This window comes from Lepisma saccharinum, chromosome 3 (genome assembly GCF_977018435.1).
Source record: "Lepisma saccharinum chromosome 3, izLepSacc3.1, whole genome shotgun sequence".
In the NCBI taxonomy this organism is placed as follows: Eukaryota; Metazoa; Arthropoda; class Insecta; order Zygentoma; family Lepismatidae; genus Lepisma; species Lepisma saccharinum.
In genome coordinates this window covers 88405563-88477651 of record NC_139231.1, presented here as the reverse complement: position 1 = coordinate 88477651, position 72089 = coordinate 88405563, and the positions used below count along the sequence as shown (strand labels likewise).

The following is a 72089-nucleotide window of genomic DNA, read 5'->3' as shown; positions in this document are numbered from 1 at the left end:
ATGATCTACTAAATCTTGATGTTGACGAATTGAAACAAGAAACAGCACACAAGGCAGAGAAGTTCGTATGCAAGTTGTATGGTATACCGGAGGCAAGCAGCTGTGATGAAGCCAGAGTAAAGCTGTTGAGCAAAGGAAAAACACCACAAGCACTGCCCCTCCCCCCCCCCCCACTATCGATGCTCTACGGTTACATGTACAACGGGCCCACTATCAAGCCATCGTGTGGAGGCAGTCAGTCGGTCATACCAAAACCTGTGTTACCACCACCTACTATCTTGAGATGGAAAATGGTTGATGGAAAGCTCGTTCCAAAACTTCAATCGCTGCCACCAATTCCACAATCCTGCTACGACATTGTCATCTGTGGATGTTTGGGTGGTTGAATATCCGCTACATGAGCCTCCCTTGTAATCAAGGGGTCCCGGGTTCGATACCCGGTGGAGGCGCAAGTGGTTCGGATTCCACTTTAAACTGTAGGCCCAGTCCCGATTAGCCTTACTGTGCATAAAGTGGACTTAAAACACCAAATAACCAACCAACCAATATCCGCTACATGTTCCTGCATGTTCCTGCAGGAAAGGCCAGCTTGTATGTTCTGCAGCTTGCAAATGTGCAGATACTGGCACTAAGGAGTGCATGAATATCCGTGATTAGAAAAATGTTATACTATTCTTGTAGGCAAAATAAGGTTGAATAAGGATAACGTGCGGATTTATCATACACTGATACTGTTAATATTTCAATGTGGTCTTATGCTTTGAATAATATTATTATTTTGCATCTTTACTTTAGCAATGTTCTATACTTTTTTCTGTATTAAAAACTTACTGTTACACTTTTTATTACTAGTTCAAAAGTATAGATACGAAACATAGCATAGATGCACGTAGCCGCCATTTTTTTTTTAGCGATTTGGAACAAACAGCTTAAAATTTCAGATTAGAAAACATAATATTTGGATTCAGCATACCCAAAAACATAATGTTTGACACCAAGATCACTATTTTGTTTCTGCTCCTTCAAAAGTTAATAGGAACTCATTTCGTATGGCCGCCATTTTGTTTTCTAGCGATTTGGAGCACATAGCTTAAAATTTCAGATTAGGAAACATAATATTTGGATTCAGCATACCCAAAAACATAATGTTTGACACCAAGATCACTATTTTGTTTCTGCTCCTTCAAAAGTTAATAGGAACTCATTTCGTATGGCCGCCATTTTCTTTTTTAGCGATTTGAAGCGTATAACATCAAAATAGAGAGTGGCAAACAAAATATTCGTAATCAGCACATCAAATACATTCAGAAAATGTTGTTTGCCCACTTTTCCTCAAAAATGCTTTCTACAGTCAGAATTTTCGAAAATTGTCCCAGTCTACTACAGTATGTAACATTCTTATTCGTACACACGGATTTTCAAAGAAAATGCTTTAATATCTGAAAGGAAATACACTATTTTGAAATTGTTTCTTTACAATTCAATAACTAATATCATTAGGAACATAAAATCTTACCCAAATTCTGTATAACCAATGACAATAATAAATTAAATTAAACTGAAAGAGAAACATGCCATTTCTTGTACAACTTTTCTATTCGTACACTTAATAATATAAAATAAAAAAGTATATTCCGAGCAAATTGACTGACAGTTCTAATACTTTGACACGTATCCTTTGGCTTTTACAGAAGGTCGTTTCATGTCCATGGTAACAAAGTTAGAACCCACCTCACCTTAAGAAAAACCAAGACGGCACGAGCGGGGGTGCTCCACGTGATACCCCTGTCTTGCAGCAATGGCCCTGCAGCGGAGTTTGCATTGGAGGAGACTGCGTTGAAGAACACATTGGTCCAAACGATCATATTCCTTTTGACAAGCTTTCCAAAGACCCTCAATTGTGCAGGGCCGTCTGCTTACCAAGGCTCGTTTCAACAACGGAAACCCACAAAAGTCCATGGAAGAGGCATCGGGGAATTTCACAGGGATGTCTGTAAAGGGGATTGCATGAATGCCCGTTTCACGTGCCATCCAATCCATGTATGCCTGCGTGGACTTTGCCGTATGACTAGGAGCCTTGTCCTGGTGGATGACAACACGAGATGTGTCGCTGCCATAGAGAGAAGGAATATCATGTCTGTAAAGTGGCTCCAAAATATTCGTCTGGTAATAGGCTGCATTTATTTTAGCCTTTTTTTCCACTCTGCGCAGTGGAAGTTTGCCGTTATGGCAGTAACCACCAACAACCATGAACCCGCGTGGAAAACTTTCAGCACATTCACGTACCCACTCAGATCGACCTCTTGCATCATGTGGACGATAGTAGATGGCCCTTTTTTTTTTTTACCACATCCCGACAGATACACCCATGCTTCATCCAGGGACGCCACATACTTCCAGCGGTCCCCTGCCAGATGGCGTTCGTAGAGCTTCCGACTGTTGGTCTTCCTCTCTTGGACATGTGAGGCACGCAACTTATGAACTTGAGCCTTGTGCTTCCGCACAAATTGTAAATCTTGGGCTATGGTGCTATGTACAGTTGCAGGGAAACATTGCACTGCCTGTGCAATCACTCTTTGCTTTGCAGGGTTTTCACATCGCACCAAGGATCTCACTTTCAGCACATCGGAGGAACGCTTGGGCTTCCGATATGTCCGAGGCCCACTTTGACTGGTTCCAGCAACAGGTACAGTGCAAGATCTATGGCGATTCAACCCACTGCATTGATGCCCTTCTTTGACACATGGAATGCTTTCATGTGGCACTGTTTAATTATCTGGCTATAACTATAACCAACGTCGGAAAGGGCACAGATGTACCCCTCCCAAAAGGCTGGAATTATTGGTGCCATATAAACACTCACTCACACACCAACCATCGTTTTTGCAAGTCAACACACAGTACTTTCGTCCTACTGGCTCTGGCTGCTCTGTGCTATGCCTACGTGCTGCTCCGTGGTGATCGAAATCGTTACCATCAACGTGAAACAACCTTCTGTATTACTGCTTGACACCTGTTCTTCATAGAATTAACCAGTTTCCGACATGTTTCAGAGCTTATTTGATTCCACTCGGCTTGCACAACAGTTTTCAACTCTTGTTTGGACTTGACGTCTGCTTTATGGACTCGCCTCTTCAAAATTGCCCATAAATGCTCAATGGGATTTAAGTCTGGACTTTGAGCTGGTGTTTGTAGTAGTTTGGGCACATTCCATATTAGCCAATTCATGTTAACTCGCACCTTATGCTTACTGTCATTGTCTTGTTGGAATCTGTAGATAGGCGGCATGTCCATTTTTGGGCACTCTGCTTTACATAGTTCTTCAATATGTTCAAATAGACATATGCATCCATGATACCATCAATGAACTGGATGGTACCAACACCTTTGGACGACATACAGCCCCAAATCATTAATGACCCACCACCGTGATCTCTGTTGGAACTGTGTTAATGTCCTGGTCCTTGTGGATGTGCTCTTTCGCGAATGAAACTATTCCTGCGATTCACCTTATTTACATACAGCCTCTCTCGTGGTATTCTGCCATGATAACCATGCTTCCACAAGGCACGTCGGACAGTTTGATCGGACATCATTTTGCCAGCAACATTTTCTACTAACGGTCGTAACTGAGGAACACTTAGTCGGGGGTTACCTCGCACTCTTTTTAAAATAAAGCGTTCATCACGTTTATTCAACCGTCTCTCTTTTGGTTTTCTCGACACATTCTGTGTTGAACCTTAATCTCTAAATTTGTTTACTATGTATTGAACTGTGGAGTGTATTGACTGTTTGTTCAATTTTTCTTAACAAATAAGCTCTAAGGGCGAAATCAGATCGGAACTAAAATCCTTCACCTTGCCCATTTCGAACACGCTGATAGATAGACAATAGGCCTACAACAATACCTACGCCAGCATTCCGCTTGACGGGGAGCGCGCCTGCGTGTTCAAACTTGTTACGAAGTTACAAAGTGCACGACATCGCCCGAATAACGGTGGCGCTGAATACGAGGAAGATTGAAACTCTTGCTGTACGAATAACAATGTTGCATGAAACAGCGTGTTTTTTCTCTTTTCACACAAATTATATGCTCTGTTTATACATTTTGAACATACATTTTTATTGACATTTGTTGGTGAAACCTTCATTAACATTAATTTTCAGGTAAAATATGAAAATGATTATATTTACTAGTAGATATGAAATTATTTCCTCGGAAATTCTATGTGCACGAATAACAATATTACATACTGTACATAGGCGCCGACTCCATGAGGCTTAGGGGTTCTCGAGCCCCCCAATGTTAATGATGTGGGGGGCAGAGCCCCCCAAATAATTTTGCTTAAGAGGATCTAATGTATTATTTTTCTTCTCTTGTAAAGTTCTCTGAATTGTGCCACATGAACTTAACTTCAAATACACATTTGAAATGTTCTAGACCATCAACTTTGGTGGGGAGGGGGGTTGAGACTGCTAAACCATCAACTTTGGGGAGGGGGGCTATGACCGGAGACAGCAAAACACATGACTTATTACTATATACTAAGTATATAATTATTATTTACTATTATACATATATTAATGAGAGACATAATGAATTTAGCCAACGACTTGTTAAAGACTGTTTGGGAATCCCCTAAAAGAATGCAAATATTTAGGAATATTATTCATGTGAATGAGAAGGCTGGCCATACTGGACTGCGACCACTTTGCCCTCGTCGGTGGACGTTGAGAGCCTCCAGTGTGCAACAGATCTTAAGGAACTATGAAAGGCTTCTCAATTTTCTTGAGAAATTTTCTGAAGAAGATTCTACTGACGCAGCATTAAAATGTGCTGGATACCTGGAGACAATTATTCACTTCAAGACATTTTTATTTCTCTCCCTCTACTGCCATGTGATGTGTCCAATAGAAGAGGTAAACTGTAAGATTCAGTCTCCACACATTGGTGCGACAGAAGTGGAATCAAAACTAAAATACTTGATTGACATCTTTCAAGAAAAGCAAATGTGTTTTGAGCAGTTCTGGTTGAAATGCACAGAGGACAAACCGAGCCTAGTTGATGAGCCAGAATTGCCCCGGCAACGTCACGTCCCTAAGAGACTTGAAAATCCTGATGCTGCCAAACATCACAAGTTCTACACTCCAAAATAGTATTATAAATCAATATACACTGATGTGTGTGACACAGCAAAATTATGTGTTAAACAAGGACATGATTCTATCGGACTACAAAAAATAACAGCCGTAGAGAAAGAATGCATCTCAACTGTGAACAGTTGCACAACAAACTTTCAGCAAACGCGAGAATTCTTTCGCCAAGATTTGGATGCCGATAGGCTCTCCTTACACATGTCCATGCTTGGTGATATCGCCAAACAGAAGAAAGTAGTTCTAACTACAAGTTTCTTTTGGAAGACAGCGAAGACAGCACCCTCCAGGAGCTTCTGCTTGAAGTTGCCAAATTCATAATGGTCCTCACGATAGTAAGAACAGCCACAACCGAAAGGTCATTCGCCGACTAAAAACATATTTGAGATCTACAATGAGGCAGAAGAGACTAAGCAACTTAGCGGTACTCCAATACATCAAACTGTGCTTGATAATTTGGACCTGAGACCGGTCGTTAATGAGTTCATAAAAAAATAACCCACTGCGTAGAGCAACTTTTGCTTTTTTTTTTTAAAAAATCATGTTCGTATGTTTTTGTTGTGTATGTCACTTTATATCTTAGTGTACATGCTATTTTTTTTTATTACAAAAATAAATTTATAAAGTTACATATTGTAGCAAGAACAAAAAAAGTAAAACTATTTTCCTGCGATTTGTGTTAGCATTTAAGTAAATAATTAAATAAAACTGTTAAATATTCGTTATTTTATGGGTACGTCAACACTAAGGTTATTTGCAACCCATTACATGTCTGTTGCGGACATTAAAACACACCCATGCCCTCGCCGGGACTCGAACCCTAGACATCTGGTTCAAATCGAGTTGAGTCGACCACCCAACATGCTCGCCTACCGAGGCCGGGATAAAACTGTTAGGTTGGCCTCTTAATGTAAATACATACTTTTCAATAAAAATGTTAATTGTTATCTAAAAAACAAATGAACAGACACAAAAGACATAAAGAGACTTTGAAACATTTTCTAAACGTTTTTCATGTTACATTTCATTTGCATGAGGAATATAATAGCTGCTTAAAAACTGCTATACGAAGACTTAATTTTTATTTTTAAAAAGGGAGGGAGTGAGTCATTAATTAATTTATTTCAGAGATCAGAGCCCCCCAATAATTTTGACAAGTCGGCGCCAATGATAATGTACCTAAATGCTGCGTAATTTGCGAACGTTGGTCAGCTGCGATAGATTTACCACACGGTTGGCAAAATAACACTTTGGCGTTACCCCCACACCCCCTATACGCCTTCATGGCGTGGTGCTAAGCACAGGGGAGCACTTTACCTTTTTTTGCCATTAGTTGAAAACACATCCTCTTTACAGAACTGTTGCAAACGAGATGAAACACTTGCCTTAACTTTTGGCATATCGCACGAGAAAACACACACTGCGGCACAAGCACCGAATCAGAACATGACAAAAGCAGAAAACCTCTCTAAGCTCTGTCTTACGTCAAAACAAACCTAGCACTCTCGATATGAAAGAGGTGCGGAGAATAAACATTTTTCCTTCGAGGTAGCTGAAGTCAATGAGCGATTTTATGCATTTAAAATGAAAATTCGCAAAATATGTATTTACATACGGAAAGCTGGAAAAGATGTGTTTTTATGTAAAATAAAATTTGCTGTGTTGACGTATAAGGATATGATTAGAATTTTGGCAAAAACGAGGATCTCTATCTTATTGCAGAAAAAAAAACATTTAATTATCTAAAGTTCTGTTCCCTCATCAGTTTGAACAAATGCGTTTGACAAAGAAAATTATTCATATCTGTGGATTATTTTAAATTTTGAAATTGAACTGTATCTTCATAAGCACTGACGTTATAATCATTCAGTGTTGTATACATTTTATTGGGACACCCTGTACGTATATTGGAGTGGGTTAATGATATTTTGGAAAATCATAATTATTTTTGTATATTTTTAGGGGTGAGCGGATCCCGAAAAGTAGGTGCCGGGGGGAAAAAAGATTCTTGTCCGATCGCAGCTTTGGGAAATTCCAAATTATCGCGTTTAAAAGTGGTCAATTCTCGATGTTTTCTACGCGATAAGCAGTAGCGGCACCAGGATTAATCATCTAGAAGTGCTAAGGGGGCGGAATGAAATTTTGGGGTGCGATGCTGAAAATAAAGAAAACATGAAACATGCATGCATGTTTTAGCCACTAAGTAAAATACCAATCAACTTTTAGAATTATCTATGATAATATGCAAATGAAACAAAATAATACTAGTGACTTGCCTTATTTTTGCACGACGTAACCACATAGTTGACATTGATTTGGTTTATTTTATTTCGCTTTCTGCCACTTGCAAAGAACTCCCATGCTCAGGCTGAGGCCGTGTCTGAAAGGTGCAAGACCGTACTTGAAGTGAGCATCCTCAGAGTATGGTCTTGGAGTGCAGTCTTCAAGTGGTGGACTGGAAGTACAAGTCTTTCGAATTGCACTTCGACTGCAGCACCAAATACGATCAGTAGATAAAACTGAGCACTCGTTGTTTTCCTCACGTTTTAAACACTTATTTTTCACCATAGAAACCACATAGCATTTTCATATGTTCGTACACATACATTTCCACATATTAGAAGAACTATAACCAACAACTTGCTGGCCCATAACATATATCTTCTACCTGCGTCGCTGGCTTTCTTCCCCCCCGTGATTTTAAACAAATGAACGAGTGCGGAAACCACGTGACCTAGTCACCAACCATCTGCATTGCGAGCTGTGCACTTGCGTACTTCTGTTCTTGGCGCTTTCGAACTGTACTAGGTGATGTCACTTCCGCCAAGACCATACTTCAAGTCTGTACTTCGTACCTTTCGGACAGAGCCTGAAATTAGAACCCGACCCCTGGTGTCGTAGCATGCTGTCCTAACCACTCTGCCGCGGAGGTCGTCATATAGGTGGTTATGACTTATTTTTAGGATTCAATGCTATTTTTCCCATCTTCTCTTGCATCCAATGTTCTTTCAACAAGAAAGCTGGGTCAAATGGTGTTGAACACCCATCAACCCTCCCCCAGCAAACAGTACATCACCTATTGTAATGCAATAATAAACATTAAGGTCTCGCTCTGTATCTAAACTCACGCTATACCCTTCGAGATATTTAAAACTAACAACAAATTGTAGTTTAACACAAGGGTGGCAAGCCCTACCCCTAAAATTTAAAAGCTATCTCACCCCTCCCCTCCCCGAGAAGTTTAGAACTATAACAGCAAACATCATTGAATAGAACAGATGTTATCAAACATCCACTTTTTCATAATAATCCAGTTGGGGTAACTAATAGTTTGCAGTGTTGTGCTTAAGTGGATTTTGTGTAATATAATCCCCTGATTGGTCCAGTTTTGCAAGAAAAAAGATCACCACATATGTGAAACAAAGTTAAAATATTATATATATATATATAATAAATACTAACAATAAATTATTCATCCATACCCACTTATTATCTTCATCCTCCAAATTTTTTGGACATGACACTGGGAGCCCTTTAAGACCTTTATAACAGTTTCTTTCTAGTCTTACCACATATTTATGAGCAGCAGCATATGTAGAAAAACCCAAGGATTCATGTTCAATTCCTGAGAATAATAAGTGCTGGATACACTATACTCTGGAACTGACACTGCTTACCAGTACTTTTTGCAATCTAGTAAATCGAAATAATATGTATATTTTTTCTTTCTTTCAGGTTTCTTCTGCTTTCTAAATGACGGGGACACAGCTCACAGGATCCCACATTCCTGAAAAGGGTGTACCCATATCTTCAGCACTGGATGCCAGTAAGTTACACAAGACCTACAAACACGTTGAATCTTGCGTATCGTGTAGCAGCATGTTGAACAACACATTCAAAGAGGCAGAGCAATCTCTCACCGCCAATCTTACACTCCCTGCCTGTGGGCATGGTTGCAGAGCACAAGGGCATGGGGAAGCCGAATGTGGATCTCCAGACTGCATCATGAATCTCTCTCCAGGTGTATTGGATAGAAATGGATCAGCACATGGAAAGTACACAGTCATGTGCCCATGTAACGAAGCAGGGGTTCCATGCAAGTGTAAACAGAGAAGATATCGACAGATGTTCATGCCACAAAGATGGCAATACTGGCCACAGTTGAAAATGTTTTTGTTGGGATTTGCCATTGCAGTACCCATTACATGGGCCATTGCATATATCATTTTATATTTTACCATGAAGTAATGGTGAAAATATCTTTTTCCTAAGTGTAGAACAATGATTTGTTCACAAAAATATTTCAGAAGGAATTCAATTGGACTGCTGTTTGCATTAAAAGTGATGTGTGCACACATTGTAAAATCACATAGAAATGCACCGTAACAAAAGTGATAAGTTCTGCAATTAGAAGACAGCAGATAAGGGTTATCATCCAACATGATGCAAGCTTAAGCATTTATATACCTTGCATCATGTTCATTTCAAATGTCGATACCTTTATTATTTGATGAATTGCTGTACATTAATGCAAAAACTTGACAATAACTGAAGGATCTGTAAGTTTCAGAAGTAACACTGTAGAAGCCAATTGCAGTTTCTAGTCTGAGAAGTATCTTTATAAGAAAATCATAAAAATTACAAAACGGCTATTAGGATATTATGCATGTGTATGTTATCTAATATGGTGAATTTTTTAGTTGAAAAGGTAAGCTTCAGCTAAGAGACAGAAAGAGAGACAGTGAATGTATTTCTACTACTAGTCACAAGTTAATTCCTTGCTGGATTTTGTACAAGGTGTTTTAAAAAAAAGGGTAACAAACTCAGCACTCACACCATATTGTTACACTTTTTTTTAAAACACTCTGTTTCTTATTTGGAAGAATAGGGCCAACAATATGATGTTTCACTAATGCATCAACTTCAGCAAGTAACAGTCTATGTGCAAAAATATGGTTTATTAATGATCAACAAAATTACATACATTGAAACATACAAGATAACAATAACACTATTATTGGTCATCATGAAGATTGTCATATTAGCAATTGTTATAGAATGTATTAATACTTGTTGAAGCTACTGTGACTTTAACAGAATGTTGATCAGGAAAAGTAGTGATAATTGTACGCGAGTTGCTTTTAGCATTGGTGTGTAAAGGCCTGCACAAGACCTGGAGCAGACCCGTTCGCGAGACATCGCTCCTGAAATGCCATGCAACCTGCGCAACACCCTCGCTTGAGCAGCTTGTATGCCCACCTGCACAGATCGTTCCTGGCAGGCATTGTAGACCCGCCGGGTACCCGCAGTCTTACGATACCTAGTAGGTCTCAGTTCGTTCTTTCCATCAACTGCAGACCCCTCCCTCTGCATGACGTAGTTGCTTCGAGTAGAAACTGCACCTGGCCCACACCGTTCTGCAGTGTTGCCAACTGCAATAGATTTTCACTACTTAAAAAAGGGAACTCGAAGCTTCGTAAGCCACATCACCAATGAAAGAGATTTACGAATGTTGCTACCCCCCCCCCCCCCCACACACACACACACATTGGAATAGGTTTTCCGTGGCACAGGATCCATAAGTATATGTCGTAAACAACCAATATACGTATATATAGTGATATAGGACAGGACTGAAACATGTCACGTTCGACGCTGAGGTCGCGAGTCGAACAACACACTGTTCTACTGCGAACACCAGGGCCGTAGCCAGCCAGGGCCATTGCCGTTACCCTCGTTTGGGGGGTAGAGCCAAGTACTTGGATAAACGTGCCAACAAGAACAATCACAATAATAGTAATAAAGTAGCATGAAAGGCATTATAATCCTCATAAATCACGCAAAAAGGGGGTAGAAGTCGGTTCTCACGCGCATTTGTGTTGAAACAGAGGATTAGAAATATTTTTTTTCAACACGTCAATTTCACATTAGCTAATAATGGAAAACAAGCACACAAACTGTTTTTGAAAGAAAGAAAGTGCATGATAAATGCATTCCGAATGTACAGACATATGGCATGTAAAATTTCCATCTACAATATTTTCTTTTCACATGGAGCGACGTATTACATAATCAATTCATCCAACTCGTAACAAACCAACATTAATAGCAAATAATATCACGGGCCGCCATAGCATTCTCTGTTTTAAAACTTTTCTCACTTAGATCGTTCGGCGCTCAGGGCCGACTCCCGCTACCCCTTTGCTACGGCATTGAACTTGATGAGACTGGATAATATTTTATAATATATTTCTACTTTCATAAAATTTGAAATCAAGGGGTTGCAATTACCCCTCCATTCCCCCTCTGCAGGTGCCCTTGGCCGTCTGGAAGGAAAATGCAAGAAAAATATGAAAATTAATTCCATCTTGAGTACCCTTTAGCCCTGCTACTCTTAAATTCTGCTAGTCTGTTTTTTCTTGTACTTTAATGTTTGACCCCCACCCTGACCCTTCCGCTAGACTTAATTTCCGTCCAAGCTTGTGAGCAATGCACCCTACCCCCTCTGGTTGCGCCACTGCGTGCCTGGTTAAGGCACCATGCAATGAAAAGCAATTAGTTTTCAGTGAGGAGATTTTTGTTTGCTCGATCATTCATTTAAATAAATGAAGCTGTAATACTGCGTGCATTTCCTGGCAATAAGATAAAAACTGCTTACGCTGAACTGAAATCGCTAAGTATATAAATTCTCCTTGGAGGAGAGAGCTCCTCCTAGGACCTCGTAGGATTTACGAGCTACGTAAGTAGGCAACACTGGCTGAAGCTGTCCACGTGGTGATGAAACACCTGGAGCGACACGCTGCCGGAGGGCTGTTTCCTTCCAGCAGGTTTTGCAGGCGCCCGGGTCTTGTTGAATGCCCAGTTACCTTGTAAGCACAGAGCACCTGGAAGACGAAGAACCCGGGTAAAGACGCAAGTCGACTCGTTGCCGTGGGCAGGCTAGCAGGTATACCTGTCCTCACGGGCAAGCGGGCAGTGGGTAGGTAAAATGCAGACTATGCTGGCCTCTATTGGTGTGTAAAACATGAATGAATGGTCTTGCAATCTCCCCAATGTAAATTAAATTTCATCATCTTAACATGATTGCCATGCATGATAAAGAAACTATCACATATCTAGATAGTGAAAACAAACAACATGAAGATTCATTTTAATGCTCTACAAGAAATTCTGAACAGAATTTTCTAGAATTTGAAACAGACAAAATTTCGAAACAGTCTTTACAGAGGCCCGTTAAGACTAGAATATCAAAAATTCGAAAATACATTACAGTTTAGATTACCACTTGAGCAAATGATACCAAACACAAAAACTAAACAATTTTTTGGTTCATGTATTCACTAAACTGCATTCATAACTCAATCCCCAACGACCTGTATCAATAAGATAAAACATTGTTAATTCAAGATTTGAAAACATACATATTGCATATTTACAAGTGCAAAAATTAAGATCTCAATTGCTGTAACATTGAAATGCATTATTTATTGTTAACTGCTTTTATACATTGTTAAAAAGTGATGTCTTTGGAATTTTTTCAAGGCTTGTAAATCCAAATAAATTTCCAACGAATGTACAATATTATTAAATAGAATAAGCAACTAGCTCAATGAAGCTGAATTTCGAGTACACATTTCTCAATGATGATTCTGTAGTGTATTCTCAAGAGTTAGAAAAACAGCATGAAGTTCTTACAACTCACATTCTAATGTGACCTGTAAGAATCTCATACAAAAGAATTACTTATTTTGTTGCTGCACCTGTGTTTTTGTATATTAAAGGGATGTGACAAATTCACAAGAGTTGCACAGTGTATTAACAAGTATAGAATTATGAGTAAATGGAGGGGGAAAAAAGATGACACCACAGAATATATATTTCTGATTTGTTTGAACACACATTTTTGTACCAAGCTTGTACCATTTATAGCAATAATCATGTTATGAAGATTGTAATAAAGAAATGTATACATGTGTGTTAATTATGTTCAGAGATGTGTGTTTTTCGAAAGTTCAGGTACTCACAAAAAAAGTGAATACAGTAGTTGAAAATTCTGTCTATCTATTTATATTTCTACATGAAGAAAGCAGGAGTGACTTTTTTTGGTAAGCTATCAAAATAAAGTATACATGCTACTTGGAATATATATATATTGCTTTTAATTTCCTACAAACCAAGTTCTGCACCTCGCACACATGTAACCTTACCTTTCATCTTTATGAATATGGCATAAACATTTATCTAAGGTATACACTAAATATGAATGAAAATGTAATTGACATTTGTCTAACCATATCACATTTCAAGAAGGCTCATCATTATTTTGCAAAGTCCAACTTCAGAAAAAAAATTAAATATTCAGGAGCTTGATTGAACTTATTTGATTAAAATGTAACGTGAGGTGGAGTAAATAATTGTTGCATGAATCTTACACAATTAGTTGTGGTATGCATCAATAGAAAATGTGTGTGTTGTTATTTATAGTAATGGAATTATTAGAAAAAATACTACTGTATTATCTATAAAAATAAAAGCTGGTTTGGCACTGTTTAAAATACGTAGATTAAAATTTGATTAATCAATTAAACACATTTGGTCAACAGATTAAAATTTTTAGTCGATCGACAATGCTAATATATGCAGACACACATATTCTTAATATAGTGGTCGATAAAATTGATGCATAAAATTACAAAATCAAATCTTCATTTGGTTAGGTTGAAAAAGTTGAAAATGTGCAACAAGATGGTTAAAAAAATAAGGGTGCGAGTAGGCAGTGCAGGATGCATCAAAACAGGTGTTGAGGATACGTGGTTTAAAGTAAGCTGTGCCAAGTGTAGTTCACACAAAGGTGTCAAAAATAAATGTCATAAATTCAGATGTACACCTCTCCTCCCCTTGTAAACACTAGCTGATTTTAGGTCATATTTTAGATCACAGTCAGTGCTTGAACTGAGGGGCAAAATTTTCGCAAAGCATCTCCCAATTGGCTCACTGTCAGCACGTTAAAACCACAGGAGTATCCCCTCACCTAATCCCACGGCTCAACCGAACATTTTCCACTTCAGGTGCTGATCACAATGATGTGGCTGCGATACTTGTTTCGGACCATTTTTGCAGAACTGAATAAGGGGGCACTATATAAATAGAGTTTCATACCTTTTCTGTAGTTTCCAGTACATAAGGTACCATGTTACTTGATTTTGCATGTAAAAATCCAAAAATCTATCAAGAATAAGATAGAATAGTGATACCATTAACATAGGGTTCGTTTTAAGTACACTTTATGCTGAGATACACTAATTGGGACTTGCAGTACAGTTTAAAGTGGAATCCAAACCACTGTGCAAATTGCTTCCACCGGGAATCAAAATTGTTTCTTCATTACAAAGAAACCCTTTATACAACGGATGATCGGAAGAAATGAACACAAAGCCTACAAATTTTATTTATTAGATGAATACAAACGGACTCACATGAAAGAACATTTCATACACTACTTCTCAACATAGTCCCTCCCCAGTTCAGGCATTTATCACAGCGCTACACGAGGTTCATGATGCCTGTCTCATAGAACTCTGGGTCCTGTTGTTGAAGCCCAACCCTTACGTCCTGGCCTGGTGGGTTTTGGTGGCATGTGCTCCACCACCCAGCGATTACAATCTCTTTGCTTCTTTGAAGCAGCATCTCAGAGGGGACAGGTTTCACTCGGATGATGCAGTTCTTGTAGATCATCTACCTATTGATCAGAATACACCATGTCTTTCATTTACCTCCAAAAGAAAGAAGTCTAGAGGGGTAACACCAATCTTCTGCAGAATGCCAGTGGCACATGAATGTCTTTTCGGTGTGTCATGTGGCTTAATTTCGTGCAACAATTGGTCCTTGCATGCATACAAAAGTTACCTTTTGTACAAAACTTCATGAACAGTGGAACTTGGAATTCCTAGCTGCCTGCTAGCCTACTGTATTGACTTTCCCCTTTTTGTTTCAGTGACACTAGCGTCACCACCACTAGTTGTACATGTATGGAAATTTGCTGATCCAAACTCACAAATGTGCTCTTGCAATGCTTTATCAAAAAGCTCGGTCTGTTGAAATGTAATTACTTAAAAACTGTCAGTATAAGAGAGTTTTTTTATTACAATGGCATTGGCACTACAGGTAAAATTTTATTTTTATTCTCTGTATGACTTAGTTAACTTAATTCCTTTAGTTCCTACTGGAACAAGGGCATCCACAATACATCTTCACCTCACTCTGTTGAATGCGATCTTCTTCATTCTTAGAGTCAGTCCGGCTATTCTTCGTGGATGTTTCTTTAATAATGGAGTTTAAGGTGTGCGGGTTATTAACCCACAGCAACCGATCTTGGGGATAGGGCTGCTACTTTGACCTCCAAGCAGGACGATTTTTTTGTAGTGGTTCTCTTTCTATTACACCCAAGAGAGTGGGTTGGTTCTTCTGCCATCTGCACAATGCCAAAGGACTTCTCCTCTGCCACATCTGCCATTGAGGACCGTAACCCGGGGAAAGGGCCCTTGCATGGTACTATAAGCCGGAGCCAGCTGAACCATGGTTTTTTTAAAGAAGTGTTACTCCTCGACGTTCTACTGCCTCCTCCGCCGTTGAGAAGGTCGTCCATCTTCTTCCGTCATTGGCGTCGTTGACCAGTAAGTTGCTTCTTAGTCTGGCTCCTCCTTACTAGCCTGCCCGACATGGGGGACCCTGCCAGTAACTATGCTACCACCGGTATAGCCTAGCAAATCAACAGAGCATAAAAGCCCACCACCAACTACAAGGTCATGCAACTACAAGTAGGGGATTCTCTGTATGCATGGAAACAAATTTCATGTAGGGATTTGTGCACTGAATATGAAAACATTATTCTTCACTTCTTGGAAATTTAATTATACTTTTCAATTCAATCATTTGTAAAATTCATATCTTTTGGATGTATAAAATTAGTAATGGTTCTTATAACCAACTGTATGAGGCTTCCCTACACTGCAGGGTTAGTAGGAACCTTATCACCACCACTGCACACCAATACTATAAAGAAATCCTTACAATTTGAAGCTAGACCCTCTGGCTTTGTAGCATGAAATGCCACCCAATTTGTCATGGAAACTGACCTATCTTTAGTTCAAAAAGTGGTCACATCAATACACATCATATTTATCATTTTACAGCAGACTCCTAATGGCATTCGCAATGTAGCAATAGAACATTAGAGGTAGGAGAATTGAATATGCAATAAAACATCAATGCACATAAAATACACATACATATGAGACAACTGCATTTCAACTCTTCAACTGCAATGTTATTCATACTATGGGAATGAGAGACGCGGTAATAGATAATTAAGGTACTCGCGTTTTCCGCGAAGCTGTTTTACATTATTTTCTATTAATTTCTGTAGCCATTGCCACCATCCTCGTTTGAATTCGTTGTGTTGCTTGACAAGTTTTTTTTTTTTTTTCCTAAATCGCGGCTAGGTGTGCTGCTGTCGCCTGTATGTCTGCGTATGTGTTATGATTCTTTATTTTGTGTGAATGTGTGATGAGGATAATCTTATTAAAAGAAGATAAGTTATCAAGATAATTAGTCCTGACAATGTTTAAAACCATTATAGGCTGGATGATCGAAATTTCAACCATGCCTGTATTACCATTTAGGACGGATGGACGATATATCAACCATCAGCACGAAGCAGCAATTAACGTGCAATTTCTTGAAAACTACACACGAGATTTACATAAATGTCTAACTTATAAACTACTCCATCTTTTAGAAAAAATTATATTCTAAATATAAGAATGCGAAAAAAGTAATATTTTTAGCAACGTCCGACAATTAAGGGTCCATGGGGGTTAAGGTCCGCTTTTGCAATTTGCTTGCACCACGTCACAGAATTAACACATCATATCGTGAAATCTATACACTATATTCAGTTCTGTCATTCTTGTTCATTAGTATACCTCTAAAGGTACAGTGTGTTTCTAAAGTCCCTGAACTTTGACTTTAAAAATTCATTGTTGAGCAACAATGCAATTTTTTTAGAAACTTGCTTGTGATTGTTTATTGGTGTTGTTGGAACATACAAATCTACACTAGACGACAATGAACAACGATGCATGCCCAGTAGGCAGCAAGAATGAAAGCCAGATGTCCAGTTGAAAACGGGCACGAATTCAGTTCACCATGAGTCTTAGAAGGGAGCAGAGGGTTGCTGTTTTGGAAGCTTACTTTCAAGTTAAATCATACGAATGCTGTATAGAGATCTTTCGTAGGAGATATCCAAACGCTCCTTCACCTGGAAAACAACAGTGTATGATTTTATAAAAAGGTTTCGCGAAACAGGAAACGTTGCAGATAAGCCAAGGAGTGGACAACCATCAATTTTCACAGAAGACTTTCTTGTGGATGTTTGTGAAAAATTGCACAACTCCCCTAGGAAGTCTCAGAGGCAGCTTTCAGAAGAAGTTGGAAAATCTTTGTCATCTTGTCACAGGGCAGCAAAAAGTCTTAAGTTCCGAGCATACAGGGTGCGAGTAGTTCAAGAGCTACGCCCGTTGGATTTCGAGAAACGCAGAAATTAATGTCAGTGGTTCAACACATTTATGAGGAACAATGTGGTCAACAAACTGAACAAAACATTTTTCAGTGATGAGGCCTGGTTCCATTTGTGTAGATACGTGAATAGTCAGAATACTCTGATATGGGCTACAGAAAATCCCCATGCATTACATGAAGTTCCACTTCATTCTGAGAAAGTGGGAGGATGGTGTGCAATTTCAAGGACAAGAATGGGGGGAGGTCCAATTTTTTTCAACACGACTGTTGATTCAGAAGTGTATGGTAACATCATCACTCAATTTGTAGCTTTGCTTGAGGAAGACAAACGTTACTGTTGGTTCCAACAGGATGGAGCAACGAGCCATACATCAAATGAGTCAATTGAGATGCTCAGACATTTCTTTGGGGATCAATTGATATCAAAAAATTTGTGGCCGCCTCGCTCGACAGACTTAAGCCCTCCAGACTTTTATTTGTGGAGCTATCTTAAGAACATAGTGTACAAAAACAATTCAAGGATGATCCAGGACCTACAGGAGAATATAACCAGAGAAGTGAGCGACATCCCGGTCACAACACTGCACAAAGTGGCCTCCAATATGTGTCGTCGTGTTAACTTGTACCTAGAAGTTGATGGAAAACATTTTCAACATCTTCTCTAAATGTTAAAACTTTGTTGTTCATCCTTATGTAAGAACAACCTGTCGTCATATGTAAATATTTTCATGTTATAATAATTGAAATGTGAAGATTTTATAATTGTTTATCATTTTCTTAAATTGGAGTTCGGGGACTTTAGAAACGCACTGTATTATATAGTCGAATTACAAAACAATACATCCATTGTTACTATCATTTACAAGTGCCGTTTGAAAAAGTCCTTCATTTCCCTTTTGTTACTGCAAGATAAATTGAAGATAAAGGGCTATAACTTTTCAACCATAGCATCTCTTGGAAAAATTCAAATTCTACACGCAAGAATGAGCAACATTTTAAGTAATGTCCGATAATTATAGGTCATGGGGGAAGTGGTGACAAAGGCCCAAAGTTCGAAAACCATAATTTCATTTATATATATAGCAGCACGAACATTACATATCCTCAAAGAGTGATCTTTTGTCGTGCTTCCCTCCACATTTGGTCCATCCAGCGTCCACACAGCCGACACTAGAAGCGAAATTCTGGACATTGTCCCAAAGTTGGCAACATTGCCACTTTATATAATAATGTTATTATTATTTAATCAAGAAGTATCGGTCTGATTTCAATGAAACTGCAGAGTTATAGGAATGTACCACTGATACATACTACATATTTTTCGTTCACTTTGGTCTATTGAGGGAAGGGGAGCAGTGTATGCCACTTTTTTTTTTTAATCAATTCTCTTCTTCTTCCTTTAACACTAATTATTTGGAGGCACAATGTATAAATTTTACCTCCGCTAAAAGCCCTGTCTTGAAAAAAAACAAAAGCCATATAAAGGTTAAAGAAACAAAAAAACAATCTAACCAGATGGATAAACATATCTGTTGGTCCTAATCAAACTGACATAAAAGACAACTCTTACAATATGTAAATATGAAGCATAAAATGTGACAAACTTTCCAGCTTTATTCAATCTTGTTTATCCTTGCTTTTATTTACCATAAATTACAGTTTTGTATTTTAAAATCCCAACTATAATACACACTGTGAGCTCTCACACACTTCCAACTGAGCAAACAGCATGCATAACCTTTTGCCGTTACAAACTTATGTTTGACACAACAAAAGGTTACCAATTATATATGATCTCTATTGAAAAAATATATACACAAACACAACAACTCTTTATTTTACACATGTACACAAAACAGCTACAAATCAGAGAGAGAGATTTGTAATAGTGATTTACTAATGTTTGCAAAATGTTTCCAAGTGGCTGAACTTAATGAGCACACATGCTTTGGTCTCCACACCACATTGTAGGGAAAAAGTTACCGAACTTAATGTGAAATCAAATCAGCATCATCTTTGCTAAACTGGGAAGACACCCATGCCAGACCCCACCTTAGATTGGTAAGCACAAACTTCAATGCTTTTGTCCACTGCTCCTCTGAGTTGAACTGAATCCTGCAAACACAAGGAGGAAAATAAGTGCCCTATATCAATGGATGGGGGAAAAGATTCAAAGTAAAGCAATAACCTTAATTTATGTAATTACCACTTAAAAGGCAGTGAAAAAGTTTAATGTTTCTGGCTTGCAATTAATATTGAATGTCTGCTGCCTTTATTATAATAAATTAATCGAGGTGGTTCGATACCTGGTGGAGCCACATTGCACAGTGGTTCGGATCCCACTTTAAACTGTAGCTCCAGTCTCGATTAGCCTATCTGTGCATAAAGTGGACTTAACAATTCAATAAATTAATGGCATCTGGGATAGAGATGATATTGTGTCGCTGCATTGTTTACATTCGGCTGGCAAGAGTTCCAATTTCTACTGTTTGACAACATTGTGGCATGGTGGACTGTGTCATCTGCTGTGCTGTACTGTTCGGTGCATAGCGGTTCATACCTGTGTATTTAGTTGGAGGTCTGCTTTCTTGGAAACACAAAACATTTTTTCCATACACTATGATTAAATTTCAATAGAATAAGTAACTCATGAAGACATCAGTGGAGAGGATGCGTATGTTCTTGGAAGAATAGAGAAGAGTTTCAAGGATCCTTGTTTGGAAACCTAATGGTAAGAGGACCTTTAGGGTATCCAAGATGAAGGTGAAAATGACTGGAGCATATGGAAGGCTTGTGTTGCTGTGGCAATAAACTGTTGGGTTTAGATTGATTGACTGATTTGTTGTTTAAGTCCACTTTATGCACAGAAAGGCTAATTGGGACTGGACCTACAGTTTAAAGTGGGATCCGAACCACTTGTGCCTCCACTGGGTATCAAACCCGGGACCCCTTGATTACAAGGCAACGACGCTACTACTGTGCCATCGGGGAGGCCCATGTTGGGTTTAGAAATGCAATAGTTAGTTACTAGGGTTCTGACAGATAACAATTCCATTTATACCTTATATACAAGTCCTCATGGATGACTTGGCAGTGTTATCAATTACATTAGTGTAACCGTACAGCACACACACAAAAAAGAGAAGAAATGAAGCATTTACACTAGAATTGAGAACAATCCACAGAATCTACTTAATGTCAAATTGATCTTTGTTACAACACTGTAGAAGATAGCCTGCGAATTTCAAACTTATGATGATGGAGCAAGAATGAAGGGAAAATGGCAGGATAATATTTACTTGTTTTCGGAGATAAATAAATGGCACTTTTGAAAGGACCGACCTCTTCTCAATTGCCAGGCTTGAACCAGTAGTTTGAAAGTTACCATTTTATATGGATAGTGGTCCAATGATGCGAAAGGAGTGTGCTTCATTTTACAGAAATGCAGGAGAGACTTGACTACTTCTCCTCTGTTAAGAATCACTGCCATCTTACAGTACTAGAACTTGACTTACTTTATGGAAAATGGATTTCCAGTTGATGAATCCTCAATTTTGCCTTTCTCCATTCTGTAAGGCAGACAGAATCCAGAATCTCCCTTCTCCACCTCCTCTTTGAACTGTTGAAGGCAATCCAAGAAGGCCACCATTGCAGCATCAAACTTTGTATCCCACAAGAAACGGAATCCTCCCGATCCATACAATGGAAGCTCTTTATGTTCTGCTAAGACCTGTACATGAAACATTCATTACATTAAGTTTTCACAAATGCTTCCTGAGAGAAAAACAAATCAAAGAGGAATGTGAATATTGGTGAATTAGTTCATTGGTAAAATTACCGATTATTATTACTGATTTGATATGTGTTTAAATAACCTGTAACTTAGTGCAAAAATTATTCCATCTTGTAATTTTTTACAGAAGTAAATATCTAATTCACATACCCTGGTTTTGTAAAATACATGGTTTGGTTTGAATTGGTGTTTCAAGTCCACTTTATGCACAGTAAGGCTAATTGGGACTGGACCTACGGTTTAAAGTGGGATCCGAACCACTATGTGCCTCCACCGGGTATCGAACCCGGGACCCCTTGATTACAAGGCGACGACGCTACCACTGCGCCATCGGGGAGGTTCTTGGAAAATACATATCTAAATACACAAGTATATCTTTCAAAGTCAAAACCAATTTTAGTCATAGGTTACATTTATTAATTAATAAACCATTTATGTTCATGGAACATTTCCAATTGAATCAGAAGAATAGCAGTAACAGTAAAAAAATAATATCAGTCCCATCTCTATAATAAATATTAACAGTACTGAAATAGCTTTCTGCCACACAGAGAATTTATGCTAACTCACTTTAAAGTTAATGAATATTGCATCAGTCTCCCAGATTTGATCCTGGTCAAGTCACAATTTTACCCAACTTCTCAGTAAGGAATGATCATATTTTAATATGTAAATGATAAATAATAATATGGCAGATCATGTTTCAATATGCTGATAATAAAATTTGAAATGATTATTCAGCAAATACTGGTTAATGATCTACGTAGGCTATTTGGAATTCATCCTCCAGTTGGCTGATACGAGCACATGACTTACTGCAGCACTGTGGCACATGCACAGAAATAAGTTGTCACGTGTTGGCACATGCCATGCCAAGTGGTCGGTCACTGTGTTCAGTGCTTGGTGTGTAGAGAGTGGAGAATGATGGCTGGTGCAATAGAAGCTTCCACCGAATGTGAGGTTTGTGGTGTAAATCACTTTACAGGCAGAAGGCTACAGTACAGCCGAAATTCATCCCAGAATAAGTGCCGTCTATGGAGAGAAGGTCATTAGTGAAGGTTGTGTGAGGGAAAGGCTGCAATTTTCGAGTTTTTTTTAACTCCACTTTATGCACATATAGGCTAATTGAGACTGGGCCTACAGTTTAAAGTGGGATCCAAAATACTACGTACCTCCACCAGGTATCGAACCCAGGACCCTTTAATTACAAGGTAATGATGTTACCGCTACGCCACCAGGGAGGCCCAAAAATTTTGAGAGATACAAACTAATGTGCATGATATAGGTGGACAAGGAAGACCGCCTGTTGTGACGAATGACCTTGTGGAACAATTGGATAACGTGGTTAGCGAGTGCCACAGGTTCACAATATCAGAACTGTCTCAAGAATTTCCTGAACTTGGGTGAACCACTCTCTATGAGATTGTGACTGTGAAGCTGAGTTATCACAAGTTTTGTGCAAGGTGGGTACCAGAATATCCTGGTGGTAATCTTCTTCGATGAGGGCATACAGAAGATGGTGCAACGCTATGACAAATACTTGAATTCAGGTGGCAATTATGTTGAAAAATAGTTCCGGTGTGTGCAACTTTCATGTAAAAAATATTGGTTTTCCTTATTTTTATTTTCCTTCATGCCTCTCAGAGGTTGATTTCCAATAGCCCTCGTAATCAAGCTATTGGTTTATTAGTACTTAGCTTATGCAGTTTACCAATCTAATAATGCCACAAATAACATGTGCTGTAACTTGTTTCCACAATTATACAATTTTGTGATTGTTTTTACTTACATAAAATCAAAAACATTTAGATAAGGCATAACTTACACCACATGCCATCATTTCACTAAGTAACGAAGTCCAATTTTGGTATGTACTTACTGTTTTCCTCTAGCTTTCACCACATCATGTGGCTTCATCAGGAGAGAATGGTAATCGTTTAATGATCTCAAGTTGAACTCAAAGTTGCCAGCCAGAGATGGAGTAGGAAGGAGTGACAATAAGTACATGCCAAAACTGGACTTCATTACTTAGTCAAAAACATTTGCTATTAATATAATTCTTAATGCACAATTTCCTTTTTTTACAAGACCTAAAAAAGGTCATATGATTACATATACATACCTACAAGATTGGTTACACTTTCATATTAATACATGTCTAAAAATGTTATTAGGCAATCAATAAGTGATGAAAACATTTGAAGAAATAATGCGGCATATTTCACATTTCAGCTCATAATCATAACTAAGATAGTTATAGAGATTAAAATCACTGACATCAACCTGAAATTAATATAACTCATTTCTTTTAGCTAATCTTGAATCTTCCACGGGAGCTACAAAAGTTTACTTTACATACTAACACTCCATTAACATGACATAAGAAACTTTCCATACTAGAAAATATATTATGATTCACTGTATATTTATAAATGTTTATAACAGGTAATATTTCAAAAACCTCATTTCATTTTAATCATTTTATGGTTTTACAATTCAAATGCCTTCATTTTACATTCATCCTAAAGTAATGTTAATAATAAATATGAAGGCAAAAGACATTAGATATGCATTATTAAGAATTTACATACCTATAACTAATTAATCAATGAATTATCAGAATTTTTGCACAAACATTGATTGATTGAGTTGGTGTTTTAAGTCCACTTTATGCACAGATAGGCTAATTGGGACTGGATCTACAGTTTTAAGTGGGATCCAAACCACTATGTGCCTCCATCGGGTATCAAAACTGGGACCCCTTGATTACAAGGTGATGGTGCTACCACTGCACCATCGGGAGGCCCTTTTTTGCACTAACCATATTCTGAGCTGAATTTATATTTTAACAACATTATAAATATGGAGAAACTAGTACTCACTTTATCCGTGAATAAAGTGAGTACTAGTTTCTCCATATTTATATACTACCACATCTCTTTTCCCAATTATGAATTAACAACATTATATGCAATACATTACCTCTATATAAGAGTGATTTCCATATGGCACAAGGCGAAAGCGTTGAAATGTGAGATTCATTTTCCGAGCCAACGCAGCCAGCAACAAAGCTGTTTGTCCCCATGCAGCATTTATTTCACTCCAGTCCACAGGGGCACTCGGCAGTCGACCCAGCCTGAAGTTGTTTATGGTTCCAAAGTGGCCGCTGTGCCAGATGTGGAATGTTGCATTAAAGACATTTGTCTTTTTCAACTTGTCCCACTGAGCTTGTGCATAGTGCAACTGGCACTCTAGGCTGAAAAAAATAAACAATAGTATTAGCTATGTACAATAAAGCTGGGTACAAAGTTGGGGAAAAAATTTGGAGTTCAAAATTTGGGCTTTACATCACAATATGATCACTGCTAAACTGTAGATTGGCACACAGTTATTCATACAGCATTCATTTATTATCAGTCTTCAGAAATTTGCTTTTTGAAAGTAACTGAACCGCTCAAAAAGTAACCATGTTATGGTTACTTAAAATGTAACTAACTTCATTTTTTATACAAATATATAAATGTTATGTGATGCTTTAACATGCTAATAGCCAGGTTTTAAGTGTTGAACTGTACTTACTATTCAATACATTAAAGTTTATTCAACATCATTCAAAATAAATTAACAAAATAAATTGTAAAAACTTTTTAAATAGAATATTAGCAAACTGGTTCAAAAAATGGTGTCAATTTCAAATCCTGAGAAGTACAAGTAAGAAAGGCACAAAAAGCATTCCTCTACATTCACTATAAAATAATAAAATGAATTCGGTGTTGCACTAATGACAAAGCAAAGTTAATTCCTTGTGCAAAAAAATATTTTCCCCACATTTCTCCATCTTCTGCTTCTAATTACTTAAATATGCATATGTTTCTTAATTACTACAGCATATGTTCACTTAATTACCACGAGATTATAGCTAGATCCATACTGTAAAAAAAAAGTCTGATTTATAAATCTAACATTATTAGTTTCTAAGACATTAAACTTTATTTAGAATGGTATTTAATTACTTAGTTTCAAATAACGCACAAAAAAAATACCAGCCATAACAGTCCTAGCATTTGACTGTTTAGCTCCTCTAATCTCTACCTACTTGAAAAAAAAATTAAAAATTAAAAAAAAAAAAATTACCATGGTATTTTTAAAGTACAATATTTACCTTCTATATTCATCTTCAGTCAACATTAAATCTCTGCGATGCCTGCTGTATTCTCGCCAATAATGTTCTTCCTCACGCTCCAGTCTTTCCTTGTCCTCCTCTTGATGCTGGATTGCCTTCTGCACTTCATCCTCTTCTTTCCTCAATGCTGCCAGTTCTTCATGCAATCGTTGTTCTTCTTGTTGTAGCTAAGTGTAAAGTGCAACCACAATATGAATGAATATATGAATGATATATATATTTCACAATACAGGCATATCTTACAGATGAGGTAAGTACATATGGTACACGTACAAACCTTATATTTTCGCAATCATGACATGCCATCAACAGAGAATACATATATTCTCCTATAACAGCTCTGTTATAGGACTCTAGTCTTCAATATAGGTTCAATAGAATGTCATTTATTACAGAGTAACATACAGAACCCAAAATCAAAGTGGACCACACAGCTAGAAGCAAGAAATGGAGACTGTCATTAGATGTGAGAAGTAAGTGGGTGTTAACATTGGTAGTGACCAGTTGTCATCAAACCAGTTGCATATAGGAAGGGCAACTCACAGACCATTAGCCTCCCCGATGGTGCAGTGGTAACATCATTGCTTTGTAATCAAGAGGTCCCAGGTTCAATACCCGGTGGATGCACAAAATGGTTCGGATCCCACTTTAAACTGTAGGTCCAGTCCCGATTAGCCATTCTGTGCATAAAGTTGACTTAAGGCGAAATCATGCCTCTCGTCCAAGCGTGGCCGTTTCTCCCCTTTCACCCCACCCTTTTCCAAAGAGAGACGAGTTTCCCCCATTTACTTACATTGAAGAAAAGAACAGTTTTAAGTCTTCTCCTCAACTATTGGACTTGCGACCTTCAAATTTTTAAGGGACGTTATTGAAAGGTGTATTTCATGGTGTGTAAATGTAAATTTCTTGTATCACAAATGGTTCAATACTTGATTTTATTTACATTATGTTTGGCAACTGCGTAAAACTGCACGTGAAATGGTCTCAATTGCTGAAACATAATAGCTGCGCCTTCTTCCTCATTTTCAGCCAGTGTAAACAGGTTCTGAGAATCCAGCAGGCGGTCGGTCATCTGTTTCGCAGGAGGAGGAGGTGGGGGTGGACTGGATCCTCAAGAACTGTCTTTGGCAGGCGTGGATTCGATTTGGAAGGACTTCGTTCACAATTCATGTCCCTGCTGATAAGATGATCAGATTTTCTGAAACGAAAAGCAGGACATCCATGGATGCATACGGGGAGGGATTGCAACTAAAACTAAAAGAGCACAAGGTCAAGTACACTCCTCACTTCCCTTTGACAATAAAAAAGTCACGCTGCTTATGTGTCTCCTGAAATATTACACAATATTCTTTGATATGTTTTCTTTTTTATTTGATTTTATTTGTGTTATTTAACGTCGCCTTTGTCACTTTTGGCTAATTGCAACAATGTATGAGTGATGATGATTAAAATTCATGAATGGACACTCACAAAGAACATCCATGCCCAGGCCGGGATTCCACCCCAGGACCCCTGGCATTCTAGCGTTCAACCACTCTGTCACGGAGGTCTTCCCTTTCCTTTCTTGTATATTTCCTTTTCATTTATCTCTTTTTTGTTCCTCCTTTTGCTTACCTTTTTAATTTTACATAGTAACCTTCCTATCTCTCTCGTTTTTTTTGTGCTTCCTTTCTTTCTTTTCATAAAAGATCAATACATTGGGTGAAATAATAGCTATTAAAATATTAATCAATACTGAGAATATATGCTGGTCAAAAAAAGATTTGCATACTGCAAGTTTTTCATATTCTGCATCAATGACGCCACAAATCTCCATACCTTGGAAGCTCACACATCAACCGAAGGCCAAAGAGCAGGTAGATGTCTGTAGCCGGGTTTTGAAGCATGTTTCACGTTTTAACATTTTTATTCACCCATCGATTGTCTCGCAGTTCGTCAGAAGTGGGGGTATGAAGCACTGGACGTCTCAAGGAAGGTTGTAATGGTTGTCATGGTGTGAGATTACATTTTAGAAATGCCACAAAATGCACTTTCGGCAGTGGATAGGATCAGAATAATGACTCTACTACAGCAAGGTATGAAGCAAGTGAACATAGCACATCGGGTAGGCTGTTATCCTAGTGACGTTTCTAGAGTGTGAAAGAAATTCCAGGAGACCCATTCAATAGTAAATAGGCCCAGAGAAGGAAGACCACGCAAAATAACGGCTGCACAAGACAGGCATATCCGTATTTCTGCACGCAGACGTCCTACGTTCCCAGGAACCCAACTCCAGAAGGAGCTCCTTGAGGCCTCAGGCACCATGGTGTCCACCCAAACGGTGCAAAACTGACTGCACGATATAGGGATTGATGCCCGTCGACCTTTGAAAGTTCTCCGACTCACTGCACGACATAGGGCACTACGCGTAAGATGAGCTAGACAACATGAAAACTGGACCCAGGAACAGAAGTCAGAAACACTGTTTACAGATGAAGTACGGGTTAGTCTGCACCCCGGTGACAACACTATACGTGTCTGGAGAGCAAATGGTCACCGTTTCAATGAATTGTCCATGGTGGAATGCTTCCAGCAACAGGGTGGTTCGGCACTGTTCTGGGCAGGAATCATATTGGGTCATCGGATGCCATAAGTTCACATGGATGCACAGTCGGAGGTATCGACATGTGTGGCTTCTGTGATGCAGAAAATAAAAATTTCGTTATAATCAAAACTTTTTTTGACCAGTATATTTGTCTCTTGCCGCAGTTGTAGTAATCATCTCATCAATGCATCAAACATGCAAATCCCATAATTAGGCTATTCCGGACCCCGGAAAGATTTATCAAGTACTAAAAATAAATATTGAAAAATATTTTCGTTTAGCCGTTCTTGTATAATTTCCTCAGAACTTATGGAAAGACAAGGATTATATTGGGACCTTAGGCCTTTGAGGGACACGAAGGACGTATTTAGGGGGACCGGATCCCCCCCCACACACACACCTGAAAGACTTATCAAGTTCGAAAATTGAATAATGAAAATATACTCGTTTAGCATTTGTTGTATAATTTCCTCCTTAACTTATAGGAAGACAAGGATTATATTGGGACCATATGGCTTTCAGGGACCCCCCCCCCCATAAGACTTACCAAGTAATAAAATTAAGTAATGAAAATATTAGCATTTGTTGCATAATGGACAGTTATTAATTTCCTCTGAACTTTTTTTAATCAGAAACTTACTTTTCTCCAACTACATGTGACATCATTTTTTGTTATTCGATAAATATTCAATTATTCATTATTTTCCAGAGCACTTGTTTTTATGTAAATCATTCCGATCTTAACTAAAGGTAAGCTACGTAATGAATATGCACTGTTCCATCTCTATTTTTATAGCTACAGTCTTTTTACCTAATTGTGTAATAATAATATAATATTAATTTATGTATTGTAATTAATATTAATTTTATATAATATAAGTATTTTAATTTAAACATTATTATAATTATTATTCCTGAGACACTTGGTTTGAACCCCTCCAGAAACATATTTGTGGATACGTGCCTGACTGTGGCGTATTTTAGTACTGCAAAAATATATGTTTCACTTTCATATGTTTCTGAGAGTATCCACCATTCAGTTGCCTTAAGAACAGGAACCAGAGAAACAACGAAAGAAAACAAGTAAAAAAAATTATATCCTCGGTAAAAGTGCTTCAAATATGAAATACCAGAGGAAATGAACAAAAACTGGCTTATAACAGAATATTAATCCATAACTTTTTAGATAAATACAAGAAAAGTAATTATGATGTATCCCATTTCTGAAAATCTAAAAGACTATATCTACAGAATTTACGGGTAAGGAGAAGGGGGGGGGGGAGGTGTACACCCAACATTTTCGGAACCAGACTCAATTATACCATTGGCACTGGATTTACTTTCTTGACCAGGGTGTAGGTGACGTTGAAGCGATATCATTGTGAGCAGAGGTTATAGTACAAAACATCAGAGGTAGCTGGGACAGGAGCAAGAGGTAGCACCCCAAAACTTTTGATATCCATAACGAGATATTACGCAAATTGTTCCTCCAACTCGGGTGAAAAAATTGGTTCCCTTCCCAACTTCCGCAATACCGCTTCCTGTGGTATACCTTGTTTGATGCAACAAAATTTAATGAACTTGTTACAAACCTATTAAATATTCACGTACTTTCCTCTACTTTTTTTGCGTTTTTCGTCACGTAAAAACACAGAATATAGAAACCATGAAATAAAGCAGATTAAGTTGTCTCTATTCGATTTCTGTGCATTGTAAAAAAGTTCAAAAAAGACTGTTCATCAACAAAGTGATTGGTGTTTATGAAAAGGAAGCAAGGCGACTCCAGTTTCTATTTAAATAGTAGCCTTGAACCTGAACTTCCATACGTGCCAAATTTTCAATTTAATTTGAATTTTATGATTTATACAGCAATAATAATAATGATAGAGAAGCTAAGACTGAAGAGCAAGACATGAAATTTTATCCCGCCCCCCTAAGAAAAAACCTGTGAACGACCTTGATATCAATCCAGAATCGGCAAGAATAATTCATAATATCTTCATTACAGCTTGGGTTCTCATCAAAATAAATCGTGTACTTTCGTGTGCTAACGAATGCCTAAAAGATAGTACATTTCTGTTGCTCAATATTTTTTTTGTGGCGATTTTAACTTGATGTCAAGTCAGAATCGCCATGATTAATTTATTAATATCTTGATTACTATTATTGTGCTAATTAACCCTAGCTTACTGGTGCCGTAAGAGAAACTCACTTACCAGAAGGGGTGGCTCACAGGTCAACATTTTTTTATCACTAAAATTCCCAAACTGTTTTGTTATTGAATCCTGCTTTCTTTGTTGATTATATATGTGCAGTTATTCAGTAACTAATCACAATTTAAAAAATACCATCATTAATAAAAAATAACCAATAGAATTGCATGAGTGTTGCACACATATTTTACCATTCGCTAAAACTCACTAAAAACATATTTTTTTATTAATGCTGTTTTTGTATAAAGAGGGGAAATTGTTTATTAATAATAATAATTACAAAAATTACTATCATTGCCAACCTATTCTACACTGTCACTGTCATGAGTGTCTCGAATAACACGCATTCAAAGATGACGCCTGATAGGCTCACCAAACGCATTTTGCCTCCTATTTACATTACATTTATGTTTTTATGAACAAAGGAAATATGGAAATATTGAGAACACTGTAGGAAACAATGTAATTTATTTTCAATTTTTCATAAAACTTTTTAACAGTTGAAAAATAGAAAAGGTAGTGATGGTAGGCCTGACAGCACTCCCTCAACCCCCTCCAGTAAGCTAAGGTTAAAATAAATCGTGTGCTAACAAATGCCTAAAAGATAGTACATTTTTGTTGCTCAAAAACAGTTTTATTGTGTGTGTGACAATTTTATCTCGATATCAAGCCAGACTCGCCGCGATTAATTCATTAATATTTGTGTGCTTTCATGAGATAATGATGTCAAACGTTTGAGATTAATTTTAATAATTTATTAATATGTGGCAGTAGCATACGCAGGATTTCATCAAGGGGCAGTGATTTGTAAAACTTTCTCCAAATTCACATTACCATTGTTTTATTATACTTTAATTAAATAATAGTACTCATAAATAATTAATAATACTTATAATGAATTAGTTGAATTACTATTAATACCACTACTAATATGAAGTAGTAGAGATCTACAAAAAATATAGAATGTATGAAAGCAATAGAATGAAATTACTTTCTAGTCATTTGATTTTTAACAAATTCTAGGGAGCATATTTCTTGTTCTTTGTTACAAAATAATTGTCAACCTGGTGAAACATCTTAAGTGTGAAGGAAATCCATAAAAACAAGAAAATATTTAAATAAATTTAAGGAATCATGGTATGGAACTCATCCAAGAAGCTGCAGTGGTCTGGTCAGTAGGGCATCTGACAACCACGTGGGAGATCCCGGTTCAATCCCCGTAAGCGGTTGGAATTTTTCCAGTTCTGTCCCCAATAATTCACATCTGGATTGCCTCGCTGTTCTTACCATCAAAGCATTTTTAAATAGTTAAGCTCATTGTCGTTTGAATTCAGAAATTCAAATGTGAAGTGCCGCTGTAAACAATGGGAAGGCAGACTGACGACTGTGTATTCTTGTCCGCTTAGCCTTTGTCTATACACTAGCCGCTTACAACGAACCAAGGACTTTCTTTAGTTAATGCTCATTGTTCAAACAAAAAGATACATATTCATTGAACATTCTTGCAGCTGAAATACGAAATAACATTTTTTTTTCTCTTTTAAATCATAGTTATCCTCATATTTTATTATCAAGGCATTTGTTCTGAAAGATGCGTGCGCTTGGAATGCTGTGCTTTTCTCCGTTGCTGCATGGGAATAATAATTCATAATAATTCAAATAATAATAATAATAATAATAATAATAATAATAATAATAATAATAATAATTAGTAGTAGTAGTAGTAGTACTAGTAGTAGTAGTATTGTCGCAGATCTTTGACTGTGATAAATTGGCCATTTTAATTTTTCCACAGCATATTTCATAACATTTCAAAAGCTCAGGGGGGGTTAAACCCCATAACCCAATCCCCCCCTTGCGTATGCCACTGATATGTGGTGATTTCCACTTGACATACATGGTGGACGAAGCTTCAGGGATTCTATGGAATGCCAAAAACGGTTGGGTCATTTGCACTCCCTTCCCTCCCCACCCCAACCCTGCCAAAATGGTCAAGAAAGGAAAGGACATGCACCAGGGAAGAGCCCTCCCATGTAAAGGGACGAGGTTGACTGCGCTTGTTAATGACATTTTAAAACAATGTTGCCAAACTTAATGTAAATAAAATCAAGTATCAAACCATTTGTGATACACAAACATTGAATTTACGGACCAGGAAATATGCCTTTCAGTAATGTCCCTTAAAAATTTGAACGTCGTAAGTCCAATAGTTCAGGGGAAAACGTAAAACTGTTATTTTCTTCAAAGTAAGTAAATGGGGAAAACTAGTCTCCCTTCGGAAAAAAGATTTAAAAAAAGGGGGAGAAACGGCCACGCTTGGACAAACGGTATGACATCGCCTTAAAAACAAATACTCAACTCAACCCCACTGACCGTTACCATTAGTAATATGGATTGGGACTTTATGTGCCTGTATATTTTGGCATGGTTAGGTACAGGGCACGAAAAATCCTGGTCACCATGGTGACTAAAATTTTCAGCCTGGCGACTGTGATCTTTTGCTGTAATATGTATGAAATTTTGAATATTCTTTATACTTTATTTGCGTGGGCGAGGTTCAATCTGAGGCTGTTCTGCCACCTGGCCCATGTCATGGAGTATGGCCAATATTTAAGCACACGTTTCGTGTCTCTCTTGACAAAATTTCAACCTGCTAGTGTTGGCATTTACAGAGATATGTCCCCCAAATGGTACTTTTTCACTCAACCCATAAATCTGCAGTAAAAAATCCATCAAATGCTGCACACGACCAATACTGGTCACAAATGACAGATTGACATGGCATCAGACATCTAATTATGACCTTTGATAACTTCTGATATACTTATCTCACTCAAAATTCCATTTCTGGAAAAATTTTAACACTGCCTTCCACCAGTTATTAATTTAACTAATTTTCTGTGTGGCGTAAACTGATAATTTTAAGCATTAAAAATATCTCGGTAAGAGTCTAGTTTACGTCCTTTTCCTAAGGAATACGTGTCATATATTGATGGAAAGGTTATTATATAAGGAATTCAACAAAGTAAATCCCAAGGCGAGGAAAAATATCCTGGAGGAGAAAATCGAGAAAAACCGATGTTGTCCGGATATGTGTGATTGAACGTACTGAGGACATTTTTCGATGATGAAGCACATATTTAGAGGTGACATGAGTGCTAATGGAACCTAACCTAACAGGCCTAACCTAACCTCATAGGCATACCTCATTCCCGTGAATAGTTAGTGGGGCTATCGTGAACAGAAAGTGTATAAAGAAAAACTTACTTACCCTAAGAGATGCCGGAGTGCCACCTGTGCTAGCAAGGTTTTGAACAATGCACTGAATAATCACTGGGGATAAACGTATTTTAAACTATCTAGAAGTTTTTTTCCATTGAAACTCCACTAAATGGTCCGCAAAAGAATCCGAAGGTATTTTTTTGCACACACAAATACAAGCATGCAGTGTTGTCAACTCCCATCGGTTACCACCAAAAGGCAAGAAGGACGTAAACTAGACTAGCCAATATCTCAATGGATGAGGCTTTACTATGCAGAAAACCCACTGTAAATATCTCTTACGGTTTTCAAGATATACATTTTCAAAATTTGGGTTGCGTGACTTTTGAAACACTGTAGTATGCATAGAGGGCTGCATAGTCTGCCTTTTACCTACCCACTGCCCGCTTGCTCGCGAGGACAGGTATACCTGCTCGCCTGCCCACGGCAACGAGTCGACTTGCGTCTTTACCCGGGTTCTTGGTCTTCAAGGCGCTCTGCGCTTACAAGGTACCTGGGCATTTAACAAGACCCGGGCACCTGCAAAACCTGCTGGAAGGAAACAGCCCTCCGGCAGCATGTCGCTCCAGGTGTTTCATCACCACGTGGACGGCTGCAGCCAGTGTTGCCTACTTACGTAGCTCCTAAATCCTACGAAGTCCTAGGAGGAGCTCTCTGCTTTAAGGAGAATTTACAGTATATACTTAGTGATTTCAGTTCATTGTAAGCAGTTTTTATCTTATTGCCAGGAAATGCACGCAGTATTACAGCTTCATTTATCTAAATGAATGATCGAGCAAACAAAAATCTCCTCACTGAAAACTAATTGTTTTTCATTGCATGGTGCCTTAACCAGGCACGCAGTGGCGCAACCAGAGGGGGGGCAGGGGGCATTGCTCACAACCTTGGACGGAAATTAAGTCTAGCGGAGGGGTTAGGGTGGGGGTCAAACATTAAATCACAAGAAAAAACAGGCTAGCAGAATTAAAGAGTAGCAGGGCTAAAGGGTACTCAAGATGGAATTAAATTTCATATATTTCTTGCATTTTCCTTCCAGACGGAAAGGGCACCTGCAAAGGGGGAATGGAGGGGTAATTGCAACCCCTTGATTTCAAATTTTATGAAAGTAGAAATATATTATAAAATATTATACAGTCTCATCAAGTTCAATGCCGTAGCAAAGGGGTAGCGGGAGACGGTCCTGAGCGCCAAACGATCTAAGTGAGAAAAGTTTTAAAACAGAGAATGCTATGGCGGCCCGTGATATTATTTGCTATTAATGCTGGTTTGTTACGAGTTGGATGAATTGATTATGTAATACGTCGCTCCATGTGAAAAGAAAATATTGTAGATGAAAATTTTACATGCCATATGTATGTACATTCGGAATGCATTAATCATGCACTTTCTTTCTTTCAAAAACAGTTTGTGTGCTTGTTTTCCATTATTAACTAATGTGAAATCGACGTGTTGAAAAAAAATATTTCCAATCCTCTGTTTCAACACAAATGCGTAAAAACCGACTTCTATAGTAGAACCACAAGCAAAAAAACCTGCGCAGAAGCACATCGCGCTGGCGGGTGCGGGAAAGGGCAGGGGGGAAGCAACATTCGCGCTGGCTCACGTCAACGTTGCCAGGCCTATTCATTTCTCGGGAGAATTTCTTAATAAACTATTGCTATGCAACCTCCAACGGCCAGCTTAAAAACACGTTTCCTGCTCATCTTACTTGAACATGGAGGGGAGATGTGGAGTGGAACTCCACTCAGCGTGACAAGTGCTGTTTGAACTGTGAAATTATGTCAAACGCTACTCAATTGTGCTAGGACATTATTTTATTACTTTTACTACATTACTATTTTTAGATGGCTGTATTTTATCCCACCCTAAACTATATTTCTATTTTAGTTATTTTACTTCGCTTTTGTGCCACTACGGGTAAGTACGACAATATGGATGAATGAAAAACTGATGAAATGGATGATGTGACACAAACACAGTGAAACGTCCTTGCCTTACGAGGTAGAAACACTGACTTCGTAGCGTGGGCAAATTATGTTATACATGTATGTGTTTGTGGGTGTGTGTGTGTATTTCTAGCAGATGGGGAGGATGGGTGGCACCCTAGCATAAGCGTTGCTATCTTGAATTATTGAGGAAGACATGCTGTCTAATTCACCAAATATATTTCACATACGTAATGCATTTTCTCATTATGGTGCATTTGGAAAGATTGTGGAAAATCGCCGACAACGAAAGGCGGCAAGTTAGCTTCATCTGTGAACACAACTTTCTACCATTTCCTATCCTAAAAATTCCTCGCGATAATAGAGGCATCGGAAACCCCTTGTGTCGGTGCTGAGAAAGGGCAAATTTGAGGGTGTTTTCCATGCACCCTCTAACCGGAAAATGCGGAAGAGATGATAGATGTTGGTCGGTTCCCTCGGATGGTTTACTACTTTTGTTTGAAACATGTCCACTCCTGAAATGGAGATCGGTTTATTTTCGCCAAACACAGGGTTCTGGGTTTAGCACCATTGTTACACAAGTATCTGTGACGTTTACACCGTAAACAATGCATGTCACTCCAGTGCTACTCCCCTTGCCCCCCCCCCCCCCCGTGCGCACTCCTATGCTGCCCCTTCGCCCCCAAGAACGTCGATCATCCGCTACTATTAGATCATCAGATTTTGTAGCAGATCTTCTGGTTTCCCAAGGAACAATCTCCCGAATTTTTCAAATCTGACCTGGCAACACTGCCCCGAACACCGATAAAGGCAGGGAAGTTGCGCGAACGCTTTGGACGGAAGGTTTTTTTCCTTGTGGTCGAGCTATACCCCCTTTTTGCATGATTTATGAAGATAATAATGCCTTTCATGCTACTTTATTACTATTATTGTGATTGTTGTTGTTGTTACGTTTATCCAAGTACCTGCCCCCCCCCCCCCAAACGAGGGTAACGGCAATGCCCCTGGCTGGCTAAGGCCCTGGTGTTCGCAGTAGAACAGTGTGTTGTTTGACTCGCGACCTCAGCGTCGAACGTGACATGTTTCAGTCCTGCCCTATATTATCACTATATACGTATATTGGTTATTTACGACATATACTTATGGATCCTGTGCCACGGAAAACCTATTTCAATGTGAGTGTGGGGGGGGGGGGAGTAGCAACATTCGTAAATCTCATTTCATTGGTGATGTGGCTTACGAAGCTTTGAGTTCCCTTTTTTAAGTAGTGAAAATCTATTGCAGTTGGCAACACTGCAGAACGGTGTGGGCCCGGTGCAATTTCTACTCAAAGCAACTACGTCATGCAGAGGGAGGGGTCTGCTGTTGATGGAAAGAACGAACTGAGACCTACTAGGTATCGTAAGACTGCGGGTACCCAGTGGGTCTACAATGCCTGCCAGGAACGATCTGGGTAGGTGGTCAGACAAGCTGCTCAAGCGAGGGTGTTGCGCAGGTTGCATGGTATTTTAGGAGCGATGTCTCGCGAACGGGTCTGCTCCAGGTCTTGTGCAGGCCTCTTGAGTATGCACAATTGCTAGTAGGTGGTTTGATGACACCATTTTCAGAGCTGGCACCTAGCTCTGAAGAACATTTTTCGAGCACTGGATAGGTATCTTCTTCAGTGAACATGGGGTAGTTTGGTGTGTACAAGCAGGTAGGTTATGTGTTTGCTGCAGTCACCACCAAATTTACATAACAATATAAGTTACCTGCTCATACACACAAAACTACTCTCTTTCTCCTGAAGAAGAAATGTAATCATTGCAAAATAGAGAGATGCCATAAGAAAAAAGTGTCTCGGTGTTTATTCAAAAACGTATTTAATGCCACTAACCGAGCTATATTAAGGAAGTTTTCATCACACCAAATAATTTTATAAATTACTTATTTATAAATACATTTTTATATCAACACTAAAGCACTACTTACATCTTCTAATTCCTTTTGCAACGCTTCTAAATCTTCTTCATCATCCTCTACCTCCAATCTGTAATTTGAAAACACAGTAATAATACAATATTCAAAGTTAGAAACATTTACTTTCAAAAGTAAAAAAAGCAATATAAAATCACACCATACTTGATAACCTTAAATCTGCCTTCATGAACTAAAATCAATCATCAATAACTGTTCACATCCTTCTCTCTTTTAATACCCTCACTTCTATATATATTGGTATTTCATTGGTTGCCTTGGTTACCATGAGACACTTTCATGCTTAAGGGGGGGAAAGAGCATAAAGATGCGCTTATCCTTTCCATATCTTAAAAAGAGTTCTGAATGAAGTATTCTTTACATAATCATTAATTACTTCTCTGAATACAGTGGAACTAAGATTTTATGTTCCTAGATTTTAAAATTTCCCCGTTATACATTTCTTCCTTCTACTCTGAATGCAACAAAATACATATTAAAATTTATTTCGCTGACTTTACATTTTCCACATTTTAATTTTTTAGCTGCAGGCCTGTGAAGCATGTATTATGAAGGTTCCACTGCGTATAAAAGTGTTTCTGCTTAATCAAAATTTCATGCTGTTTATATTTCTTGCATTACAGCAATGGCTTTAAAATACAAAAATATTTTTAAAAAGTTTACACCCTGGGCCATCACAATTTTTATAATAAATGCATACACTTATATAAATACTAGAGATGGACCAATATATAAACAAATTGCAGATGCCAACAACAGATATTCTATACCAATCCAATATAAAAGTGCAAGACACAATGCAACCAAGAATAATTACTTCCCACCCAATGGATATGTATACTATATTTTTGAATACATCATACTTGTAGTCTAGTTGCTACTTTTAGAAACCCCATCCAGAGTTCCAATTTAAAACCAGTGATGTCTATTTCAAATACCAGAAATAACATAATATCATAACTCAATACCAAAGTTTTGCCTTAAAAATATTATTGCGTTCACGTAAGATAATTATTTATTGTAGATTAGGCTCACACAGGAGTTGTACTACGTAGAAATTTTTCAGCGAAAAGTGCAGGCTCGACTGGGACTCGAACCCGGGTCTCTGGCATACGGTGCCATTGCTCTAACCACTGAGCTACCGAGCCGGCCTGGCCTCACCTGATCTTTCGCTATCGCTGTTTTACCTGCGTGGAATCGTCTCTGCCAGTGCTACTGCAACAGGATCTGTTGCCTTTGAAACACGGTAGACTTCGTCGTGGGCTGGTTCCCACAGCACGGTATGCCAGAGACCCGGGTTCAAGTCCTGGTCGAGCCTGCATTTTTCGCTGAAAAATTTCTATGTAGTACAACTCCTGTGTGTGTCTAATCTACAATAATTATTAACATCTCTACCAGTTTCCGACATGTTTCAGAGCTTATTTTATTCCACTCGGCTTGCACAACAGTTTTCAACTCTTGTTTGCACTTGCAGCTTGCTTTATGGACTTACCTCTTCAAAATTGCCCATAAATGCTCAATGGGATTTAAGTCTGGACTTTGAGCTAGTGTTTGTAGTAGTTTGGACACATTCCATATTAGCCAACTCATGTAACCTTAGGCTTACTGTCATTGTCTTGTTGGAATCTGTAGATAGACGGCATGTCCATTTTTTGGGCACTCTGCTTTACATTGTTCTTCAATATGTCCAAATAGACATACACATCCAAGATACCATCAATAAAATGGATGGTACCAACACCTTTGGACAACATACAGCCCCAAATCATTAATGACCCACCACCGTGTTTAACTGTTGGAACTGTGTTAATGTGATCATTGTCTTTATTCGATTTTCTCCAGACCATATTTATCCCATCTGACCCGTATATATTAATCTTGGACTCGTCTGACCATATGACACTATCCCAAAATTCCTGGTCATTGTGGATGTGCTCTTTCGCGAATGGAAGTCTATTCCTGCGATTCACCTTATTTACATACGGCCTCTTTCGTAGTATTCTGCCGTGATATCCATGCTTCCACAAGGCACGTCGGACAGTTTGATCGGACATCATCTTGCCAGAAACATTTTCTACTAACGGTCGTAACTGAGGAACACTTAGTTGGGGGTTTTCTCGCACTCTTTTTAAAATAAAGCGTTCATCACGTTTATTCAACAGTCTCTCTTTTGGTTTACTCGGCACATTCTGGGTTGAACCTTCCTCTCGAAATTTGTTTACTATGTATTGAACTGTGGAGTGTGATTTATTGACTGTTTGTCCAATTTTTCTTAACCAATAACCTCTAAGGGACAAATTTATAATAACATCCTTCAGATTGGAACTAAGTTCCTTCACCTTGCCCATTTCGAACACGCTGATAGATAGACGATAGGCCTACAACAATACCTAAGCCAGCATTCCACTTGACGGGGAGCGTGCCTGATTGTTTAAACTTGTTACGAAGTTGCAAACTGCACGAAATTGCCCGAATAGCGGTGGCGCTGTATGCAAGGAAGATTGAAACTCTTGCCTGTACGAATAACAATGTTGCATGAAACAGCATGTTTTTCTCTTTCCACAGAAATTATATGCTCTGTTTATACACTTTGAACATACATTTTTATTGACATTTGTTGGTGAGACCTTCATTAACATTAATTTCCAGGTACATATGAAAATGATTATATTTACTAGTAGATATGACATTTTTTTCCTCGGAAATTCTATGTGTACGAATAACAATGCTACATGCTGCATCAGTTTGGAGATAGAAATAACGCTGTGGAACCAGAATCATTACAACAGAAAGAGCATGTATATAATGTTTAAGTAATAAAGTACCATAATAATACAAAACATTACTTTGTTCTTAATGTGTACAATGTATATGATTTACTTTGTGCTGTTGACAAATATCAGAAGATACTTCTTTTTCAGATACATTTTCTCCACCCCAAGTTCTATTCAAAAACCATTAATTTATTGAATTTGCTTGTAAAATTTGTTAAATAGTTCACTTGAATTGCCATGTAAATAGTTTGACAATTGCCAACACTGGCGATGTAATTCGAGCTGGATGCAGGGTACACACTGCATACATTCCACTTCCTGGAAACACAAGCGCTCACCCTTGGTGTGTATTCTGCACATCAATTCCTATTTTCACATAAGTAATTGGAATTAGTAGGATGGTATTGCAATAACTTGTCTTAGATGTCATGAATTGGCCTAATTGTATATATTTATGGTGCTCACATTTTAAATAGTATAGGTTTTGAATATGTGTATTGCTTGGGAGGTGTACTTGTTTATGTCAGCAGGGGGAGTTTGTATCATTTTTCTACTCGGATTAATAGTAAAGTATTAAATTATATTTCCGCATGAAAAACCTCACAGTTTTCCTCATTTGCTTCGGTACGCATTGCGTCAGTCTCTTGTTTAAGATTCCAGTTGTTTGAATCGCCGCCAGAGGCCCTCAGATTACTTGTTTCTGCGATTACGCATAGATTCGGTAGTTTTTCGGAAGCAGTCTCAGCTCGGAAGAACACAGGATGCGTTGGTCATGATATACTTCCTCCTCCTGTTGTTCATTCGACCTTCGAGAACAGTGTGTGCATTCAACTCCCACTCTCGGATAACGTCGAAGAAGTTCTTTCAAAAGTAACTTTTCCTATCACAAACTTCGTGAATAGTTTGGCAATGTTAAGATGGAATAACTTTGCACGCCAAGTTTTAAAGAGACAACATTGTGACGTATACGTGAGAGAGTTGGAGCAGTGAGAAGGAATCAACGAGAAATTGGAACCATACGAAGTGTTTGACTGTTGCCCATTTTGATCATGTTTTCTCGAAGTTGCATACGTAACGGACGAGTGTAATCGACGTAGATTGAGGTAAGGAAAGAAGCTATCGTTAGGAAGTTACATCTTGTGAACTCTTGTTATAATGTCGACGTTGGAGCGATCGCAAAATTTGCCAAATGGAAGATGAAGTTTGAACTATTCTCCTTTTCATCGCTGCTGTAACCTATGGACGTCATTTTGTGAAGGAACGTGTTTGGCCAAGACAAAGCGTAGAGGGAAGACGATTAAGTTGTGAAGTTACGCTTGTACAAGAAACTGCACAGTCGAACAGCTTGTTGCTGAGGTATGTACTTTTACGTTATTGTTGGTAGTGAATAATGAAGAGTTATTATGGAACGTACATAGGCATGACGAATTATTTGCACGTGTGAATTATTGGAAGGAGTACGAACCAAAGGGTTGAATTTTTCTCTTCGCAACTGTCAAGTCTTAACATCGTCGCAATTGGGCCAGAGTGGCAAGACGTGACGTTTTGCTCCCCTTTGGCCACTTTTGCATAATTTGATAAGCTACACTTGTACAGTATTATTGTAGTGTTATGCTTTATAATTATTGAAGAATCATGTTCGCTACGAGTCTCCAAAAGGAATTTAAATGCACATACATACGTTCATGTGATTATGTTGCATACGTAACGTACCTTTGAAATACCTTGTAAGAGCACCAAGGAATTAAGATAAGTATAATGTTGCTTAAAGGCCAAAAATTCATGATTAGATCTTCATAGTATAAAAGTAAGATTTTTATAAAAATCTTTGCTAATCTAAATTATTGTCAAATTGTAGTAATGGTTTAATATGGAACACGTTAATGTCATTTCACTTGGAAGTAATTTTAAGAGATAGATCTAATCAATTGTTATATTTTCGTGAAAGATTGAACTATTAAATGGACGCTGGTTCGTCTAATTGTTGTTATATTACTGTACTTGTTGTTGGGAAATAATAGTCATTCTTCGTTGCGGGACTATTATAATAAAACTTGACCACGTGTCGCAAATCATAAATTGTTTTTACCTATTTGTCCTAGAAACTATACTCTTGATTAAACTTGGGTAATTAGAATTGTCAAAACATTACGTACAATTATTAACCATCAATCTTTTATTTTGATTAGACAGTTAAAGCCTTGAATATAAACGAATCAAGTTGGTTACTGATCATGTTAGTTGTAAGTCACGTAATTTGAATTGTACGCATTTGGACACGGAACGAACACTCAACTTCTCTTCCAGATTAAAGTGTATTTTTTGAGAAACTAGCATCTCCTAGCATTAATACTGTTGGTATTCTCTTTAGTTATTCAATTGGGTTGTCCCAATTTGTGGTTCTCTTATGAGACTGAGGCGACTGTGCAAAAACACGTCATTAGCTTCAAACAAAGTAACTTTTGTAACGGTTTGGTTGGGGTAAGTTTAATCTTCACTCCACGGCCTCAGTTCACGACTTCCCCTTTTAATATTATTTAACTACCCACCTAATTAGTTACACAGTGCAAGCATTGCTTGTACTATATCTTCGCAACTGGACTCACCCCTAAAAATATCTCTTGTTTATATTTCTATTTGTGATGTTACCCTTGAAAGTCAGTTAGGAGTAAAATTTCTAAGTTATGCACTTTAAACAACAGTGTATGAATAAGGTTCAACTGTGTTGAGTAACTAAAATATACCAATGATCTCAAGTTTAGAACTTAATTTGTCAAATCTGCAGGTACTGTGCTGAGGAGGGAAACTTTGTATATCATACCTTTTCAGAAATTCACTGTAGTCATTGCATTCATCTTCCGCCAGTTTCAGCTGCTGATCCATCATTTCAAGGAGAGCATCTGTACATTCTTCACACAAAGGGTGGTCAATTTCAGAATTGCTTGAAAGAATATCAAACAGACCAGCTGTCACCTGGAAAAAAAAAATAATTGTTTGAACTGTTTCCTGCTGTTATCATTATTACTATTTCCTATATGATGCTTCACTCCAGTCTTTCACGGTTTGTCACAGTTCCTGTTATAATATACTGTTGTTGTTTTTTGTCTTTTTCAGGATTCCCATTCATTTTGCATAACCACATGTGTTGACTTTCAATTTCCAATTCTGGCAAACACAAACAAAAACCAATTTCATTTGCTTGATTTTTCCAGTTTTTTTTTACCATTTTTACAAAAAAATTTATGACTTTTCTATGAAATGTTCACCCTCTCACTAACAATCATGAAAGCCTCGAACACAGATTACAGATAAAAGCTATTCTTATTTCATAGTGGCCTCCCTGGTGGCATACTGGTAATGATGTCGCTCTTTAATGATGTAGTGGTAGCACTGTCACCTTGTACTGAAGGAGTCTCAGGTTAAATACTTAATGTGGGCACATAGTGGTTTGAATAACACATTAATCTCTAAGTTCAGTCTCAACACATTAATCTCTAAGTTCAGTCTCAATTAGCAGTGGCGCCTCGTGGCCTCAAATTTGGCCGGGGCTTATTATTTAAAGAATTTAAAATATAATGACAATTCACATGAATTACAAAAAATATGTATTTTTTTCTTCTAGACTACAAAACTGGACTTACTTTTTTGAAAGAATTTAAAATGTAATGACAAATTACATGATTTACAAAAAAAACGGGTATTTATCTTCTTCTAAACTACAAAACTGGACTTATTTTTTTAAAGAATTTAAAAAATAATGATAATTCACATGATTACAAAAGAAACAGGTATTGTTGTGAAACATATCTTTCTACGAACGTTGATTCCTGTTCTTCTGCTCAGCAAATTTTGTTATTACTTTTTCGTTGAAGCCCTCTATGTTTGAAATGTATTCTATCTCTATTGTAAGCCAGTGCCAAGGCATTTGGTCTGTCTTGTCTCATTGCATTGCTTAAGCAGGTTTTAATACGCTTCAATGTGCTGAAACATCGTTCAGATTCAGCTGTTGCCACTGGAGTTATTAAAACTGTTTGTCATTTTTACTGTTTCTGAAAAGGTACCCTCTAAATAATTTTAAATAAAAAATGAATGCAATCTACTGATAAGAGTTTATGTTTTTCAACTCTTCACTACAATAAAGAACACAAAGTTCCCTCTTTAGTTTTCCCTCTTCTATGAAGGGATAATAAATCTGGGAAGATGCCTCTGTTTAAAGATTGTTCTCTTTCATTATGTCCTTGTAGAGCAAGTTCATGTCGACCACAGAATTTTAAGCAATCGATAATTCTATTTAATATATGCCTCTTTTTCCAGACAAATTCATTGCGTCTTGTAATTGACAGCCTATGTCCTTCATCAATTTGTGTTCGAACATCAACCCTGCCAAACTCACTCAAACATAGCGAATGAAAGCCACCAAAACACTACAGAACAACATGCGAGATCGAACGCAACACAACGGAAATAGCCCCGAATCAGCACTCAAATCCATTGCACTCTCCCCTCCTCTCTCTGCTAGCATGTGACCTTCACTGTAGCGTAGGTGGGTGTAGGCCACGCCTTCCTTTGCGACGTGCCCCGGAAAACGATAATTGACATCAATGCCCCTAGGAGCGCTGTCGTATCCATCGCAACAGACAATGAATTTACGTGGGTAAAAATTGCCTTTGAAAAGACTGTGTGATAGTTATGCGTTATGGTGATTGATAATTACGTGAATACGTCCGTTTTTCTTTAGGGGCTAAGCCCCGGAAGCCCCAAGGGACGAGACGCCACTGTCAATTAGCCCATCTGTGTATAAATTGACTTAAAAACAAACTCAAATTATTTCATGGTACTTCTTTATGTGATACCCAGATACAAAACATACAAAGTAAAATTACTCAGCTTGTCAAAATGTTCATTGAACAAACTTGGGAAAGTCAACAAACATATAATATACACTTACCATCAGTTAACAAGCAAGTAAAGTACACATACCCTCTGCTAACAATCAAGCAAAACACAATTACATTCTGTTAACAAGCAAGTAAAATACAATTACCCTCCATTAACAAGCAACTAAAATACACTTACCCTCTGTTAACAAGCAAGTAAAATACACTTACCCTCTGTTACCAAGCAAGTAAAACACACTTACTCTGTTAACAAGCACGAAAAATAAACTTACACTTTGTTAACAAGCAAGTAAAATACACCCACCCTTTGTTAACAAGCAAGTAAAATACACTCATCCTATGTTAACAAGCAAGTAAAATACACTTACCCTCCATTAACAAGCAAATAAAATACTCTCTCCCCTTGTTAACAAGCAAGTAAAACACACCCTCCCTTTGTTAACACACAAGTAAACCACACTTACCCTATGTTAACAAACAAGTAAAATAAACTTACACTCTGTTAACAAGCAAGTAAAATACTCATATCCTATGTTAACAAGCAAGTAACATACACTTACATTCTTTTAACAAGCAAGTAAAACACACCCTCCCTTTGTTAACAAGCAAGTAAAATACACTTACCCTCTGTTAACAAACAAGTAAAAAACACTTTCCTCTGTTAACAAGCAAGTAAAAAATACTTACTCTATGTCAACAGTGAGTTAAAAAAACTTACCCTCTATTAACAAGTATGTAAAATTAGTGGCCGCGGTGGCTCAGTCGGTAACGCGTCTGACTACCATGCTCAAGGTCCCGGGTTCGATCCCCGGCCGGTTCAAATCCGGGAACTTTTCTAACGGTGGAAGCGGCCCCGGCGCCTACCCAGCGTCGAATAACATGGGTACCTGGGGGAAACCCTGGGGGGTAAAGGCGGTCAGGGGCGTGATGCTGATCACATCACCCCCACTCACGACCGGATCAAGAAAGTGTGGGGCGTTACCCCCACACCCCCTATACGCCTTCATGGCGTGGTGCTATGCACAGGGGAACACTTTACCTTTTACCTTTGTAAAATAAACTTCCCCTCTGTTAACAATCAAGTAAGATACAATTATTCATTGTTAATAAAAAAATAAAATATACCTACCCTCAAGTGGTGGCTCAAACATTCTCCTTCACCGCTAACAAGCATAAAGCCGTTTACTCCATTAACAGAGTCTGTCAGTCTGAAGGGAGGAACATATTGATCCAAGCTATTAGCCTGGCTCTCCAAGTCTATTTCAGATGCAGGATATATTGGCACTGAAAAAAAAAAATATGTAAGAAGAAGCAATTTAATGTCTGAAATGAATACACTTGGTTAATTCACATGCCATTGTACCACATATATATAGTTGGTATTTATTATTGATAAAAAGTAATGTACATTCATAATACATGTCAAAATATGTCAATATTTAAGAGTGTAGCACATTGGCTTACTCTACGTGCTAACATCGTACCCTACATAGTTACTATTTATTATTGATAAAATGTACTTCCATTATACAAAGGGGTCCTGGGTTCGACACCCAGTGAAGGCACATACTGGTTCAGATCCAACTTTAAACTGTAGGTCTAATCCCAATTAGCATTACTGTGCATAAAGTGGACTTAAAAACAGCAACTCAATCAATCAATCAATTAATCAAAGGATATAAAATGAACTTGGTACTTACATGAAAGTTCTGCTAAAGCATATTCATTTATGCTTCCAAATCCTGCATCTAGTTTCACAGGTTGAAGGCATCTCTGGCAGACAAAATTCACACTTGTCTTTGCATCAGTCATTTTTTTTAGGTCATGATATGTCAGTTGTGATTTCTACTTAATATTCTGAAACTGCACAAGTATTGTGTTAAAAGGTAAAACTCTTATAAGTCAGTATGCACAATTTCAATATTTTAAATAAACAGATATTTAGAAATGGATTTTAATGGCTACCAATAATGTAATGCTGAAATTTAATTCTTCAAACACAAACCATAATGTATAGCATGTCTGCCATTCAAAAGTACATAAAAAGTTAATGAAGAATGGAGACAGTAGCATGTGAGGGAAAATAATGACCGGCATATGTATCTCCTTAAAATGAAGAAACACAAGAAATACAGTGATTAGTGTTACCGAATCACTATAAGAGAAAAGTAAGACTTCCATCCCAAAATGTAGAACACAAATAATACACATTACTAGAACATGTTAGTCAATAATGTAAAAAATGATACTTGTAAGCAATAATAAACGAAGCATTTCTTAGCGCACGGCCACGGTATGGGACTGTAAATTTTAATAACTCTGGAAATTTTGCACTCACCCCCCTGCCCCCACCTAGTTACACCTATGACGATAAGTAGCAATGCATGAATTAAGCAAAATGGATAATCTCAGGGGTTTCATCCTGTCTGCTAGCATGATCTCGTTTTCATAGAGTACTGACATCTTTAGTATGTTATGAGAAAAAAAAATCACCTACAGATCAGCACAAGAAGTGGAGAGGGGTGAAACACAGTGGAATGCTAACCCCCTCAGTTAAACAAATTGTATAAAGCATCCCGTCAGCTAGGACAATTTGCATAAGCATTCCATCCTAGTGCACTGTCTCGATGTTGATCCACATAATCATCCACACCCCTCTATCTCCAAACTTCGACCCAGCATCCCCTCCTCCAATTATGTATTTCCACATCGAAAACTGAACAAGATAAAAAAATTATGTTTTCCGAGGGCTGCTAGTGACGAACCAAGGCCTACCAAAAACTTATTAAGAAAAGTTGTTTGTCTTGATGCACTCTACAGGCTGCTAAACTACGCCGGTGGTTCAAATGTTATGATTATGATTTTAAAAATTTTGGGAGCGTCAGCACTGAGACTATCTTGCACCCGTCACATTATACGGGGTCCAGCCCCTTACCTTTATGAAGAACAACTCTAACGTTGCGTAAGTAAAATCTTAAAATCTTAAAATGTTCTGACGTTCGTTAAAAGCTGAGGCTGTAAAGGGGCACTCAGCACACATAAGGACAAAAGAACAGGACAATACAAACAAAATTATACTGGTCATGGGGCCAGTCGCCAGAGCCTCGTTAGTCTTCAGTCCAGGGTGTACTAACGTGGAAGTGAGGTTGACATTTGGGTGTACTACGTAGAAGGAGCACCCCTTATACCCCGGTGGTTCAAATGTGTGTTGGGGAAAAGGAGGGGGGGTAGATGGTTTGAGTATAGAATTTTATGAAGAATGAAAGGTGTCTACCCTTCCTCTTTTCAAAATATAAAGGCCTCGCATGTATAGCTAGCTACCACAGCGCCTCAAGTTTCCTTCTGGTGGCCCTGCTGAATATTTGTTTCTCATTCCAGGTTGGAATGAAAAACAAGTATTCAGGAATTAACATAACATAATATGAAACATAATGTCCTTAAAATATCTTGAAATGGTCCCAGAAGTTTTATTTGGGTGGTTTTTGGTTCAATAATTTTGTCCTGGCACTTTTTTTTTTTTTCAAAATTATGTAGGACATTTGTAATTTCTTCTTCAATTCCTCCTGGATGCTGGACATTGGACTAAAATGTAGGACATGTCCAGGAAAAAGAGGACATCTGGTAACCCTAACAGTGATGTCAGTATTGGACACAATTGAACATTCAAAAATAATAATATAAACCATCACCATTTAACTATGGCCCATATGTCACATCCAAACCGCCATTTTTTTTATGTGCTACTCATTAGTACTTGTAAACCCTCAAACTTTTTTTTTTATGCATATTTACTGTAAATATACTGTCAATTGCTCAATTAGTTAACTGGTCATACATAGAAAAAAAAATTGGACACCCCATTTATAAACAATTCTCTACATTTATTTCACCATTAAAGACATTTTGTTTTTTCTTTCCAACGATCTTCCTTTGGGGATAACATTAAATATAAAAATGTTATTTTATAAATAATTATATACATTTCATTTATCACTATTAAGAACTATTTATATTTATTTTACATTATATTCAGACATGAACTAAAAAGTGCATTTTCAAAAGTTTACTATGGGGTAAGCAGTTGTATAATGAAGTCTTAACATTTATTTATCATTAACACTATTTTAGGTATTTATACCTTGATAAATTAACAATGACTATTCTACCACATTCTTCATTACCATGAATCATTGATTTAATAGGGTGCAAATAATTTCATGGGACGCCAATGCATTCTCTTTTACAATTTTTGTGCCTCCCCGATGGTGTAGTGGTAACATCGTCGCCTTGTGATACACGGTGGAGGCACATGGCACAGTAGTACGGATCCCACATTAAACTGAACAGACCTCTATAGATGTAAACAGAATAGAGAAATAAAGAAAATTTTTAAACAAAAAAGTCCCGATTAGCCTTTCTGTGCATAAAGTGGACATAAAACCACAAATAAATACATCAATTTTACACCTTTTTTCTTTTAGATAGTTCGGCACCCAGGGCCAACTCCTGCCATCCCCTAGCTATGGTTATAAACTTGACAAGACTAAGAAAAGCAGGAATTGCGAATTAAGCGACCAAAAAAAAATTTATTTGCATAAAATGTGAATAGGGTTTGGATTAATAAAAGTTGTAATTTTTCACGTCTACGGGAAAAAATTCAAGTAGAATTTACACATAATTCCCACAGCCAATAATTCACGCATAATTCCCGGTGAGTAGCCACCCTGCTAATGTATCCCCAAACCCACCATAGGTTTTCTCCGAATAGTGGGTTTTGGGGATTTTTTTGGTGCCTGATTCTTGATATGTTGGACGTGTGTATCTGCAAAAGAGCAAAATGGCATTCGGGCTGTATGTGGAAAGATGGTAAACTAATAAACATTAGAATCCTATGTTCATTATTTTAGTGGGTGTTCCTACGTTTACAATCTTCATGATTAGTTAAAGAAATAAAAATGTGTGTTAAGAAGTACATAAAGAAACTTTAATTTTCATATAATTTTTCCTGAGTTATTGAAAAAATAAAGAACAAAAATAAGTTTGTAAAGAAACTGTCTAGCTCAATTTTGGGGTTTTTATTCTAAACCCTCAGATTTCCTTGTGAGAAGGATGTGCCTGCATAGCCTGACACAATTTATTGACGTCTGGCTGTGCACTTGAAACTTTCAAGATGAGATTCGGCTCCAAATTTAGTCTATTTCGGTATCACTCTCCGAGCTGATTGTGTACCCCCTTCAAGGAGTTCATGTACCCCTGGGGGTATGCGTACCACAGATTGGGAACCACTGCTCTAGGGCATAGGTTCTGATTGTGCAATTCAGATATCACTGTGATGTACATACATTTTCTGCAGAAATCAAATTCTATACATGGCTATGTGCACACAATTTTTTTACTTGGTGGTTATAACTTACTTTTATTTAATACTTTCCAACATTATTAGTGAAAAGGTATTTTGATTCCTTACTGCTTTGTTTGAGCAGAATAACTGTTCATCCTCCTCGCATGCACTTACTTATGTTAGTAGGCTAGGCAGGTTAAATAGGTTAGGATTGGGCAATTCAAATATCACTGTGATGTACATGCATTTTCTGCAGAAATCAAATTCTATACATGGCTATGTGCACACAGTGAAAAGGTATTTTGATTCCTTACTGCTTTGTTTGTGCAGAATAACTTTTCATCCTCCTCCCATGCACTTACTTATGTTAGTAGGCTAGGCAGGTTAAATAGGTTAGGATTTTTAGCTTTGTTTGCCATATTATTTCCTCTACTTCACTTTCATCATCTTTTCACCTTGACTTTCCTTCATCAAGTGAATGAAATGTTTTCCATTGTTTAAAGAACACTTCGAACAGAAGCAGCAACTCTTCATGACATAATTTCTTGCAAATAATACTTTGCATCTTAAAAATGTATGAATTACATTGTATCTAAAGATATATGTTTGGCGGTTACATGTAGACAGACAATTCATTCGCATGAGTTCAAGTTTCATTTTTCCGCACAAACAAAAAGTATGCAGAAAAATTGAACATTAACTCCTTTGAATGAATTAGTTTTTCAAAACATCAAATGTACTTCCACAATCATTTCCAGTACTCAAAGGGTGTTCCACAGTATCCATCATAACTTGCAAAAATTACTACACAATTGGAACCACAACCAGGTCCAGTCTTCATAAGCATATCTAAGCATGAAGTGGACTTTCACTAAACCAACAATTTTGAAATTTGTCATAGGGTACATATCAGTAACCATTGAGAATCAGACATATATCCAATTTTGTGTTATAACATTGAATTATATAGTACTCATGTAATGTGTAACTTTTAATCTGATCTTGTACAATTTGTTTACCTTCTTTTCTTCAATATAATTCTCATATGAGTGACATTATAATACCTACGTGAACAAACAAATATGAGTACTACAGTGGATTCTTTTTAATTTAAACTTTGATAATTCGAACAGAAGTTTATTCCCCTTGAAAAGCCAATTAAAAATAAAAAAAATTAAAATTCCTACGTAATTTGAATTTTCAAACCTTTAATTTGGATAATTCAAAGACAGCTATTCAGAGACTGCCGTACGGAAGAGAAAAATTATACTTGCTTTTTATGCAGCCTACACCTTCTTCTAAACAATGTGGGGTTGACCACCCCTCTTGTGTTCAAGCACTCATCATTGAATAGGCAATATCGAATTATTTGTGGAAGTTTCCTTGCCTCCCCTCAAATGTGATTGGTCAGGGTATGTTGTTCAAAATGTTGAAGCATGGTGTGATAAATCTCAAGTAAACATCAGTGATGACTTCTTGTTTCATGCGGTGTAAAAATAAGCAAACAAAAATCATGAACTTCTTTAAGTCAGAACAGGTAGCTAATGTCAATACACACATGGGTATGTGATGTTGTGTGTTAATACAGTGTACTTAAACGTGTTTCAATGTATTGGTAGCTTAATAACGAGTATGGGAGGAATGTTTTTGGCTTGCACCATAGGACCACACACAAAATACAGCAATTTTTGTGGTAAGGTCCAGTGCATATTCATTATTTTTGTTTATACTGTAGTGCAGTAGTATTGTTATATTGATTTTCTATAATAATGCATGTTTTTTGTTAATTTGAATTTTGGATAATTCATTTGTGTCTCTCTCCTTGGAGTTTGAATTAAAAAGAGTCAACTTAAATAAATTAAATGTAACAACTGATACTGCCATATGGCTCAACAGAGTATTTAATGTCTCAGTAACAGTTAGAAATGTTTAATGATTCTTTTCGGTAATTATGTGATATAGCCCGAACACCTCTCACTCGTTTATTTCGTTCATTTTAGCAGTGATACTTACCTATTCTGCATTGCGGAAGATTCTTTGAGGTGAAGTTATGCCTTTTTCCATAAAATAGTGTCAACTTTTCATATTACGAATCATTGTTTGTCTTCCTTGTTCCGCTTGGGTAACAGACAATATGGTGTGCACATGTCATGGATCATCGCACATCGTGCTTGTGTTTTGTCGATTTGGAGCGGGTATGCAGTGTTTCAACCTTCATAACCAAAGAATACCTACTTTCGTGTTCATTATGTCATCATAAACCATTGACGGATAGCCCCACAAACGATTGACGGATAGCCCCAAAAACCATGCACGATAGCCCCACGGACCATTTCCGGCAAGGTTAGGTTAGGTTGGGTTACGTTAGGTAAGCATAGTTAAAAGAAAAAAGAAAAAATTCTCGTAAAAAAAGGCACATTTGGAAACACTGGCAAGACCATGTGACTTTCGACGCTGCAGGTACATAATGGAAACAACGGCAAAATGTTGTCGCTTTACAGAAAATGCAAGTTCGTTACATAAAAAGTGATTATTTCTTGTTCTGCAGCATTCTATGGTGAAGTTTTCAGTTTCCGCGAAAGAAAATACCTCGAAGAACTTCAACAATGCTACAGAAACTGATTTCAGTAAGTAGTTTCTCCTGTAAATTTGAAGAAATCCATTCGGGCTATATCGCATATTTACCTTTTTTTCAAAGTTTCATAGGAGACAGACAAAATATTGCTGATACTTTGTCTTTTCCTATGAAACTTGAATGTGGAAATGATTGTTATAGTAAATTGGAACCTTGGTGAAAGGGTAACTGTTCAGCTTGTTTTATGATTTTTTTCAAATTCTCCTAGCAGGAAGACTAATTATTGTAGAATTTTGGCAATCATTATCACACAAAATTTGAACCTCCCTTGATGTAATGAGCACTGTTTGAATTTCGAATATATATACAGGGTGATTCTAAAGGTAGGGTACAAACGAAAACAACAGATACCTCCCATGAAATAGAGGCGAAAGTACCACTTTGCCGAGAGATGCCTCCGTGAGGAGCTAAACAACGCCGAAAACGTGTGAAAATGAACTTCACACTGCTATAGAGTCAGTACCAGTGAAGATAGAAAGGCGGAACAAAAGAAATCAAAAGGAACACCAAAGTCGCCCATCAGAAAAACACTAGGCGGCAGCTGCGCAACGCATGCGCCTGGGGTTCCACAAAGGAAATAGGAGTGTCCCGCAAGATAGGTGAAGGGAAAGAGTAGCGATCAACAACGGTAGGGACAAAAGAAGCAATGAAGCATGAAGTAACAATTGCACAGCAGGAAACAAACACCATGACTGAAGCAGTGCGGGGTTGCAGAACCACGGGAGGACGACGTAGGACGTAGAAACACACCGAGAATGCAAGCAAAGTTGTGCGTGACACTCTGCAGGCAACAGATGCGTACATGGTTCGGGGCAGAAATGGCGGTGCTGGCGGTGCAGCGCAAGGGGAGTCCCCAAAACACAGTGGGGAGACACCGCAGCAAGAACAAAGCACGGTGCAACAAAAGAGAAAGAGGACCGGACGGGGAATGGTACCTGCCAAGGAGACAACAAATGCGGGACGAGGGAGGACAGTGCCAATTATGGAATACTGTACTCCAGTGCACAGATGGCACACAGACACACACTGGTCACAACGGCTTCGAAACAACCTACTCAACTGTCGTACGTAAAACACACCACCACCGCACGGGCTCTTTCACTGACACGCTCCCTGATGCTGCACTTCCAATCTGGCACTGTGTACGCAGAACAGACGCCTGCAGCCCACACGTCCACGCGGCACTGTGGTACAATCAGATGACGTTCCCGAGCCACCCGTGCCTGTGCCCTTCACTACCTGACCACTGTTGTCAGGTGGGGCCACGTACTCTGGGGGCTTGTCATCGTGGAACACATGCAGCGTCCTTCATTCTTGCCCCATTCACCCACAACACGTATTTCGTCCGTCTTGCTCGAGCCGAGGGGGAGCACTACGTACGATCGTGTGGTGTTTGTGTACACCAATGTGGGGTGACCCAGCAGTTGAACAGACGTGCATACCCACACGTAGCTTCATTCCACGGCTGTACCACGCAGTTTGTCTGTCCAGCCTCGCTCGGCCCGGTCTCACACCCACGCGGCAGTGTGCGGCTGCGGTGGTGTGAGGCCATGGTTGGTTTCGGAGCGGGAGGCTGCGGTCAAGGAGGGACTCGAGTTGTTGGGCTGGGGTTGGGCTCGGAAGCAAGCAACTGCGTCAGATCTGGGGACGGTCTACCTGGTTATCGGGCTGGACACTTTCCGACCTCGTCCATTGGTGTCGTCGACCATACGGAGTGGTGGGGTCCGTACGACACTCCAGCAGCCTTTCGCCCCCTCCCACCCAGCAATGTGCCTCCTGCTTCATTTCTAAGAGGCTGATTGGGCCCCATCACGACGTTTGTAACAATGTCTGTACGGGGTACGTGGTCCTATCTGTACGTACACATTTGCGTGGCAATAAACCTCCTGTGCCCGTAGTTGCTGTGTTTGTCCTGCTGGCGCACGATCTCTGTGTGACATCCTCTCGGTGCTGCTACGGGGAATCCCTCGTCCAGCATTTGTTGTCTCCATTCCCCGTCCGGTCCTCTTTCTCTTTTGTTGCACCGTGCTTTGTTCTTGCTGCGGTGTCTCCCCACTGTGTTTTGGGGACTCCCCTTGTGCTGCACCGCCATTTCTGCCCCGAACCATGTACGCATCTGTTGCCTGTCGAGTGTCACGGACAACTTTGCTTGCATTCTCGTTGTGTTTCTACGTCCTACGTTGTCCTCCCGTGGTTCTGCAACCCCGCACTACTTTTCTTGACTGCACTGCTTCAGTCATGGTGTTTGTTTCCCGCTGTGCAATTGTTACTTCATGCTTCATTGCTTCTTTTGTCCCTACCATTGTCGATCGCTACCCTTTCCCTTCACTTGTCATGCGGGACACTCCTATTTCCTTTGTGGAAACCCATGCGCATGTGTTGCGCAGCTGCCGCCTAGTGTTTTTCTGATTGGCGACTTTGGTGTTCCTTTTGACTTCTTTTGTTCCGCTTTTCTATCTTCACTGGTACTGACTCTATAGCAGTGTGAAGTTCATTATCACACGTTTTCGGCATTGTCTAGCTCCTCACGGAGGCATCTCTCGGCAAAATGGAAGGGGCACTTTCGTCTCTATTTCATGGGAGGTATCTGTGGTTTTCGTTTGTACCCTACCTTTAGAATCACCCTGTATATATATATATATTTATGTAAGAAAAAAAATAACTTAAAAATTACCTTATGCAAGCTTGCATGTTCCCCATGGACACGGCATTCTCCGTCGATAGAAGCGACTACTATCGTAGAATAGTGGGAATGAAAGTAGAAGTAATTTGGTACTTTCCTGAAACTAATCAGTACAGTCATCATTTCTAAAAAGTTCAATTTATGTGTAAAATCAGATGTTACATGTACCTTGCAGAAAACTCCCTATTTCACACGCTTCATGCTTAAGACAGGCTACCTACCACCTAACCTAACTATGAAAGCATTTAGGGTTATTATTAAAATTCTAAAAGAACTAAACCTGACCCTCCTAACCTAATTACGAAAGCATGTATTGAACAAAATCTTCGAACATTTTGGCGGCAAGAATTTTATAGAAGTGAAAAACCAGTGTCAAGGAAACACACAGTAAGTAATCGCTAAAACTCTGCAGTATGTGTTAACAAATGTAAATCGAAATTGAACCACGTAAAAATGCATACTTAACATGATGAAATCACAATAAAACAAAAGGAACTTGGGCCGCACCCACACCTTCTATCGACAAGGCATTCTACATTCATAGAAGAAATGCAGAATAATGGAAATTATTGTGAAAGTAAATTTGCAGCTTCTTCAAAGTAATAAACACTGTATGCAGTTCCGAAAAGTTCAATTTCATCAGTAAAAGAAATCTTATGCAAATGTTTCCCATTGACAAAGCATTCCATAGCCTGTTGCCATATATACTCACTGCTGGATGTTCACATGAGGCTCGAAGGGGTGTCATGCTTGATACCAGCACCAACATGATGAGATGTTGAAGGCATTTAGGGACATTATTGTGGCTAATATTAAGAGCCCTAAAACTGATCTGCCCAACCACGAAATCATTGACAGCACCAATCTCCCTAACCACGAAAGCATTAACAGCACCAATCCATAACCAAGAGACACTAACGAATAGTTGGTGGTGGTAAGAAAAGAATCCTATATGAATATATATTCTAAAGCAAACATGCAGTAAGTAATCGCTAAAATTCACAAGTATGTGTTAACAAACATAAATAAAAATCAAACCATGTACAAAATACCTATGTACCATGATGAAATCGGAACTTGGGTCGCTCGGCCACTATTTGCATCCCTATTGCAAATCGACGTAAGAGTGGTAAAAAGAACTAAATCATGAATTATCCACTGCATGTTCAAATTTCGCATTACAACCAGGGATGGATTTTACTGTGTTCGCTCTTTGATCAGGCATTAAGAAATGTAAAAACTGCGCTAATTTACCAAAATCAACAATAGTTATGTACAATGGGCAAATTTCTTTGGGGAGGGGGGGAGGGTCAGATATCCAGCGTTAAACTTTTCAATGTAATTTGTTCAATAAGAACAACTCCCATGTTAAAATCAGTTTCTGGTGCATAACTAAACTTGGCCTAAGTGAATATACAGTAGTGGCATTAATTCTGGACACTTTTAGTAAAATGTTTTTTTTTTTAAAATCTCGAATGTAAAAACTATATTCTGTATAAAAATATTAAACAATGACATCGTTCAGTAACTTCAATAATTGCATCTCAGTGCAGCATTGTAGTCTCATTATTATTGTTATTTTCAATCAAAAGAACGCTTGTGTGTGATTGTTGTATAGGAGGTCAACTGTGAGCATCATTCAATAACTTCAAGAATTGCATCTTACTGCAGCATTGTTGTCTGATTAAGGTATTTTCTGTACTGTACTGTTGGCCAAGTGCGAGCTTCATTGTTTACAGCAGTTGGTAACTGACTTTTGTGAAGTGAACATCTTTTAGGAGCTGTACGTACGTACGGTACGTAGAGCGAGTTGGAAAGTGTTACTGAAATTGCAAATAATGGCTCCAAACACAATAAAACATGCTAATTGGTCACCAAGTAAAAGAAATAAGGCAGTAACACTTCGTGATGAAGGCTATTCTTTTGAAGAAATAGCGAAAAGGTTGGATGGTGGCACTACAAAGTCATGTGTTACAAAAGTTTGCAAGCGGTATGAAGCAACTGGGAGCACAAAAACTGCTCCAAGAAGTGGCAGGAGACCAAAACTAACTTCTCAAGACTGTCGTAGAATCTGCCGCCTTTCTCTACAAGATCGCCGGCCTACGGCAAAATATATTAATGCCATCTGAGAACTTACGGATGGGGTAGAAGTTTCTAACCGAACAACCAGACAAAAACTTTGCGAAAATGGTTTAAGAGCGAGGGTCCAAGAAAGAAGCCTTATCTCAACCAAAAGCAGAGGAATAAGTGTGTGGAGTGGGCGTTAGCACACAGGGAGTGGACACAAGAAGATTGGGGTAAAGTCATTTGGGGCGTAAAGTCATTTGGAACAATGAAAGCAATATCAGCATCTTTGGAAGAGATGGCATCAGGTTTGTGCATCGCCGAACAGGTGAAAACATGCTACCTGAGTGCACCAGCACCACTATGAAATATCCTGTCAAAGTCATGGTGTGGGAAGCATGGCATGTGGGTGCCTAGCAGTGTTAAAGGGCAACATTAATGCCAAAAAAATACCAAGAACAGGTTTCAGAGGTACAACTGCTACCCATTATTCGTGATTTGTTTGCGTGTGATGTTCAGCGGTGCATCATTCAGCAGGACACCTTCCGCTATACATGACATTTTGTCGAATATAACACATGGATAATTTGTATATAAATATTTGAAAGGTATGACTTGAGATGACGGACCCCTCTCCGACTTTCTTCATATTTCACATAGTCACTAATTGAGACCTCCTAATCACGAATCTGAAGTTAAAATTTGTCGGAAACGTCTAGAAATTGCGAACCATTGACGCTCGCCTTACGAACCATTGGCACTAGCCTCATGAACCATTGGCGCTAGCCCCACGAACCATTGGCTCGTGGTTAGGTTGGTCAAACATAGTTAAATTTCGTGTTGTGGTAATATCAGGATCTAGAAATTGCAAATAATTGTGAACCATTGGCGCTAGCGCCACGAACCATTGACGCATGGTTAGGTTAGGCAAACATAGTTAAAATTTCATGTCGTGGTAGTATCCGGATCTAGAAATTGCAAATAATTGCGAACCATTGACGCTAGCCCCATGAACCATTGGCACGTGGTTAGGTTAGGCAAACATAGTTAAAATTTGGTGTTGTGGTAGTATCAAGATTATATACATATATTGGTAAAAATTTACTAGCCTTCGGACACCTCTAATTTTTTCGTTTCGTCAATTTTTGACATTCGAACTTACGTATCTGCTTCGCAGAACATTCCTGAAGGTGTATCAACGTTGTTTTGATGAAATTAATTGCAATTTTTCACATTACCAGTACGTCTTTCTGATAGGCCTTTTCGCTTGCCTGAGACGAACTAACATAACCACGCGCCAATGGTTCATGGGGCTAGCGCCAATGGTTCGCAACTATTTCCAATTTCTAGATCCTGATACTAACACGACACCAAATTTTAACTATGTTTCCTAACCTAACAGAACTAACCTATCCACACGCCAATGGTCCGTGGGGCTAGCTATTCTCCGTCGGAGAATTAATTTTCAACGAACAACATGAACTTCAGCTATGAAACATTCCCACATCACACAAAACACCTTCCCGATGTTCGACAATGCTACAGGAACTTATTACGGTAACTAGTTTCTTCTGTAAAAATAAATAAATGTGTCCGAAGGATAGTAAACAAGTACCCATATATTTGCTTGTGAAACAAAAAATTTCGCGAAAATCGACAGTTTCCATTCCGAAAGCTAACGCCTTATTTTCGCACATTTTGCAATTTTTAGACGATTCTGACAAATTTTAACTTCAGATTCGTGATTAGGTGGCCTCAATTAGTGAGTATGCCAAGTATGAAGAAAATGGGAGAGGGGTCCGGTCATCTCAAGTAGTTCCTATTTGAAAATGATGAGAAATTCAAAAACATATTCTGAAAAATCATTTTCAAAAATAACATTGAAAAATCATTAAAAACGAGTGTTATGATTGTGTTAGGAGTCATTATTTGCAATTTCAGTATCACTTTTCAACTCGCATAAAAGATGTTCACTTCACAAAAGTCAGTTACCAACTGCTGTAAACAATGAAGCTCACACTTGGCCAACAGTACAGAACAGAAAATACTAATAATCTGACAAGGCTGCAGTAAGATGCAATTCTTGAAGTTACTGAATGATGCTCGCAGTTGACCTCCTATACAACAATTGTACACAAGCGTTCTTTTGATTGAAAATAACAATAATAGTGAGACTACAATGCTGCACTGAGATGCAATTATTGAAGTTACTGAACGATGTCATTTAAACTTGTTTAATATTTATATACAGAATATAGTTTTTACATTCGAGATTTTTTTAAAAAAATAACATTTTAGTAAAAGTGTCCAGAATTAATGCCACTACTGTATCATTACCCACAGTTTAGACTGTGTTTACAATATTAATACTTATTATTTAAATTTTGGAAGACTATTCAATTGGATTAATTGGTGAAATACAATGTTGCGCCATGGTATTTACACCAAGATCTAAAACAGAAAGGAATTACACTTCCTAAAAAAATATAAGCCAGTATTTACATTTGTTCTTTCATTTCAATAATCCTGTCAAGTAAGTACTTATAACTTGTGTACTCTTCAGTTTGTTTACAATAAAAATAACATTATCTTACGTCAGCTTACGAATTATTTTGATTAATGTTCAATATCTGCAATCAAGTCCTCGAAAAACCTATAAAATAAAATTGCAATTCTGAATGTTACGTCTTCCACTTATTGCACTAATTTACAAAACGCGATTAACGATGTATTTGTTTGTCAGCTGAGATCAGTGTTGCCAAACCAAATGCGCCCAAAAGAGCTAGAACCACTATTTAGATCGGGCGGTACAGTGGGATGCCTAAATATTACCAGAAATTGTACATCAAGTCCATGTCCAAATTCGTGCACTTTATTTTACCTTGTTTTACCTTGAAAGAAATCATCAAAACAAGCTGTTGATAATCAGTGCACTGGCATACATAAAAATCCTTTGCTTAAAAATAAAAACACGATGCAAAAGAATATTTCATAAAATTAGGGCCGAGTCTGCTGCCACGCACATGTCAGCAGTAAGAATAAGCGTCAAATTTGCTGCTGCCACGTAATTCGTCTGCTAAGATGATGTTACAAATCTTAAGAACAGATTAAGACGAGAGAAATGCAAGTTTATGATTAGTGGGAATGAATGTACAGGTAATTTAGAACCTTTATCTTTAGAAAACATTTAGCGATATTATTTTAATGCTAACAGAACTTAACCTAACTACGAGAGCATTTAGGTTCATTATTAGAAGAATGCTGAGGGACCTAATCTTAAAACATTTTTGTGAAAGTAATCGCTATAACTTCACAGTATGTGTTACAGACGTAATTGCATACATAGCATGATGAAATCACGATAAAACAAAGACCGAGTCTACTGCCACGCGCATCTTTTTTGAGGTTCCAGAAGAAAAAGAACGTGGCAGCAGACACTGCCTAAAATTAGTCATTGACAATTTACCTAGCAATACTTGTGCATCATCCTGTACCACACTCTCAATAATATATCAAAGGTTGTATTACGGCGCTGTAGTTGTATGAAATCGAAATAAAGGATTTTTGGGAACAACTATGCCATCTTCCCATTAGCAAACATAGGCGTGCGCACGGGTAGCGCAAGTGTTCCCTAATCATGGACGTCCGAAATCTTTTTCCACGGAGGGACAAGCAACAAGAAGGTATATTTCCATGGGGAATATTACCCCATGCCTCCTAAAAAAACACTTGAATTCGAAATTATCTCATTCCTGCATTTCCATTATAATAATTATTAATTAATGTAAATTTCTATATCTGAAATCCAATTCTACGTGTAAAATATATAAACTATTAGGTTGACAATCGTTTTCTAAAGGGGGAATATGGGCATCGTTGTCACCGTTATTAAACGATATTTACTCTTAATGAAAATTAAGTATTATCAAGCCGATGATGGTGTAGTGTCGCAACCACAGGGGGGCATTGCACATCCTTGGACGGGAATCAATTCTAGGGGGCAAACCTTGAACTAAAGATAGAAATGCCATCAGAGCAAAAATATATTCAAGATGGACTTAGTTTTCACGTCTTCCTTGCATTATTTCTTCCTGGTGGCCAAGAGCACCTGCAGGTTGGGCAAATGCCCCCCTCGATTTCTAATTTTATACAAATAAAAATACATTTCGTAAAATTTTCTTCCTCGCTTCGATCTTAATATCTGCTTTTCTGTGTCTTGACAAGTTCGGTGCCGTAGCTAGGGGGCGGCGGGAGTCGGCCCTGGACTCCGAACGATCTAAATGAGAGAAAAAAAGTAAAAGAATGCCATGGCGCCTTATTAAATCAAAACTGTTTTCAATTTGCAAAAATTTGGACCTAAAAGTTTTCTTGACCGCTTCGCTCGCAATTTATTTTCTGTAATGCATCGTAAATTACCAGAGTGTGAAGTACAGTATGTAACATTCTTATTCGTACACACGGATTTTCAAAGAAAATGCTTTAATGTCTGAAAGGAAATACACTCTTTACAATTCAATAACTACTATCATTAGGAACATAAAATCTTACCCAAATTCTGTTTAACCAATGACAATAATAAATTAAATGAAACAGAGAGAGAAACATGCCATTTTTTTGTACAACTTTTCTATTCGTACACTTAATAATATAAAAGAAAAAAGTATATTCCGAGCAAATTGACTGACAGTTTTAATACTTTGATGCGTATCCCTTGGCTTTAATTACTGCTTGACACCCGTTCTTCACAGATTTAACCAGTTTCCGACATGTTTCAGAGCTTATTTTATTCCACTCGGCTTGCACAACAGTTTTCAACTCTTGTTTGGACTTGACGCCTATTTATGGACTCGCCTCTTCAAAATTGTCCATAAATGCTCAATGGGATTTAAGTCTGGACTTTGAGCTGGTGTTTGTAGTAGTTTGGACACATTCCATATTAGCCAATTCATGTTAACTCGCGCCTTATGCTTACTGTCATTGTCTTGTTGGAATCTGTAGATAGACGGCATGTCCATTTTTTGGGCACTCTGCTTTACATTGTTCTTCAATATGTCCAAACAGACATATGCATCCATGATACCATCAATAAACTGGATAGTGCCAATAAACTGATGGACGACATACAGCCACAAATCATTAATGACCCACCACCATGTTTAACTGTTGGAACTGTGTTAATGTGATCATTGTCTTTTTTTATTTTCTCCAGACCCTATGTATCCCATCTGACCCGTATATATTAATCTTGGACTCGTCTACCCATATGACACTATCCCAAAATTCCTGGTCCTTGTGGATGTGCTCTTTCGCGAATGAAAATCTATTCCTGCGATTCACCTTATTTACATACGGCCTCTTTCGTGGTATTCTGCCATGATATCCATGCTTCCACAAGGCACGTCGGACAGTTTGATCGGATATCATCTTGCCACCAACATTTTCTACTAACGGTCGTAACTGAGGAACACTTAGTTGGGGGTTTTCTCGCACTCTTTTTAAAATAAAGCGTTCATCATGTTTATTCAACCGTCTCTCTTTTGGTTTTCTCTGCACATTCTGTGGTGAATCTTCCTCTCTAAATTTGTTTACTATGTATTGAACTGAATTTTTCTTAACGAATTACAACCTCTAAGGGCCAAATTTATAATAACATCCTTCAAATTGGAACTAAGTTCACCTTCCCATTTCAAACACGCTGATAGATAGACGATAGGCCTACAACCAGTGGCGTGGCTTTTAAAAAGTTTTACCGGCTAACAATCAGTACGACAATTATGCCTGCTAGACGTTATTACACCCCCCCCCTTTCGGTAAAGAAAACATGTCGTCGACAGGGGTGGGCACGGGTGGGCAAGCGCCCACCTAAAAATTCCTGTGCCCACCCGATTGCCCACCCAATCAAATTCAATAAGTACATATTCTTGGAGATAGGTATATGAATGATTCGATAAATAAATGTATTCTGGTGTTCATAACATGTAGATATATTTAACTTGTGAATATTATCTATGCTAGAAATGTTCACATATTATCAACCCATAAAATGCCAATTTTGTCATTAGAAAGTGAAAGTAATTACTAGAGCTATTGAAACAAAAACTGTGATCAAATGAATACTTCCATGATTCAAAGCAGTTAGTAGGCTTAGGAGGCTCAAAATTATGCAGGGTGTGATCAAGATTAGATCAGAATTTAGGGTGACTGCAGCTCCGGGCCTCCACATACGTATATAAATACCGGCCTGGGTATGGTTAAAATAATCTCCAAATCTTCTAATATATAAAAATGGATGTATGTGTGTATGTTTGTTCCGCCATAACCAATGAACGCCTAGAGCGATTTCAACCAAACTTGCAACACGTAGCCTATCACTTGCAATCTCAAAAGAAATACTGTGGGGTTAAGACACCTCTGGCACTCCTAGGGGTAGGGGTGGGAGGGGCTGACATGTAAAAATAATCGAAAACTACTGATAGCCTATTAGTGTGGAATACATAGTTTTTGGGGCCGCTAAGATGAATAGTGGCACTCCCAATGTCGTTCAACTTCAATACACAACTGGCACCCCTAGGGTGGTGGGGGGTGGGAAGTGGGTGACATGTAAAACAACCGATATTAGGATGGAATCAAAAGTTTTCGTGGTCGCCAAGATGAAAAGTGACATGTAAAACGACCGATATTAGGATGGAATGCATAGTTTTCGGGGCCGCTAAGATGAATAGTGACATGTAAAACGGCCGATATTAGGATGGAATCAATAGTTTTCGTGGTCGCCAAGATGAATAGTGACATGTAAAACGACCGATATTAGGATGGAATCAATAGTTTTCGTGGTCGCCAAGATGAATAGTGACATGTAAAATGACCGATATTAGGATGGAATCCATAGTTTTCGGGGCCGCTAAGATGAATAGTGACACTCCTAATGGCGTTTAAGCAGTGGCGGTCCCTCCATGGAACAGAGGGAACAGGCTGTTCCCTCCTAATTACTGCGCTTTTGGGCTATTTAAATTATTTATATTAACATAATAAGAACACTTCTTTCTCCCGAAATCAACGTTTCCAAAAGTAACACTGAAGAAAATCTTTCACCGTGGCTGGACGTTTTATGACGTCATCTACCCCCAACGCATCATGGTTCTCACCCCATGCTCTACCATGGTCTCTTAGTATCATGCCCTCTACTGTCTGAAGCCGAGTACTTCCGACCACGCGCGAAGGTAAACGATTCCCACGGCACCACGGAAGCTGAACACTAGCTGTTCCCTCAGAGAGATATTGCGGATTCGCTTTTCTTCCAGTTTTTGCTATGTGCTGAAGTTTAATCGCGTCATAAGTGATACTTTTGAGTGTAGAAAGTCCATAACTTCCTAATCTCGTTGAGAACTTGCGTCTGACATTCATAACGAACTGAAAATATCTTCTACAGTCTAAGCGTCTGCTAAATGCCTTGGCTAAACGCTGCGAAATAGCTTCCGAGGGAACAACTCACATCCACCTGTTCCACCAACCCCAAGACCAAAGTTCCAAGGCACGCAGCTGCAGGACAAGAAAGCGAATGTTGCGAGTGTTGTATGATCGACCGGCTGAGTACGAAAGCCTGTAGTTCATTGAACTTTGCAGAAAATACAACAAACCAACACATATCCTAATTGAATTAAAAACTAAAACGAAATCATACACAAGGCATTTTCAAACGAGTTACTACAACTCTGTAAAATGATTAACTGGATATTCTTCCAGTGGCAAATTATATTGTTTAATCCTGAGAAGGGAGTCTGGAACAGGTCGGGTTTTGTCACATTAACAACTTCTACTAACAGGGTGGCTACTCACCGGGAATTTTTGAATTCCGGGAATTATACGTGAATTATTGGCTCTGGGAATTGTGCGTGAATTCTGCTTGAAATTTTCTTAGACATGAAAAATTGCAACTTTTTAAAATCCCAATTCCATTGAATTTATACATATTTATTAATGACCTGAAACAAGTTTTTCACAGTTTAGATTTTACTTTTATCAAGAAAAGAAAGCTGCGTGGAAAATAAAACAGAATTCTCTCAATCCGTTTGCTTTGTTAGTGTTCTTTGCGGAACAATCCATCTGATGGACGGAAGATTATTGCAAGATAAAATATCTTGAAGTTGATTAGGTAAATTTAAAATTCTTATAGAATTAACAATTTTTCGTAGATTACTATTTCCCGTAACATTTGTGACTTGTGTTTGTAGATGTATTTATAGTCCCGAGTAGCAGTGGCGTGCCCAGGATTTTTGTAAGGGAGGGGTTACCTATACTTTTTCTTGGTAGTCCGCCCTCATTTTGTCATATTTTCCTACCATTGACGTTCTTTTTTTAGATATTGGGCCAAAGGGAGGGTATAACCCCCTACCAACCCCCCCTTGGGCACGCCACTGCCTAGTAGCTATGTGAAATGACAAATGTAAACTCCGCGCCTTAAATTATATATATGTACCGTCAAAGTGGATTAGAATTATTGGATTCATTGGAATGGCACAAACCATATATTGTTAATATAAGTATTTGTTGGTGTGTATGTGTGTGGGTGGTGAGAGACGGTAAAACCTTAGTTTGAAATAAACATCTGCTTGAATTTTTGTAAAGTTCGCCTTGAAAACCGGGTATTATTCTTGAATTTTATTATGGTCCTACAGTAGCCACCCTGACTAATCTAGCGAACGTCATGAAAAAACTCAACCATCTGTGTGCCATTATTGGATTGAGGACGTTTGAATTACAAGAATACTCAACTCTATGAAAAACGTCAACTTAATCTACGAATAAAGAGATGAAACAGGTCAGGACAAAATATTATTTTCTTTCTCTGATGACTCATAAATTTATATTGTCATTTTTTTCTTTGTTGCGCATCAACAATTTTATTTTTAATGTTTTCTTTATATTATATCACATTTGCTTTAAAATTATTAATGTCATATAATTTTAACGTGCCTCATGTTTGTCACTTCTGACATTTCAATAAGGGTTGAATTTTACTTGATCTATTGCATTATATTAAGACACCCATGCGAGGGGGATCAAGTGCAGGTGACCTGTTCCCCTGCCTGATTTATCACCGCACGCCACTGCTTTTAAGATATTTATTCTTGCTCTTGGAGGTGGAACTAAAAATATTGCTCATAAATTGTTGTTAAATTTATATTATAGTGAATTTGTAAGAGATCTTACTTTATAATTTGTATACTGTACTTATGCTTCTAAATAGCTGTAAATAAAATTTGTTACATTTTACGCTATAGTGAGAATTCATTAAACACCCGGGCAACTCCGGGTAATCAGCTAGTAAAAAAATAAGAACTTCATCTTAGTGTTACTTGCTCCGGCAACACAATACATTATTTCGACTTTTTAATTATTATTAGAATAATTTAATCAAGAAGACTTAGATAGGCAGGCATGTGACACGAATGGGTGAGGAAATAAAAGTTAACAGAATTCTTGTTGGGAAACCTGATGGTAAGAGACCAGTAGGAAGGCCAAGACGAGGATGGAGGGATAACGTTGAGGTGGACTGAAAATAAATCGGCAAGGATGGGAAACATTGGATTGATCTTGTCCCGAATAGGGACAGATGAAAGACTTGTGTTGCTGCAGCCATAAACGTTCGGGTTTAAGTATGCTAGAGAGTATAACATAGTTTTAATTAGCTCTGCATTGAAATTCCAGAAGTGTCCCTTTTTATTTCATTACAATTTTTATATACCTGTTATCTTCAAATATCAATATGGTATGCGAAATATCAACTTCATATTCATTGTACTAATAAGAAGAAATCACAATAATCACTACAATACTGAAATGAATAAATTTTAATAAACCAGTCATGTATGGAAAAAGCTACAGAATTATTAAGTTACTAATGAGTGGCTTATCCTATTTAGAAATCCTCGTCCCACACATAAATTTTGCCACATGAATCAGCCGAAAATATCAACAGAATCTGTAGATGCAGTTGAAGTAAAGAAAAAGAGTTATGTCACGAAGTATCCAGAAGACGATTTTGTTAGTTTCTTTTTAAGCCCACTTTTATTGGTCAGATAGGCTAATCGGGACTAAACCTACAGTTTAACGTATAGTCCCAACCCGTGTGCATTGTGCTTCCACCAGAGGAGGGGGGGAGTCGAACACGGGACCTCTCCATTATAATGCGACAGCGTTATGCCATTGGGGAAAAATATACAGAAAGAACTCGCACCAAACGTGGCATTTTATCACCACAGAAAATGCGTCCAGAGACAAATATTTGAGACTTTCAAAAAACAACGTCATTGTTCACGGAATTAGCTGACTTGATCCACTAATGAAACGCTGTGCAATTGAAACTACCACCTCAACTTTCTAAGAGCTATGGACTAATGAAACTCCATTTTTGGAAGAGTAAGTTGTGGTTTATTTGTTTTATTTTGTCATTTTTCTGCTAATTTTGATAATCACGACGATAAGGTTCAATGGTGATTAGATGAAAGTAACGAAGGGGCGAAAACAAACACATGCTGACACTCAAGATACAAACCCTCGTAAATTATTACTTTGACAGTGGTTCCAGGCGCCAGGGACCGTTGGCCTGAAAGAATAAAGTTTCCAGGGTATGCCGCACAGGATAGAGGTTGACATTCTAGTGTGTTCGAAATGGTCACACCATACAACTCAAGTCATATATGAAAAATAAATGAATTATTACTGGCACGGTGATCAACTTCGATGAATTCCTTGTATCCTAAATAATTTTGTTACCTCAAAAAATACGTTCATGTAACCATACGTATATTGGTTCTCCCGCATTAGTAACATGACACTTCAGAAAACTAATAGCAACTTGGCTAATAATCTCTTCAATTCTAAACAGATTTTTCAATCTTACTTGTTTATTACTTATGAGTGATATTTTGCCAAAGAGCCTTTCATTAGCCTAGGAATACTTCATGGACAATGAACAAAGAATTTGTTTTCCGTGTGTGTTTTAAATCATTTATAATAATTTTAATCCAAACATTCGGTGGCGACGATTAGGAGGACCGGGAAGTGGGGGAAGCAGTTCCCCCGCCACATTTTGCCACTTTTTGCCCTCGCACTATGACCTCTTTATGCTAAGCCTTTTCTATAAAGAAAGAGTATATTGTCCTTGCCCCTCAAATGTTGGCACCCAATCGGCGCTACTACAAATATTCAGATAGATTTCTCAGTTGTACAAACCTTGTAAGCTAAGAAAAGTGACCCCCAAGAGTAAGAAAACTCGTTCAGTCAAAAACTCATACGATGAAAATACTATGCTCAGGAACATGCATTTAAATTACGAGAAACTTCACGATTGTTACCATTGCATTTTCTATCATTGTCACCGAATACATAAAATCAAGTATGTGCCTTGTATTTGCAACACAAGTTTAAACCTAATTCACATTTATTTCACTGTATTAACATGGGTAAACACTTCCTTGAAATAATTGCGTCCATCAGAGACAAAGCGAAAGGTTGGGTTGAGTTGGTGTTGTAAGTCCACTTTATGCACAGTAAGGCTAATCGGGACTGGACCTACAGTTTAAAGTGGGATCCGAACCACTTGTGCCTCCACCGGGTATCGAACCCGGGACCCCTTGATTACAAGGCGGCGACGCTACCACTGCGCCATCGGGGAGGCCCTACAAAGCGAAAGGAAATGGAACAAGATGCGAGAATAGATTAGAAAAGATAAAGAGGAAAACAAGAAAAGGAAAGGGAAAAGAAGTAAGAAGAAATTCGGGAGTTGTAGAGAGAGGGGGATACATACGTCTTACATACACATATATACTATACATGGTCTTACATTTATACTGCCCACCCTAATATATCAATATGGAGCTTCTGCCCACCCGGTCGAAAATTTCTGGCGCCGCCCCTGGTCGTCGAGCTAGATTTTTGTTCATTTCGTTCTTTTTTTGCAATCAGCACAGTGATTTAGCCACAAACACTCCTAAGCCAAGCGTCAGGTTAACCTTGCAGCAGGTTTTCACATATGTAGATCCAAACGTGCGCGCAGAATATAGTTCCACTGAGACGGGTTCTATTCCGACACAACTGCATACTTGCAAGAAAACAGTTATTTAATTTGTAAAATACAGACAAAATAATATATCCATTAGCAGGTGTGGACTTGATCGGATGCAATCACTGTGCAGACGAACTTGGATCCGCAGATTCGCCAACTGGAGTTTGTATTGCGTTGAGGAATCGCTGAAGCCCAAGTGCGAGTCGAGCAAGACTGAATACGTTGCAGAGCGCGTGGAATCCGTGATACCAGTGTTGCACATCCCACTATTTTAACCCTATGTTTATTGTGATTAATAAACGTGCTATACAGCGGCGAGAATGGCTGAATCAAGGTCTCCTGTTCAGCGAGTGTTATTGTGGGCTTCATCCAAAGAGAAAAGATCTTCAAATCAAGCAAGTTGTTTAAAATGCATAATCCTTCTTACGGAAACAAGAGCAAAGTAAAACAGGGCGTGAGGTGATTTGCCGTCAATGTGCGCACGAACTGTATCCCGGGTGTTGAATGATTTGCGGTTTGAGTTTAGGAAGAGCAAACGATTGTTTGTTGTTTGACGACAAAAGAATGTCCCCGGTATTAAAAGATATCCCCTTTGAGAAGAAACATGTTTATTATTTGGACCAGACGTGCTTTAACTCGGTGAGGGGAGGGGCGGGGGCGTACATTGATTTTTTTTATACACCACCGTGCAAAACCATCGCCAGGGCTGAAGAAACCGACGAGAAAGGGAGAGGGGAAGGGGGAGGCTTATTGTTTCACCCACTGGCGGCAATGACGTCTTTGTTGAAGGCGCATATTTACTGTTCCGTGCAAAGAAAGGGAAGGGAGATTATCAGTAAGAAATGGACAGACCAAGATTTGAATCCTGGTTTAGTGAAGTGATTCATAAATTGAAACCAGAGTAATAGCAGCAGACAATGCACCTGATTGTATATATCCCCAATAACAAATCATGCTTTTTTTTTGCTGGTATAACTTGAAGTGTGTGTGTCTTACAGTAACGAAGGTTTTCATAAATGTATTTTTTTATAAACCAAAAACAATAATTTGTCATTAAATTCAAGAGGGCCTGTCGTTGTTTACTTATATCTTTGTTTATTTTTATTTTTGCGTCCTCGAAATATACACACATGGTCATGGGCGTCCGGAAGGGGGGGGCAAGGGGGCTGTGCCCCCTGGAAAATGAAAGTCAACCAAAAGTTATGTATTTCACACATATAATTTCATTTTAGCCACAATAATATGTGTTAATTATTGCATTAACACCATAAATTCAAATTTAAGCAATGTTTTTTAGGGAACTACACTCTTTTGGGGGGAAATGTGACTTGTTTGCCCCCCTGGGAAAAAAATACCTTCCTTGCCCCTCCCTGGAAAAAATCCTGCGGACGTCCATGGACATGCTCTCATGTTTCGAAGATATTTCGCATTTATATTAAGTAATGACACATTTTTTAAATAATTTGTGCGCCCAAAGTACTTCTAAAATGTTTTGTTTCAGGAGACAAAAAGAAACACAAATAAATTCCGCTTGACATGCATGCGGGTTTTGATGTGTTGTGCGGTTGGCAATACTGTGGATTTTCTCAGTGTCTGCGATGTAAGCAACTCGGCGGTTGAGGCAAGACTGGCACGGAAGATTCTGTGCTCAGTTCTCGCGCGGATTGATACATAAAACCTGCTGCAAACTTAGCCTGACGCGCGGCTTAGAAAGAACTACCACTCAAGAGACAGTTAACACAAAAATTCAATGAATAGTGGTAGACCTTTGTCAATTCTTCATCTGTGTCTGTTTCTTTGCAATGAGCTGCGAAGAGGAAGAAGAAGAACCACACTTTTCTCGGGTCAGTTTGACGTTTGTGTGGTGAGCACTGAGCATACGACAGAACTCCGCTCCTTTGTAGAAAGGAAGTCCA

General features: G+C 38.3%; 1 protein-coding gene and 1 non-coding gene across 5 annotated transcripts; both read right to left on the bottom strand.

Moving 5' to 3' along the window:
• Positions 1 to 19546: 19546 nt before the first annotated feature.
• LOC145985898 (beclin-1-like protein) lies at positions 19547 to 60844 on the bottom strand. 4 transcript variants are annotated; one of them, XM_083120034.1, is made up of 10 exons: positions 60701 to 60844; positions 56034 to 56145; positions 47084 to 47246; positions 46513 to 46667; positions 43307 to 43458; positions 37706 to 37763; positions 25689 to 25876; positions 24509 to 24782; positions 21249 to 21463; positions 19547 to 19848 (listed from the first exon to the last, which is right to left on the bottom strand). In XM_083120034.1, the coding sequence occupies exons 3-10, from the start codon at positions 47193 to 47195 to the stop codon at positions 19722 to 19724; spliced, it is 1281 nt and encodes a 426-aa protein (XP_082976160.1). In that variant the 5' UTR covers positions 47196 to 47246; positions 56034 to 56145; positions 60701 to 60844; the 3' UTR covers positions 19547 to 19721. The 4 variants fall into 4 exon arrangements, with proteins under 4 accessions (XP_082976160.1, XP_082976161.1, XP_082976162.1 ...); XM_083120035.1 differs by lacking the exon at positions 56034 to 56145; XM_083120036.1 differs by lacking the exon at positions 56034 to 56145 and having other exon boundaries at positions 60711 to 60844.
• On the bottom strand, positions 38788 to 38859 carry TRNAT-CGU (transfer RNA threonine (anticodon CGU)). Its single transcript has one exon. It is a non-coding gene; the product is annotated as a tRNA-Thr (tRNA).
• Positions 60845 to 72089: the final 11245 nt, after the last annotated feature.

Bases quoted from the DNA above. Each gene is read 5' to 3' on its own strand.
- LOC145985898 (XM_083120034.1), bottom strand. From the start codon at position 47,195: ATGACTGATGCAAAGACAAGTGTGAATTTTGTCTGCCAGAGATGCCTT. The intron at 46,668-47,083 runs GTAAGTACCAAG...TTTTTTTTTCAG, and splicing joins TGCTTTAGCAGAACTTTCAT to TGCCAATATATCCTGCATCT. The intron at 43,459-46,512 runs GTAGGTATATTT...TTTTTTTTCCAG, and splicing joins GTTTGAGCCACCACTTGAGG to GTGACAGCTGGTCTGTTTGA.